Genomic DNA, 72,089 nt, shown 5'->3' on the forward strand with positions numbered 1-72,089 from the left:
AGAGCAACTTCCACTTGTAAGATTACTTACTCACTATCTTTTGATCATACAATATTAAAAGAATTCCTATGTGTGAGGAGGAAGGTAAGCAAAGAGGGGATAGAAATTGATTAACAACAACACTAGAAACAACACTAGAGAGTTATAGAGTTCTTCAAAGCATTCTTGGGAATTTGGTAAAGTTTCTTTTTATCCTACCATATTAATTTGATATTGGATAATGGATAATATATTGTGAATGAATATACATAAAGAAGGAACAAGAAGTAAATGGGGTGGTTAGTGGCAATTACATATTGCATAAATGAAAAATCTAGGTTTGTTTACTATGACAATGTAGGACCATTAATGGCTTGATAAAGGTTACTAAAAATGTCATCTAGATATGAAGCCATCTAGACAATGGAGGAAAAACTGAAATGTAGAAGTCCATGTTTTACTTTATACATAATTCAACAATCCAATTATATTTACTAGTTCGTTACACTAGTGCAGTCAAGGGAATCGACAGCGGTTATATTCGCTGATAGGCATCAGTTCCTAAACCGAGACATATTCAGGCGAGGCAAAAAGTGGTAAACTTTATGTCTCGGTTGAGGACTGAGACATAAAATGGTAGGATTATACCTCGGTTCCTTATGAACCGAGGCCTTTTCTCCCCTCTACTGTCTCGGTTAGAGCTTGAATCGAGGCAATAAGGTCCTTTTTTTTCTTCTTCTTGAGGCCTGCACCAAGAGCCACGAGGTAACAAGTTTGTGAAAGCTTTCCATCAACAACCTACAGCAAAAGAACATGTGAATATATAGTAGTTGGCATCCTGAAACATCAGTGGGTTATGGATGAAAGTAAAATGGACACGAACAATAAAAATGCTATCCTTCATGTCATATCAAAACAAAAATAAAGAGCAACTTGCAGGGATAATTTTAGCCGTCTGGAAAATAATTGCAAGTTGTTCTTCAAAGCTTGATGACAAATTTATGAACACCGAAAAATGGCGCCACAAACTTGTTTAACAATCGGCAAGTGTGACCGAATCGTTTCAAGTAATAAACTCGGTAAGACCAAGTATCGTTCTCCCAAAGGACTCACGGCCTAGTTTAGTTATGTGATTCGTTGATTATTTAAGACTTAAGAACGAAATAAGTGGAGTTTAATATGCAAAACAGAAAATAAACATGTATGCATGAATTTGATCAATGGCTAAAACAAAATACAAACACTTCAATGGAATATATGGATGAGTATGTTGTTGGGGTTATCAATTTCATCTTATCCACTCTCATATACTTTAGGAATTCAACATTCTTTTCATCATTGTTAATGCCACTCTCTAAATTACCTTGCAAGAAGGCCTATCCCTAATTACGAGTTCATACGATTCCTAGCATTCCTAATAATTAGTTCTTTTAGTGCAGGAGCTTAACGGCAACCAATATACTATTGGGAGAAATTCCCCGGATCTAGACTTCCCCGTACGTTCCCGTATCGACAAAATAAATAATCATGCATTGAATGAGTTAAACAAAGCAAGCATTGAGCAAAGAGGAAAAACCCTAACTAATGATGAAAGAAAGCATAGGTCTTAAATATAAGATGTAAAAACAAATTCCATATATGAGAGTTTCACAAGACTACATTGATTCCCCAACAACAATACAAGGTTTAGTTCACCATATTCATGGTGAAACTAGATGAATAATAATGAAAGAATGAACGATAAAACCCTAGAAAGGTGAAGAGGTAGCCTGAGCATCCAAGATCCTCCTTCAAAGGGGTGGAAGAGAGAGTGTTTGCTTCGTTTCTGCCAAAAATACAAACCCTAGGACGTCCTAAAGCTTATATACTATTCTAAAATTACAAAAAATTTAGGCCCAAGCTCATAAGTGTGCCGCTCAGCGGTAAGTGCGTGAGTTGGTTTCTTCCCCTCAGCGGATCCCCCGTGAGCTTCTGAGTGCCGCTCAGCGGTAAACTGCCGCTGAGCGGCAGTTGCGGCTTCTCCTTTTGCACTTTTTGATGTCTTTTCTGATTTAATCTCTCTCCTTCTTCACTTCTTTCACCAAATTCACCTTAAAACCTGCACAAAAACACTGAAATCAAGCATAAACCTGTCAGCTCTCTTATTTATGAAAATATGAATAAAAGCATGATTTCAAGCTAGTTTCTAAGTGTTAAAGGTTGCTTTTAGTATCAATTTCAAGCATGAAAATAACAGTTTTTCAACTGTTATCACAACCCCAAACTTAGAACTTTGCTTGTCCTCAAGCAAACAAGATGTAACTCAATCTTCTACCAATTCATATGATGGTTCACTCATTCAAAAATTTCTTTTCAAGATAAGCAAAGACTTCAATCAAACTTTTGACCAAGATTTCAATCAAGATGTGCAAATGCTTTAGTGTTCACAAAGTCAGTTAATATCAAACAAATGCTATTTTTCATGAATGATTAATCAATTAAGCATGGATGTTCATGTGCTCATGGAATACTTCCTCACCAGGTAAAGTGTTTCACTCACACACAAGTGTATAAGAGGTAATCACTCATTCACTCCACTACCACAATGTCACATGAATCAACTTTGCCTTTCATTTAACCACAATCAAAACATTTACAAGCATGCATCATCACAAAGACTTTTCAATGGCCTATAACGTGGCTGGGCTAATCAAGAAAATTGGTTTTTCTGGATCACAAAATCCTTGAGTTAAGAGAATCATAACAACACAATTATTCTTATTTTTCCCAACTTGTCTTTACATTGAGCTTTGTTTTTTCTTTTCTTTTCTTTCTCTTTTTTTTTCTTTTCACATTCTTATTCTTAACTTTTAGCTCAATGCTTTTCCTTTTTCTTTTTCATGCTTTCCCAACAACCCCAAACTTGAACATTTAACAATACCACAAAAGATTTTCTACTTAACTCAAGGTAAAGCTTTTCAACAAAGGTTTTCAATTTATGTTCAAGGCTAAGGGTTCAAAGGATAGAACACAAAGTGTTCTCTTTTAGTGGCTAACTTCATGAATTTGGCCAATAAAAAGGGTTCCAACAAACGGCCTTGATCATATGATGCAAAACAAGCAATTGATTAAATCATAGAAAACCAGGGCAAAATCATTCATGCTTTCAAAGTAATAGCATTCAATCAATAAAAACTCTGGAGCTCAAAACCTCACAAATAGGCTCATTCACATTTGACATACACATCCTGTTTAATCTCACAATCACAATCATAATATCCTGCATTTGTTCACAAAGCTTGTGAATCACCTGTATAAGCATTTAATGTGCACATCTATCTCAACATCAATCAATCAATAATCATCATCAAGCATTACTTATCACACAATCACAGTCAATAGCAAACCATCATAACAAACCAGTTTCCAATAGAGTACATCAACCCTAGTCTAAAACAAAAATAAATACGTATATAACACTGGGTTGCCTCCTAGTAAGCGCTTGTTTAACGTCACGAGCCTGACCCAAACTTTCAAGGATCATCCAACAGCATCATTGTGGACAATTGTTGCACCTCTCCCCCTAGATAGGGCTTGAGACGTTGACCATTCACCACCCAACTTTTCTGTGGATCATCAGCAGCTGGATTAAATATTTCAATTGCTCCATGCGGATGCACTTCTTTTATCACAAATGGTCCTGACCATTTTGACTTCAGCTTCCCAGGAAATATCTTCAATCTTGAATTGAACAATAGTACCTGTTGTCCTGGATTGAAAACTCTATTCACCAACTTCCTATCATGATAAAATTTAATCTTGTCTTTGTAAGCCTTGGATGAATCATATGCATGTAATTGCATTTCTTCAAGCTCCAAAATATGCCTTCTGCGTGTGCATTGAGTTTCATAAGGATCAAAATTCAAGAATTCCAAAGCCCATAACGTTCTATGCTCCAATTCTACTGGCAAATGACATGCTTTGCCATAGACTAATTGAAATGGTGATAATCCCATAGACGTCTTCATTGTCGTCCTATAAGCCCAAAGAGCATCATCCAATTTGAGAGACCAATCCTTTCTTGATGAAGTCACTGTTTTTTCCAGGATCCTTTTTATCTCCCTGTTAGACACCTCAGCTTGTCCATTGGTTTGTGGATGATAAGTTGCAGCTACCTTATGTTTCACTCCATAGTGTTTGAGTACTTTTTCTAGCTGATAATTGCAAAAATGAGATCCTCCATCACTAATCAACACTCTTGGAGTGCCAAAACGTGAGAATATCTGCTTCTTCAAGAATTTAATTACCGTGCTAGCATCACTTTTAGGACAAGCTAATGCTTCCACCCATTTACTCACATAATCCACTGCTACCAGAATATATTCATTGTTGAAAGATGGAGGAAAGGGTCCAACAAAGTCAATACCCCAGCAATCAAAAACCTCAACCTCTAAAATGCCTTGTAATGGCATCTCATGACGTTTAGTGATCGTCCCTGCTCTTTGACATTTATCACAATTTCTGGCATGATTATGGGCATATCTAAATAAAGTTGGCCAATAAAATCCTGATTGAAGGACTTTTGCTGTTGTTCTTTCTCCATTAAAATGTCCTCCATAAGGTGAATCATGACAATGCCAGAGAATTCCTTCCGCTTCTTCATTTGTCACACATCTCCTCAGAAGATTACCTGCTCCAATCTTGAACAAATAAGGATCATCCCAAACAAATTGCTTGGCATCATGCAAAATTTTTTTCTTTGTTGCCAAGTTAAGTCTTCTGGCATGACCCTTGCAGCTTTGAAATTAGCCATATCAGCAAACCAAGGCCTCTGCTGAATATACATGAGTGTTTCATCTGAAAAAGATTCCCAGATTTCAGATTCCTTGCTAGTGACCTCATTGTTAACTAACCGTGACAAATGATCAGCAATCAAGTTCTCACTTCCTTTCTTATCACGAATTTCTACATCAAATTCTTGCAACAGTAGTACCCATCTAATCAGATGTAGCTTAGAATCTGGCTTTGTCAACAAATATTTGATAGCTGCATGATCTGTATAGACAGTCACCTTAGATCCAATAAGATAAGGTCGAAATTTCTCTAAAGCATACACAATAGCCAGGAATTCTTTTTCTGTGGTAGCATAATTCAGTTGAGCATCATTCAGAACCTTGCTAGCATAATAAATTGGATGAAACTTTTGTTCTTTTCGCTGGCCAAGAACAACTCCTATTGCATAATCACTTGCATCACACATTAATTCAAAATTTTGATTCCAATCTGGCGCTACAATTACTGGAGCTGACACTAATTTATTCTTCAATGTGTCAAAAGCTTTCAAACAGTCTTCATTCATCACAAAAGGAGCATCCTTCATCAAAAGATTACTCAATGGTTTAGCAATTTTTGAGAAATCTTTGATGAATCTTCTATAAAACCCAGCATGACCGAGAAAACTCCTAATCCCCCTTACATTTATTGGTGGAGGCAGTTTCTCAATGACTTCTACTTTAGCTTTATCTACCTCAATTCCTTTAGCAGAGATTTTATGCCCCAGCACAATTCCTTCAGTTACCATGAAATGACATTTCTCCCAATTAAGAACAAGATTTGTCTGAACACATCTTTTGATAACAGTGTTAAAATTAGCCAAACATCTTTGGAAAGAATTTCCAAAAACTGAGAAATCATCCATGAACACTTCAATACATTTTTCTAAGAGATCTGCAAAAATTGCCTGCATACACCTTTGAAATGTGGCTGGAGCATTACATAATCCAAATGGCATCTTTCTATATGCAAAGATACCAAAAGGGCAAGTAAAAGCCGTCTTCTCTTGGTCTTTTGGATCTACCACAATTTGATTGTATCCAGAATATCCATCTAGAAAACAATAGAAAGCTTGACCTGATAATCTTTCTAACATCTGGTCCATGAAAGGAAGAGGAAAATGATCATTTCTAGTAGCTTTATTCAGCTTCCTGTAATCAATGCATATACGCCAGCCAGTAAATGTACGAGTAGGAATAAGTTCAATTTTATCATTATGAATTACTGTCATCCCACCTTTCTTTGGAACCACCTGTACTGGACTCACCCATTCACTATCAGAGATTGGATAAATGATACCAGCTTCTAACAGTTTCAACACTTCTTTTCTAACCACTTCCTTCATAACAGGATTTAACCTTCCCTGTGGTTGAGCACTTGGTTTATAATCTTCTTCCATAAAAATCTTGTGCATGCAATAAGTTGGGCTAATACCTTTAAGATCTGATATTGACCACCCAATTGCTTCTTTGTTGGCTTTCAAAATTTCTATCAACTGCTCTTCTTCTTGTAGAGATAAAGAGTTATTGATGATGACTGGCTTTGTTCCATCTTCTTCTAGAAAAACATATTTCAAATGTGATGGCAATCTTTTTAATTCTGGCGTCTTTGCTTTGACTTCTTCTTCCTTATCAATTATTTCAAAGATTGGATCTTCCACTGGACTCTTTTTCAATGTTTCCAAGTCCATAAGACATTCATCAATTAATTTCTCTTCTTCTTCATCTAAATCTTCACAAGCATCAATGAGAGTTTTCTCTAATGGAGAAATATTTCGCACCATCCTTTCTTGCACCTTACAAACTTCATCAAGGTCATCAAACTGAAAACATGCTTTGTCATCATTTGGATATGTCATGGCCTTGGATACGTCAAAAGTGACTTCTTCATCATCAACTCTTAATTTAAGCTTACCATTTTCTACATCAATTAAAACTCTAGCAGTCTTCATAAAAGGTCTCCCAAGAATAAGAGGAACATCACTATTTCCTTCCATCTCCATCACAATAAAATCCACTGGGAATACAAATTTATCAACCTTCACTAGAACATCTTCAATCACTCCATATGGATATTTAAGAGACCTGTCCGCCAGTTGAAGAGCCATTCTGGTCGGTTTGATTTCCAAACCCTGAATTATTCTGCACATGGATAGCAACATTAAATTAATGCTAGCTCCTAAATCAATCAATGCTCTTCCAACTTTCAAATCTCCTATGGTGCATGGAATAGTGAAGCTTCCTGGATCTTTAAGTTTAGGAGGTAGTTTCTGTATGATTGCACTGTAGTTACCCTATACATTGATAGTTTCCTTTTCAATGTACTTGTTTTTCTTTGTAAGAAGTTCCTTCAAAAACTTTGCATATGCTGGCATCTATTGCAATGCTTCAGAGAATGGTATAGTGATCTCCAGCTTCTTAAACAACTCCATGAATCTTTCCAACTGCTTTTCTTTCTCCTTCCTTGAATAACTCTTTGGATAAGGAAGTGGCTTTTCACCCTCTTTTTCTTTTTGTCTCTCCTCTCTCTCTTCTCTCTCTTTTTTTTCTCTCCTCTCATCTTCTTCTTTTTTCTTTTTCTCTCTCTCAACCCTTTCTTTCCACTCACATGTTTCTTTTTCACTCCCACTCTCATTTTCTTTCTCCTCTTTTTCTTTTTTTCTCTCCTCTAACACTTTACCACTTCTGGTCACAACAGTTTTACACTCCTTTATGAGATTATCATGTTTCATCTTGTCAACTATTCGCTCAACATAGATCTCCATATTTTTAAATGCAGCATCCACATTCTGACAATAAGATGCATTCGTCTTCAAGAATCTTTGGAAAGTCTCGTCAAGTTTTGTTGTCTTCTCAGATGGAGTAGATTGCATTTGCCATTTTTGCTGTTGCCCTTGAACCATTGAGACCTGTTGTATTTCTTGTGGTATTTGAGAAAGCTTCATAATTACTTCTTCCAACTGTTGAGAGATAATTCTATTTTGAATAAGCAAAGCATCATTTGATTGTAACAACTCCTTCTGACTAAGATATCCTCTTTCAATATTAAGTTCGTTGTCACTAGTAGCCATATTTTCAATAATTTCTGTTGCTTCCTCTGGAGTTTTCCATTTAATGTTTCCTCCTGCTGAGGCATCAAGCATCATCTTGATTTGTGAACCAATACCTCCAAGGAAGGTTAGGACTACTTCCTCTTCTTTGAATCCATGCATGGATGTTTTTCGTAACAAGCTTTTGTATCTATCCCATGCATGACCCAGTGATTCTTCCATGTCCTGCCTGAATGAAGAAATCTCTTGCTTGCCTTTGTTCACCTTTGATTGTGGGAAGTATTTATTTAGAAAATTGGTTACCACTGCTTCCCACTCTGTGAAACTTCCCTCTAGAAAAGAATTTAACCAAAGCTTAGCATTGCCTCCTAATGAGAAAGGAAACAAGCTAAGTTTGATCGCTTCATCTGGCACCCCATTGATTTTCACTGTGTTGCAGATCTCATTAAATGTAGTGAGGTGCTCATATGGGCTTTCATGAGATAACCCATTGAATTGATTACTCTTCACCAGTTGGATCAATGCTGGTTTGACCTCCATGTTAGCTGCATTGACTCTAGGTCTAGCTATACTGTTAAAGTGCTGAGGTCCAGCTGTATTGGTGTAATCAGCAAGAGTTCTTCTGATATTATTGTTCTCCATATTTTCTGTGCTATGGTCAGAACCTTGTGGTGATGGTTGCAATAGAGTTTCCGGAGGAGGGAAAAGTTCTCTAGATGTTCGGATTCTTCTCCTCCGTCTACTCTCGTCTAAGAGGTTCTGCAGTTATCTTGCTCCTAGTTCGAATTGTCTCCTGCATACACAAGAACACAAAACCCTAGAATATTTGGTTAGCACAAAAAGATATAGGAGAAGATATAAGATTCAGAGAATAAAATAAAATAAAATAAAATAAAATAAAATAAAACAAAAACAGAAAAAAATAAAAACAAAAATTCAAAAGTAAAGTCAAAGATAATCAATAATCACACAAATTAACCAGTTAAACCACGAGTCCCCGGCAACGGCGCCAAAAACTTGATGACAAATTTATGAACACCGAAAAACGACGCCACAAACTTGTTTAACAATCGGCAAGTGTGACCGAATCGTTTCAAGTAATAAACTCGGTAAGACCAAGTATCGTTCTCCCAAAGGACTCACGGCCTAGTTTAGTTATGTGATTCGTTGATTATTTAAGACTTAAGAACGAAATAAGTGGAGTTTAATATGCAAAACAGAAAATAAACATGTATGCATGAATTTGATCAATGGCTAAAACAAAATACAAACACTTCAATGGAATATATGGATGAGTATGTTGTTGGGGTTATCAATTTCATCTTATCCACTCTCATATACTTTAGGAATTCAACATTCTTTTCATCATTGTTAATGCCACTCTCTAAATTACCTTGCAAGAAGGCCTATCCCTAATTACGAGTTCATACGATTCCTAGCATTCCTAATAATTAGTTCTTTTAGTGCAGGAGCTTAACGGCAACCAATATACTATTGGGAGAAATTCCCCGGATCTAGACTTCCCCGTAGGTTCCCGTATCGACAAAATCAATAATCATGCATTGAATGAGTTAAACAAAGCAAGCATTGAGCAAAGAGGAAAAACCCTAACTAATGATGAAAGAAAGCATAGGTCTTAAATATAAGATGTAAAAACAAATTCCATATATGAGAGTTTCACAAGACTATATTGATTCCCCAACAACAATACAAGGTTTAGTTCACCATATTCATGGTGAAACTAGATGAATAATAATGAAAGAATGAAAGATAAAACCCTAGAAAGGTGAAGAGGTAGCCTGAGCATCCAAGATCCTCCTTCAAAGGGGTGGAAGAGAGAGTGTTTGCTTCGTTTATGCCAAAAATACAAACCCTAGGACGTCCTAAAGCTTATATACTATTCTAAAATTACAGAAAATTTAGGTTCAAGCTCATAAGTGTGCCGCTCAACAGTAAAGTACCGCTCAGCGGTAAGTGCGTGAGTTGGTTTCTTCCCCTCAGCTGCCATTTTTCCCCTCAGCGGATCCCCCGTGAGCTTCTGAGTGCCGCTCAGCGGTAAACTTCCATTGAGCGGCAGTTGCGGCTTCTCCTTTTGCACTTTTTGATGTCTTTTCTGATTTCATCTCTCTCCTTCTTCACTTCTTTCACCAAATTCACCTTAAAACCTGCATAAAAACATTGAAATCAAGCATAAACCTGTCCAGCTCTCTTATTTATGAAAATATGAATAAAAGCATGATTTCAAGCTAGTTTCTAAGTGTTAAAGGTTGCTTTTAGTATCAATTTCAAGCATGAAAATAACAGTTTTTCAACTGTTATCAATGATCTTCAAAGCATATGATCCCAAAAGTCAAAGGGAGTAAAACACTCATTGGATTAGTTCTTCTCCACCCAATTGACACAGTTAAAAAGGGCGGCAGTTCCCCCGTAGCATGCATTAGTTGAATCAACACCCTCAATGTTAGTATTTCCGGATTTCTGTTCATTTCAAACAAATAAAGAACTTTCATTTATAGTGGAAAGTAGAGGAGAAATGGATGAAAGATCAAGAAAATGATAATATGACCAAAAAAATTCAATCAAGTGATTGATCTTTGGAAACAAAAGCAATCAAAAGCCAGGAACTTGAACATTTCCCTTCTGTTAAGCTTACCGGGTTGAGGGTATTGTGCTCTTTGAAACTTTCTTCTAGAACAGTTGATTGGTCTTTGGAGAGTCTGAGCTTTTTGCTTGAGGTTTGGTCATCTTCTTCGTCGTTGATTCCGCGGTAACAGGTTTTGTTCATGTCATGTTCTTTGCCGTTGGGTTCTCGCTCGCTTCGCTTTCCGCTCACGCTAGAAACGGTGTTGTTCGGAGACGATGGTTTGCGTCGTTCCAAGAGGAAGCGATGATGGTCTGCAGCGGCATGAACTCGTCAAGAGGAGCATCGAGAAATAGAGTGTCCAGAAAACGCACCAGAAGAGGCTCTAGATTGGTAGGAAGCAACGAGAGCGATGGGGAAGTGTCGATGGAAGCAATGGCCATGTTACGAAAAGGAAAGCGAGTGGGAAATTTGAGAAAGGAATGGGAGAGAAGCCATGTTCATGATAAAGCCAACCAGATCCTAGAACCCAACCAGATCCAACTCAAATTCAAGCCAAGCTCGCCCAAATACAAACTCCGAATCAAATTCAGAAAACCCTAGAGCTTTAAGAGAAGGGGGTCGAAAAGAAGGGGGCCGAAAGGAAGGGTAGGCAAAGAGTGGTGGGCGGTGGTGGCACGACAACAAGGGTAGTGGAGGCGTGGCGAGAAATGAATGAATGAGTGGTGGTGGAGGTGCAACAAAGGAGGGGAGCAGTGGTGGAGAACGCGACGGAGGCAGGGGTAGCACCGCCACAGAGGCGCAGCGAGCAGCGGCAAGCAGCGGCGGGGGAGGCGCGACAAGCAACGGCGGGGAGGAGCGGCAAGCAGTGGCAGCAATGGTGGAGATGTAGAGGAAGAAGAAAGTTGGATGTTTGGATGCTGCGGAGATAAAAGAAGAACGAAGAGCGCTTAGGGTTAATTGGGAAAAATATAAAAGTAATTGTTTCTGTTCTCATTTTAACCGAAGTAATGAAACAATACTGCTCCGTTATTCACTGACCCGATGCCTAAACATGAATTATACACCTCGGGTGCACACAAAACCGAAGCATAAAAGCTTCGTTCAAACTTACAAAGGCCCTACTACCTCGGGTCCAAGGGCAACCAATGCTAACATACACTTTATGCCTCGGCTCCTCTTCAACCGAGGTCTATAAGGTCGCTGAAATTGCAAAAATGCCACCGCGTTTTCATCTGTTTCAGTTTTCGTAAAACTGATGTCTATAGGGCACGTTAGAAAGCGATTTTTTTACTAGTGTTATTCTATTAATTGCACCAGAAATGTAGAGGTACTTATTCCTCTTGAGCTACTTAGGAAAAAAATACTAATAAAATATTAACCTGTTTCCTTCACTTATTGAAAACGAACTAGAACAATGTTAAATAGTACCCTACAACAACATTGAACAAAAAAGGTGAGAAGGGGAGGCCCATCCATACATTAAAACCATAGATGCAAAATTTTGTGTTTTCAATTGTCGCAAACATAATAATTGACGTTGTTAGTGAAAATAAGAAACATCAAAAGAAGACCAAATATTGAAATATGGCCAATGCGTTTGATATTAAGAAGTTTTGTGGAGACAATGACTTTGGGCTACGGAAGACAAAAGTGGAAGTTTTCTTTATACACTTTAAAGGAGGTTTAAACCTTAATTAAGATTAATGACCTATGGAAAACGTAAGAGTGTAAAACAAACGAAAAAGTCAAAGTTGAAGAGTTAAAAGAAAAAATAATTAAAGATAAGAAGTTTAAGAAATCATTAGATCATAAGATAGAGAGAAGAAAATGTGTTTATTATTAGAAGAGATGTATGTATAAGAAAATAAATGTATTTATTTCTTACAAATATTAGAAACCAAACTTTTTTCCCACAAAGACTTTTGCCTTATGTGATTCTCTCAAGCATTATACACTCTCCCTTTCTCAAAGTTAATCAAAACCCTAAATCTCATAAATGGTCGATTAACTGAACTTGACTGTTGAAGAAGTTTATGCTACCACAAGGAGTGTGGGTTCCCTTGATTCTCGTCCAAACAAGCTAGTAAAGTTGTATCTTGAACATTGGATTAATCTTCAAAATCTTTGTTCCCATGGATTCGACATCCTCACTGATATCCACAAATGTGGACTTGAGATGTTTTTCGAATGGGACACTCCCACTTCGGAAGCATACTTTGAAAACAAATTTATTCATCCAAACGAAATTAGGCATTGACATACTATATATAAAGGGTTGAACTATGCATCAAGTAACAAGTGTTAACCATCAACTTCTCATTCTCAGAGGTTAGAACATGTAAACTTTTAATTCAATTATAAACTTACATAGATAGTAAGAAGAGAAAGATCAAACCAGTGTAGGACTTGGGAGTGGTGTTCTCAATTGTTGCTTAGAATAATCGATTATTGCTTAGAATAATCGATTATTTCAGTCTGAGTCAGTATTTCGATTATCACTCAGGATAATCGATTATCACTTTCTGAAAACCCCATAACGGACACAAATAATCGATTATCACTTATGATAATAGATTATATTTGGCAGTTGAGAGTTGCCTTTTCATTTTCTAAACCTTGGGTTATAAATAATGTTTTCCACAGCTCTTAGGAAGTAACTTTTCATTTTGAGAGTATTAGAGTTGTATGCCTAAGGGAAGCTCTCTGTGAGTGAAAAGAGAATCTATGTCATTTTGAAAATACAGTTTGTCTGAGCAAGTTCTCAAAGTGATATTGTGCTCTTGCCAAGTCTTGTGAAAAGGAGAAGCTTGCACTTTGTCTGTCAAAGGTCAGAGCGGTTCTCTTCAAGTTGGCTGAGTTGTCTCTTCCGGTTCGTTTGTCGAAGGAAGGTTCTTCCGTTCGTTTGTCGAACGAAAGGTGTTCTCGTTTCTTAATCTTTACTTCATATCTTGTATTTTGTACAAACATTATTTTAGTGAAAAAGGTTAATCACTATTCATAGTGATTAACGACTAGACGTAGAATCTTTTGATTCGAACCAGGATAAATTTTCTATGTTGATTTTCTTGAACTCTACACTCTTTAAACATTTAGCATATCAATTGTTTGATAAAAGTTCAATAAGAAAATCAATTTTTGAAACCGTAACATGCTTTCCGCTATTTTATTCTGCTATACGACTCAACGATACCGGTTGTTTTAACCAACAATTGGTATAAGAGCATGCTTTGATAGTTTTTCAAATTTTTCGAAAATTGGTGGTCTTAACCAAGTTTATGCTGAGGGTGCTTCTATTGATAGACCTCCTTTTTTTTACGGGGGAAAATTATGCGTTTTGGAAAATAAGAATGCAAATATTTTTAGAGTCAATTGACAGGGGTATTTTGGAAATTATTTTGAATGGTCCTTTTATTCCTACTATAAATTTGAATGGTGTAGAGGAAGAAAAACCATATTTACAATGGACTGCTGAAGAAAATATACGAGCCCAATTTGATATAAAAGCTCGCAATATAATATCCTCTACTTTGGTATTAGATGAATTTTACAGGATTTCAGTGTGCAAAACGGCTTAGAAGATGTGGGAAGTTCTTCAAGTAAGTCATGAAGGAACTAACGATGTGAAGCGTGCTAGGAAGAACACCCTGATACAGGAGTATGAGATGTTCAAGATGTAAGAGGGTGAAACCATCGATGATGTGCAAAAACGCTTCACACATATCGTCAACCATCTATTTGGTTTAGGTAAAAAATTTGACACTAACGAATTAAATGTTAAAATTCTGAAATCTTTGAACAAGATGTGGTAGCCAAAGGTTACTACGATAACTGAGTCTCAGGACTTGACGTCCATGTCTATGGCTGCGCTTGTTGGAAAGTTGAGAGAGCAGGAGCTCAAGTTGAATAGATTGAGTGCTGAGGAAGTCCAAGGAAAAAAGAAAACGTTGGCCTTCAAAATTACAAATTCAAAAGGCAAGAGTTCTGAAAAGCATGAGGAATCAGAAGATGAAGACTCAGATGATGAAAATATGAGTCACATGATTAGAAAATTCTTCAAGATCATGAAATCTAAAGGTAAAGAAAAATTTTAAAAAGATTGGAAAAAGAAACAACAATCTTCTTCCAATTACAGGTGTTATGGTTGCAGAGAAAAAGGGCACATTAATGCGGATTGTCCAAACCTCAAAAAGGGTGAAGAAAAGAAGTGTTTCAAGAAGAAGAATGCTTATGTTGCTTGGGAGGATAATGCATCAAGCACTTCTAGTTCAAGTGTCTCCAATGAAGAAGCCAACTTGTTTTTGACGGTTAATATTGATGACATTGCAAGCCAAGTAAGTTGATCTAGCCTTGACACTAGTGAATTTGATGTACAAAAGGCTTTTCTTGAATTGCTTGATGAATCTGAGAAATTGAATGATGCTCATAAAAATTTGAAAAAGGAATTTAAAGAATTGCAAATTAAATATGAGAAGGCATTAGATGAGGAAGTAAGTTTGAGAAATAAAATTTGCAACTTGGAAATGAAAGAGTCTTCAAATGTTGAACATCCTGTTGAATGTCTTTCATGTAAGAGTCATATGCTTGCTATTGATATTCTAGAAAATCTTCTTGAAGTTGCAACTAGAAATAATAATGTTGAAATAGCTATACTTGTTAAAAAGGTTTATAAATACAAAAGTATTTTTAAAAGTAAGAACCAAATTAAAAGAAGTCGTAGGGTATGGGTTGAAAAAGGACCTGTGTGTTATAAAAACCCAAATGATGTCACATGTTTTTACTGTATGAAAAAGGGGCACACTTCTAACAAATGTAGAATTAAACATTTTGATGTTCCAAATGGAAAATATGCTTGGATTCCTGTTATAAAGTAATTTGTCTCTAACCTCAAAGGACCCAAAGGAGATTATGGGACCAAAACTCTATTGTTTTGTTTTGTAGGTTAATTTTTCAAAAGGAAAAGAAGATTCTATGGTATCTTGGTAATTTTTAAGAGCTTTGAAAATAATTTGTGAATGCTAGATGTGTCTTAGGTTGAAAACATGGCCTAAAATTGCATTTTTCGAAAATTAACGCAAATAATCGATTACTAAGGGATGATAATCGATTATCAAGGTCATTTTCACTCTAACATACAAATTTGGCTCGCAAATAATCGATTATTTAAAGTGATAATCGATTATCTTAAGTTAAAACGTAAATAAAAAAACTTTTTTTTGGGATTTTGTTTTTGATTAGGGAATATTACTTTTAGGGGAGTAATTTTTAATGAATTAAAAGGATCAAAATTCTTTTTGATTTAACTAATTTAGGGAGAGCGTTAAGATTAGATGATTTTTTTATGATCAAGGGAGAATTTTTTTTTTTTTTTTTGTGATAATTTTGTGATCATTGGTACTTATTGATGGGGAGATATATGAGTTTGTTTAATTTCTTGTTATTTATCTCATTTCTACATCAATTACTCTTTTCCCCTTATAATATTTGAATTGCATCTCGTACTCAACAATTTTATAATATTAGAATTACATCTATTCTTTTGTTGAAGGGGAGCAACACTTAAGGTGGAGATTTTATTTACTTTTTGTTTATGATAAAAAAAAAGGGGAGAAAAACTTCTAAACTAGTGCAGTTATTACTAACATGTTTATATGTTTGTAAGTCTGAAATTTATGCAGAAAATTAGAAATGCTTTTAAACAAGAGATTTTTTATCATCATAAAAAAGGGGGAGATTGTTACTAATGAGGAGCATTGGTGTCTTGAAGATATTATGGTTTTGATGATGCTATAAGATGAAGAATGTGAAGACTTTTGTTGTATTTATTTAAAAATCATTTTGTAGAATTAATTATATAAGAATTACTTTGATGATGTAAAAACTTTTAGAACTTTTCCGGGTTAGAGAGTCTTTGCGCAGATAATCAATTATTTGGTATAATAATCGATTATTACGAGCCTGTTTAGAAAAGAGTTGCTCGCGCAAATAATCGATTATGGCTTAGAATAATCGATTATTTCAGTCTGAGTCAGTATTGCCCAAGTCGCGCAAATAATCGATTATCACTCAGGATAATCGATTATCGCTTTTTGAAAACCCCATAACGGACACAAATAATCGATTATCACTTATGATAATAGTTTATATTTGGCAGTTGGGAGTTGTCTTTTCATTTTCTGACCTTGGGTTATAAATAGTGTTGTCCACAGCTCTTAGGAAGTAACTTTCCATTTTGAGAGTGTTAGATGTTAAGATGTGTGTTTCTGTTAATTGGGCTCAACCCATTTTGTATTAAGGGTATTGGCTCATATCTTACATTATAAATAAACTACCCTATGTGTATGCAAAAGACACAAGGGATATTTTCTCCCAATCTTCTCTATTTCTCACATGGTATCAGAGCCATGGTTAAAGCCTATCCTAGCGATATTTGTTGTTTGTTGGGCATATTGTTCCATTCGCTATCGGGCCGCTATTGGACCACCCATTAAAAATGTCTAATCTCACGCTCGAGATGTATATACCGTGGCGTGAGGGGGGTGTGTTAGAAGTCCCACATCGACTAGAGATAAAGTTAATTCATAGTTTATAAGTGGGTGCAAAACTCACTCTACAAGCCGATTTTGTGGGGTTGAGTTAGGCTTAAAGTCCACTTCTAACATGGTATCAGAGCATAGGATTAGTTCCAGCCAAATCGACGGTCTCTGGCACACATCACCGCCGTTGTTGCCTTCGTCGCCGCCACCGTCGCCACCACCACCGTCGCCAGAGTTCCAGAATCGACCGACGACCACACCATAGGAATTGTCTCGGCCGGGCAACCACCGTGGTACAAAGATTGCGGCGAACGGACCACCCATGCGCCTCCACGCACCGCCGCAACAGTCGCCGGCGCCGCCGCTTCCCACCGCGCGTGTCGGCGCGTCATTGGAGAGTTCTGCTGTCGATCAGAATCGTCATGATCACCTCCTCGTCGTCTTTCTGGATCTGTGGTCGTTGCGTCAATCGGAGCACTTTGGATTTTTAGGATTTCTCCCTCTCCATGGCGTCTTCCTCGTCTACAAACACCTCTGTTGGTGGCTCATCTTCTGATCCCTCAATTTACATCAATTATGTGAATGTACACTTGTCCATTGACAAGTTAGATGGCACAAATTATGCAACATGGGCGTCCGACATCAAACTTTGGTTGAAGAGCCAGGGGTACTTAGATCACCTTACTCAAAATGTGACTATTGATACCACGGATGACATCCCGCTGGATGAAAATTGATGCTCAGTTATGCATTGTTATAAAGTTCACCATTCACTCCTCACTGAAACAAATGTTTCGATCATATGAAACATGTTCAGAAGTATGGGCACAAGCGAAGTTATTATACACAAATGACACTCAGCGTCTTTATGGTGTTTGTCAAGACCTATTAACTGTTATTGGTCCGCGCAATCATGGTCGCATGGCAAAATATTTGGGTAAAATTCATGGAAGCTCTCTATGAGTGAAAAGAGAATCTATGCCATTTTGAGAATACAGTTTGTCTGAGGAAGTTCTCAAAGTAATAGTGCGCTCTTGCCAAGTCTTGTGAAAAAGAGAAGCTCGCACTTTGTGTGTCAAAAGTCAGAGCAGTTCTCTTCAAGTTGGTTGTGTTGTCTATTCCGGTTCGTTTGTCGAAGGAAGGTTCTTCCGTTCGTTTGTCGAATGAAAGGTGTTCTCATTTCTTAATCTTTACTTCATATCTTGTAATCTGTATAAACATTATTTTAGTGAAAAAGGTTAATCACTATTATAGTGATTAACAACTGGACGTAGAATATTTTGATTCGAACCAGGATAATTTTTTTGTGTTGATTTTTTTGAACTCTACACTCTTTAAACTTTTAGCATATCAAATGTTCGATAAAAGCTCACTAAGAAAATCAATTTTTGAAACCGACTATTTTAACTTGACTTTTGACCGTAACATGTTTTTCGCTATTTTATTCCGCTGCGCGACTCGACGATACCAGTTGTTTTAACCAACATTCAGTACATATTAGAACCAAGAAACTTTAGGGAGACATAGAAGATTATAAAAGGCCAACCATGGTATCATGCCTTTGAGGAAGGGCTTGAATCTTTTAAGAAGAATCACATTGAACACTTGTAAACCTACCTAAAATTCAAAAGTTAGTAAAATTCAAGTATGTGTTGAAGAAAAAAAGGACTATTAGACGTAGAGAAGGAAAAATTCAAGACAATATTGGTGGAGAAAGATTTTACATAAATAGAGGAAATTAGTTATAATGACATATTGTCGCATGGTAAAACACTATTAAATAAGGATTTTAGTGTCAAATATAATTTATTACAATATGGAGTTAGAGGAATTAGATGTAAGGACAATTTTCTTAGATGGATAATTAGATGATAATATCTACATGCAAAACTTGAGAGGTTTTTTCTAGACTATGTGAAAGGTCATTTATTGAAAAAAATAATAATAATATATGGGTTGAGATAAATTCTATACAAGTAGTGGTACAAGAAGTTCAACTATATCTAGCGAAGGACGTAGTTTTTTTAGAAGTGTACTTATGATAAATGAGTGTAAGGGTAAAATTAAATTAAGGTTTTGAATTTGAGATTAAACATTGGTTCTATAAGGTGTATAAATGGTATATACATACAATGGAATCAAATGACAATGTAGTTTCATTTATCTTAAGAAGGCTATTTGAACAAGATTGTGAATAGTTAAGATGCACGAATCTAAACCACTGAGTACAATTTTGGAGCATTACACAAAGCTCTATGTTACGCAAGCTCTTATTTTGAAAAAGAAAGGAGGGAGAGGAAGACAATTCCATATATGTTAATGGCGTAGGGAGCATAAAGTGTAAGATTATTTTGTTGGGAATCCAAGTGTGAGTCTAAGTCCCACATTGGATAGAAATGAGAAAGTAGAGCAGTATATAAAGGTGAAAGACCCATTAACCCATTGTCTTAAGGTTTTGGGTAAAGAGTGGTCACTAGTACAAAAAGGGGTTTCTAACGCGCCATATACGCTTCGGTTTCGTAAAAACCGAAGCGTATAAAAAGGCGGTGGCAGTTTTGTAATAAAAGCCAAGGTATACGCCTCGGTTCTCCACTAATTGGTGCCTAAAGCAGTAATTGCCTCGCTATCTAAGTGAACCGAAGTATATAGCTCTGCAATATTCCCATATTGCCTCGGTTTTCTACGCGAAGCAGTATGTGCTGCTGTACTACATCGGTTTGCCCCTAACCGAGACCTATGCTTTTTTAATAATTTTTTTTAAGGGATTAGGCATCGGGTGGCAGTACAACCGAGGCAGTAGGCTGGATATTGCCTCGGGTATTTTGGGAACCGAGTTAATAGTCCTCGTCTAGGGTAAAAACATATGCCTTTTCCTTCTTCGCGTGTTTCCCCTGCGTTGCTGCCTCCACTGCCTCCATAACTACGCTGCTTCCTTCTTTGTTGCCTCCAACCACTTCAGACGATGCCTCCATTTAATCGCGCTGAGGGTGGTGCATCTCGCTGCCTCCAACGACGCCGGTGCTCTCTCCATCACTGCTCCCACCGCTACCTCCAACGACCTCGGTGCCTTCATTTTTGTCGCGGTGAGGGTTGTGTATCTCGCTGCCTCCAACGACGTTTCTGCGTTTCTGCTCCCTCTGCCGCCTCCTCCCTCTGTCGCCTCCTCCCTCTACCGCTGCCCCATTCCTTTCTTTCCCTAGCGGCCCCAATCCTTTCTTTCCCTCTCTGTTCCGCCTTCTATTTTCACCTTCCACCTCACCACCATGTACCAACCTTTCTCTTTCTCTCTTCTTCTTCTTCTTGATTTTTGTTTTTCAATTTTATTTTCTTTTTTTTTTTCAGGTTGGGTTGAGTGTGGGAAACGAGAGAATGAGTAAGGTGTCACCGAAGGAGAAGACCACTGGTATATGAAGAACCAGAGAAGCACATCGCAACATCTGGACAATGGCCCGATCCTTCTTACGGTTACGGTTTCTACGGGTTTCCAGGTGGGGATTACCCTTACTACCCTCCCCCGGGACCGTCGTCATCTCCGCCGCGTCCCCATCCAGTGCCGCCGTCTCCTCCTCGCATCTTCACTTGGGATTTTCTCAGCGTCTTCGGTAGCTTCGAGAACAGGTATCCGATTTATCAGTCTCGGTTCGAGTCGAGAGCGAGCAGTCTGGATTCGAAGGAGGTGAGGGAGAGGGAGGGGATTCCCGAATTGGAAGATGAGATGGAGCACGAAGTGTCGAGAGAGGCTCTTGTGAAGGAGAAGGAAGGTAAAAAGGTGGTCTGGGAAAAGGGATCCGCTGGAGTGAGGGATTTCGGGGAAGGGCCTTCGAACACTAAAACGGTCTCGTTGCAGCAGGTGAGTAGCAGCGAGGGGAGTTCCAAGACGGTCTCTGTTTTTATTCTCCATACCCTCTTTGTTGTTGAGTTTGAAACATCATTCAACAAAATGCCTTCCTATGTTATGTGGTTTTGTGCAGTTATCTTGTCCAGAATCTTGCAGATGGTAGCACCTTTGAGGTTACCTTCAGATCCTCCATTTATACAATTTTCTTCTAGGAAAATAAAATTGGCACGAGCATACCGTGGGGAACCTTGGAAAGACTTCAAGACAAATCCAAGCTTCGCTGCTCACGGAGGGTTAAGGCAAGGAGGCAGTCACGAAGCTCCGAGAACAAGTACCTGAGGCCAGGGACTCTTTGGATGTTGTCTGTACTTAAGATGAAATCCTTTCCAGATTCTTGTTATTTCCTATGTGTTTTCTGGGTTCCATTGATCTTTCTGGATTTTTAGTAGTTCCATTTGCTTTAATATTTTTGCCCAATATTACTTTGATTACGATGTGCCTTTAAATTCTTGATCTTGGTTCTTCTGTTTTGGTTAATCGGTTCATGTCTTTACTTTGCTGCTTTTTGGATGAATTGAGTCTTCTTGGAGGAATGGAGGAATATGACCCATTGAAAAAAAAAACCACCTATTGCCTCGATTGACCAACAACCGAGGCCAAATTTTTGGCGAAAAAAAAATAAAACACTCTCTATTGCCTCGGTTGCATTTGAACTGAGACAAAAACATACATCTTTTTGACTCGGTTCTCAACCGAGGCAAAAAGCCTACCACTTTTTACCTCGTCTGTATATACCTCGGTTGTAGAACTGCTGCGGAAAGGCAAAAATAACCGTTGTCGTTTCCTTTTACTGTACTAGTGGGTGTCGATCCCTTATATAGTTGACTCAGATGTTATTGGTGTTTGTGTAACCCACATGAAACTTCTCCTTAATAAACCCAACATATTTGTAGCAAACCAAATTTCACTTATGTTTTTAGTGTTGCTAAGTAGGTTTATTGTCAAGCTTGGATGTGCTCATTTGAAGGTAGGGATAACAATGCAAGGCAGAACATGTGGACTGGCCTAAAACCCATTGTGTACAAGTCTAGGGAAACTTGCATAAGTCCATCAACATTATAGACTCACATTAAACAACACACAATTCTCACAAGCCAAAGTGTGGGCCGACTTGCCTTGCATCAATCCATATTAATTTTTGGGTTAAGTATTTTTTTATTAATTGAACTTAAATGTGAAATCGAAAATTTTCCTTCTCAAAGTTCATATAAAAGTGATCCTATACTTTTGAAACGTGTGGAATACATCTTTCGCCGACCTCAGCTAGGTGGGGAAGGTGCAACCATGGAGGCAACGCTACTGTGGCATCACGAAGAAGGCGGAGGAAGCCCTTGAGATTTTTGTGAATATTCATAAGTAAATTCACAAACAGTGAATATTTCATTCTTATTTTAAAAAGTGTATCACACCTTTTATCAGTTTGGTCGCTACATACCTTATTAAAAAAATATTGTTTAAATTTAAGATGTATTCCACACATTTCTAAAATATATAAATGACAATTACATAAACCTTGAGAAATGGACAAATTTTAATTTTGCATATAAGTTTAAAGATTAAAGACATACTTAATCCTTAATTTTCCTAGTTATTATTTCATTTAAATATTTATTTCATCATTATCATATATTTAATTGTATAACTCTAATATATTTTTCATTGTGTGTTTCCTTAACTTTTTTGCAGTAAATAATAAATTATTATTTTAGTTTTCCTTGTAGTTGTCATATTAACCATAGGTCATTGCTTTTATAATATACTTAAATTTGGAATTAAAATATTACTAAGAACTTTGATGATAACTTTGATTCAATTCTTTTTAAAATTTGTGTAAGTTAGTCCACAAAATTATAGTTATATAGGATAAACTAAACCTATCAACCCACAAGTGTGGATCAACTCATCCCAACTATTTTTTTTAAGATAAATGTAAAACAAGTAATTTTGCTTACATTGTCCTATTAAAAGGCTTTAAAAAGAAATAATATTGATGTCAGATTCTTGACAAGGAAATTATTATGATTTTCTTGATGCAAATTACAAGGAAAATGTGGGTGCAGTTCTCCCTGCACTTTCATAGTCTCATCTGCATCTTCCATATATGTTGAATTACAGCGAGGTCTTAACCGACTTTCGAAAGCTGGTCAACCTTAACTGTATTTAGAAATACAATTAAAGCTTCTAAGCCTCTCAAAACCAGAGGACGAGAGTAAAACTAACGTTTAGTAAACGGAGAAGAGGACCACGAGAACGAATACCACCACAATGACAGACACACACGGAAGAAGCACAAGGGAGGTGGAGGGAGGAAGAACACAATGGAGGAGAAAGGAAGGGAAACCAAGAGGGAGATCAGAGGACATACGTGATGGTGTAGGGTTTCACTATTTTTAAATAGAAGAGAGAAATATGTTAGTCTTTATTCTGTTAGAAGGACAAAAAAGGTGTTAAGAAAAAAGTTAGAGATACAGGACGAGACTACGAAAGTGTAGAGAAAATTGCTCAAAATGTGGATATGATGAAATGCCTTCGTATATGTTTTTATATTGTTTAACATTGCAATTTGTTTTAGGATAGATTTCTAATTTGCGTACTACACATAATATCTTATCGAAGAAGTAATTTTCTTGTTGTAAAGGATAATAGACAAATTCAATATTTTAGAGGAGATTGTCCCACAATACATCATGAGAATATAACTGTTGCTTAAAGTCAAGGTTTCGTAGTTTGAAATCAAGGAAGAATGACGAAGATAACTCTAAATCATACTTACATAAAAACAAAGTTTATTGTAAACATATTGAAATTAAAATTAAGGAAAATGCACTAGTAAAACAAAAGGATTTTAACACCCACATTTGACACCGGTTTAGTTGTAACCGAAGCAAAAACTGGTGTGGTGACTTTTTTTTAATTATCGTAAACGTATATGCCTCAATTCAAAATGAACTGATGCCTAAAACTGACACGGTGACATTTTTGTAATTATCGCAAATTTACATGCCTCGGTTCAAAAAGAACCAATGCCTAAAACTAGTGCAGTAGAATTTTTGTAATTATCACAAAAGTCTACGAACTCGATTGTTTAGAGAACCGAGACATAAAATAACTGATTTTTTTTTTATTTTTTTGAGAGGGTTTAGGCAATGGTTCTTTGTAGAACCGAGACTATAGACCCTTATTACCTCGGTTAAAAAAATAATTGAGGTAATAACATGTGTTTAGGGTTAAATTTCACGAACAAAGACATTTTTAGACATAAGCTTTTCTGTTTGTAGTGTTGCATCGCTGCTCTGTGTTCTTCCATTTTCGTAGCCATCCTCTTCAACTTTTCTTGCATTTTTTTCTTTCATTTTACATTGATTAACTGCTTAGGTATGATTTTCTTTCGTTTTGACTGATTGATTTTGTGCACAAGTGCTCTTCAACTCTTCGAATAGACGCTTTGAGATGTTCATTTCGTTTCATTTCAACCCCAAACTCACCTTCAAGGTTATTTTCGTTTTAAGTTTTTAATGGTTTCATTTGGTTGATTGTTTTTCATATACCATACACATCAAAACATAGGTATAGGTAAAATTGAGGGTATGCTCAAACGGACTCTAAAGAAAATGAAAATTTGTATGAAGAACAAAAAAATCATGAAATCCCCTCACAAAAATTTTCAGCTCAAAATTCAAAGCATAACTATTTTAAATATTTTTTAAAGTTAAAAAAAAACGAAAATTCCTGATAAATGGAAAACAATGTTTTCTGCGTTTGTTTGTGTTTATGGGATTTTATCATATGGTTTATGTGATACAGAAACGATAATTTATTTAAAAAAATATACTTTTAACCGCAATTCTGGTAAAAATTGAAGGAAAAAAATGTCTATTACCTCGGTTCTGGATCCAACCGGGGCAATAGACCTCGGTTCAAACTAGAACTGAGGTAATAGACTCAATTTTTTATTTTTTATTCGCTTTACTACTTCGAATTTTTTGAACCGATGTAAAAAAATCCTGACTTTTTACCTCGGTTGTAGAACCGCTGTCATAAACCCAAACAATCGAGACAATATCCCTTCAGTGATGGTAGAATTGACTATAATAAAAAAAATTGATTAGTAACTATTTTAAATCAAGAATCAAAGGAATTATTTAAAGTCTATACATGAGAATAATTGGATACATGGGCCTTGTTTCAAAACAATACTAACATGACAATTTGCAATGTCCATTGAATCATTTTAAGTTTACGTATTCTTAGAGTGCTAGCCTATGTATTCTATTGTCACTTAGTTACATCGAATTGGAAGTTATTACAACTTATGATTGTAGGAGAGCATTTATTCCTTTATGGAAAACATAAAAATGAGCTGTTTTGCATATTTGATTTACATATAAGAAATAAGTATGGTTTATAAGCAAGTCATATGTTTACATCACTTAAGTATAGTCGATCTCATTAAAGTCGTCGTTCTTGTGCTACTTATTATCTATAAAACTTGTTTTTCTTATAAAATAATAATAAAAGTTATTCTGATTTTATCTTAAATTTTATTTAATATTTAAATTAATAATTAATTAAAAATATTAAAATAAACTAATTAAAATTACTAAACGCTAAGTTGATGACAATGCTTGTAAACACTAATCTATTGATGAAGAAGGAGTCTCAATAATTTCTTTAACATGTGATGTGACATTAGGTGGTCCAATTGATATTGTTTTATGTGTTGAAGAATACTTCCTACGAACCGCATTTTTGTTTTCGTTCCACCATTTTTCTGCTTGATTTTCGGTGAATCTTCGTCTACTGCATCCAAATAATTGAAAAAAAAACAGTATAAAATTATGTCGAAGAAAAAGGACAAAAACAATCTATCTCGGAGACAAAAACAAAAACAAAAATAAAAACATCAATCATTATTTTCTTTTACAGCAAATACGATCAATTACATTATTTAAATGGTTTCAACATGCTATGTCTATCTTCTAGTAATTTAACTATGTATGCAAATTACTTTTAATAGTTCTGTCTAAGCATAATCAGAGAAAAGAGAAAACAATTGTGAAATCAATTGAATAGTGAATTAGATTAACAATTACTTAAAGGTACAATAGAAAATAATAATAAATATATACTTTTTTTTTAAATCCTAGAACTATGAAGAAATTCTTTTCGAACTGAAGCAGATAAAAAAATCAAAATGAAGTAACTAATAACTTAAATAATTTTCAATTTTGACATGGTATAATAATCAAATGAAAACATTAATTAAAAAAAGTAGGAAACATGATCATCCAAGTAATAATCAAATCAAAGTCTTTCATCTTAAATTTATTTTACTCATAAATATATAAAAATATTGTTAAAATATTATATTTTAAGACTAATTTAACTCAAAAAAATTACTAATAAAATATGATTTGGATTTCCTTATATATTTTAAACTAACTTTAGTTGATGAGTAGGATTAGATATTAATGAGTAGTATGATAGCAAATGCACTAATCTATTTAACAAATATCAAATTGTTCAATAACGAGTGATATAATAGATCAAACAAATGATAAATCTCAATTTTAAGTCTAACTCAACTTCACAAAATCGATTTACACTCTGTTTATATACTTAAAACTGACCTAATCATTGTGATATTTCCCAAAATCAACTTATATTTTCATTTGCATGTTACTAATTGAAATCATATATATGGCAAAAGCTATACACAAGTAAATCTATATTTTGCATATAATCGTCTAATTGAATCTTAGAAATATATTCCTATATCGAGATGCATATACAACTATAATTTTATGAAATTGGGGAACTCTATTGAAAAATATATTCCAAAACAAAACTGAAATAAAAATTGAAAGATAAACATACCTGAATTTAACTCGTTTAAAAATTTTGGTACCATCAGGCTGTAACATGAGAATCACATAAACTCCATGAGCAAATTTTTCAATAACTTGTACTTCTCCCTGGTTTCCTGGTGGTGAAGATCTTGAACAATCTTCGGAGTTTTCTAAATTCATTTGTGCACCAATACATTCATGGAAGACATGATCTTGTTCCTGAGATTCATCAACTCCGGCAACCTCAGCATTATCTAGTCTATGATCATCTAACAATTCAGAAATGTCACTAGATGAGGAAAGTGTACGATCCTTTTGGTTTTCAATTTCTTGCTTTGATCCATCACTTTCTTTGATAGAGTTTCCTCTATTTTCACAATGGATAACTTCTATGACATGAACGATTTCATCTAGTTTGTGTTCATGCATTTCGGAAGTGATGGAATCTGAACTAGGTATATTTTGTTGTGTTGACTCCAATTTTGATTTATCTGTTTCTTCATGCAAATTTTGTTTATCATGATCCACATTTTGTTGCTCATGTTTTAAGTTTGATTTTTTGCTTTGTTCAAGTTCATCTTGACAAGGTTTGGCTTCTGTTGCAGCCACTTTATCTTCAGCGTGGAATTTGGAAGAGTCGTTATTCGAGGTAGGTATTTCAGGTGCAACTTTTGGTTTAGTCTTCGAGTTTGGTGATGAAGATGTTTCAGATTCTGAAGTTTCTTTAAGAAAATCTTTTACTCGAATAAGTACATCTTTCAAATGCCGACTTTCTGAAATTTCTCCAGGCAATTTGTCAGTCACTTCCTTCATCTACATAAAACCAAAGACAAGAAATTTAGATAACGTCAATGAATAATATACTACTACTAATAATAACATATAAATATTCTTTTATAATTTATTTTTCATTATACATATTTTCCTTCTTAGGGGGCAGGTTGATGTCATAAACAGGGATTCGAATAGAAATTTTGGGACCAAAAGCTTTCATGAAAATTTAATATAATATGAATTATCAATTCTTATTTTATGTCATATCCTCTTTTGCATACTAAAATAATACCAAGTGCATGTGTTCTCTTTGATTTCTGATGAGATTTACCAATTTCTTAATTATTCAATTGAAATTCTCATTCCCTCTGTGAATTGAAATTCTCAGAAAATTGTTTTTCTCTGATAATTGTTCCAAACGGATGATTAGAAAGGAGTAATGATTTCTGCCAAATCATCTTTGTTCATACAGCATTGTACAATTAGTATAGGTTTAAAAAAAAATTGACTAGAGGTATGATACCTTTCTCTAGGACTAGCAAGTTTATAGGTTTCTTAAGTGGCAAAATTCAGTCAACAATGATCTTTATGGAGTGCTTAACAACTTGATTTTCCTTAATTTTGATCATAATCCCTTTCCAATGCAAGAGCAAGTATTAAATTTAAAGGAAAAACAGTCAATAAAGGACATGGAAAGCAACAACTTAGAATCATCATGAGAATTTATCATTTAGATCAAGCCGCAGGCAAGGATTCTCCGAGGTGACACATTTATTGTAGGAGTGAAAATTAGTTAAAACAAATAGATATCTGGGACTCAATTTTGCTTCTGCTCAAAAACAAAGGTATTTTCGATTGAAAAAATAAAATATTAAATATGTTTTTGTTCATAAATTATCATATAATTTTGATTTTCGTTTTTCTTTCAAACTTTGCTTTATTTTTATCTTTTTTCTTTTATAAAGTCACATATTTATTTCTTTATGATTAACGCTGTTAATTTTTCTTCTGATATGATAAACGGGTGTCACGTTAATTACAATTTGTTTAAGAGACGTATATTCTGTCTTAGGTTAGCAAGATAGCTTAGTGACAAATGTTGTGCCACTTCCATATATGGTTGGCAAGATAGCTCAGTAACAAAAGATGTGTCATGTCTCCAGCTCAGTAAGGTTGGCAAGATATGTATAGTGTTTCCTCATGTCAACAAGATATTCAAATAGGAAGATAAGACATTAGGATAGTTCGATAAAGTGCATAGAAAACTGAAATCGCTCGGTTGAAAGTCTAAAGAACTTAGTAAGATGTTATCTAGACTGCCCACCAAGGTATCTGAATTCTCAATAGACCTTACTAAGGTATTTGGATTCCTCACTGAGCTATCTAAGTTCTTAATGCACCTTACCGGGCTATCTAAACTTTCGGAACTATCTAAGTTTCTATTCACCATAATAGGGTACTTGGACTTCCCACCTAGCTATCCAAATGTCTTGTCAACCTAAAGACAAAATAAACATGTTTCCCCGACATTACCAAGCTAGGAACATAGCACACCTCTTTGTCATCGAGCTATCTTATTGATTTACTTAGAGACACAATACACGTGTCTTAAAAGGTGACATACTATTTGTCACGTTAAAAAAAAGCTAATAGTATTAATCAATAGAGGATTAAATTTGTGACTTTCTAAAATGAGAAAGAAACCTAAAATAGCACAAAGTTTGAAAAATAAATGAAAACCTAAGTTTGATAATTTAAGAAAAAAAACATATTTAAAAAAAAATACCTTTCAACATGAAGCAAAGGATTTGCTTGAGCGAAATTTCAAAATATATGATTAGTTGGCCGCCAATTAAATGGAGTTTTGTCTTGTCTTTTAGCAGATGACGAAGAGAGATTATGAGAGAAGAGCACCAGAGAGGACAAGAAGGCTTTGGATGAACCGGAAAGAAAATTCAAAACTCACTCTTTTACTTTTAAACTGATTCTTGTGCAAAAGAGATAATCATTATTACCATGGCCAAGGTGGTTGATCTTGTTGTATAGGAATTGAATGTAATATTTTCAAACTCTTTGTATTATATATATATATATATATATATATATATATATATATATATATATATATATATATATATATATATATATATATAGATATATAACCTAGAATCCTAATTGTAGTCAAAGTGTTAATACAAGCTAACAATTATATTCAAACTAATTGCCTTTAGTTTAGTAGAAAAATTGTAAAGATATATATATTTTAAGCTTGTCTCACTTTTATATTATTTATTCTTTTTATATATGTTAATACATTGACCTACAATCCTAAAATATAGAAAGTAGATACCTGAGATATAGTAGATTCAACAAATTCTTTCGTTACTCTGTGATTAGAATATTCCACTGCAGCAAGGGCAGAAGCTTCCGTAGCCTTTTTGTTAAGCCTTTTGATTTCCAAATCTTGCATGTCACTTTTGTCCTTTAAACTTTGAATCTGAACACAGAATATCCTAAACTTGTTAGAAAGGACAAAGTACATTTTGCAGCAACAAGACATACAACAAAATCGAAGTTACCTGTTTCTGTAACTTTGCAACTTCTTGATTCAAAATATCATTTGTCCTTCTTAAACTCTCGTTAATACTTCCATAAAACCTAGGGCTAGCAGGGCGAGCAGCGCTTTGTCTCACTGTGTTTGTAAATTTGGGCCCCGGACTGGTATTTGGTGTCGGAGTTTGCGTCGGAGTTTGCGGCGGAGTTTGTGTCGGAGTTTGTGGCGGACTAAGAGGTATTATAGGCTTTAAAATAGTTTGAATAGAACTAAGTGAAGTTGGAAATGCAACATCTTTCAATTGTGTAAGAGATGGAACAAGGGAAGCTCGTACAAAGGAAGTAGAATCACCATTATCTTCAGGGTTATTATTCTTTATTTCAAGGTATTTCACTGGTTCAGTTATAGGAGCCAAGAGAATTCTTGAGGGTCTTATTGCTGCTTGGTTTGATTTTTCCTTTTCATTTATGAAGTTATTAGTAGCAGTGGTAGTAGTGGTAGTAGGCTTTTTGTCTAACTTGGAAGAACCATTTTCATCAAAAACTTTGAGCTTAACATAACAATTATCACACACACGATGAAGTTTTTCTGGTGTTGCAGTCAATGCTGCTTTGAATGCTCTTTTAGTACTACACGCATGACAAAATACCAAACCACAGTGGTGACAATTGTGCCTTTTTCTTGTTAAACCAAACGCTTGTCGACAACCAGAGCAAAGTGTTTGATCAGCTCCAGAGACCCATTTATGGATGCATACACATGATGTGAAGTTAGAGCCACATGAGATGTTTTCTATAGTCCTATCTTTCATGGCTATAACCAATGTAGGAGATTTCCTATCTTCAACATCTCCATGCCCTAATCTTCCATTGGCACCCTTTCCCCATGTATATAGTTCACCTTTCTTTGTCAAGGCAACAACATGATGTGCTCCACATGATATTTCCTCAACAATCTCACACAGCAACTTATCTTGGACTAAAGTAGGTATTTTTCCAGCTGACACAGGATTTCCCAATTGCCCATGTTCAGTTCCTCCCATTGCAAATACATGACCAGAAGTAGTTAAAGCAACAGTCATTGTGTGCCCACATGCAACTTGGTGAAAGTTATATCCCGTAAGTGGAGCAACACGAGTAGGTTGAAGGTATGTTTCTGTGTTTCCATGACCCAGACAATGTTTATCTCCATTACCCCATGTGAAAAGCTTCCCAGATGAAGCATTTGAACCAGATTGAAATTCAACCTCCATAATAGCTGCTGTGTGCCAAACTCCACATGCAACCTTTATAGTCTTTAGACCACTCAAAAGTTTCACTTCTTTTGGATAACACACACTCTCTTGATCTCCATGACCCAAGACACCAAATGCACCGTCACCAAAGGTAAAAAGTTTTCCATCTGAGGTTGCCAATGCCGAATGCCATGAGCCACAAGCAACACACACAACTTCAACTCCTTCTAAAGGGCCATTGACCATTTTTGGCATCCAATGGCTAGCCTCAGAACCATGTCCAAGAAGTCCAACATTATGTTCTCCATCACCCCATGTATAAAGTTCATAGCATTTAGATATAACTCCTGTGTGATACTCTCCGCATGCAACAAAGTCAAACTCAGTACCTTCAAGAAACTTAACTTCACGTGGGGAGACAAAATCGTTGTCAATTCCATGACCAAGCCTTCCCCCTGAGTCTTTTCCCCATGTAAAAACATTCCCTTGCTTAGTTACTACAGCAATGTGGTGTGCACCAGTTGCAATGTGGCAAACATCTAGAATAACATTTGACTCTAATGGCTTAGGAATCAACACATCTATCTGAGAAGGAATTTGAGTTCCAATCCCATCAGGTGAAACCCCATTTGAGAAAAACTTACCCCATATGTACACATCACGAAATGAGTCTAGGTCATCTAGTTCAGTTCCACCACAAGAATTACTAGGTACAGTTGAGGTACTTACCCTAATGCCATCTCCAACACTACTTGTTCTTGGTTGCATGTTTGCACATTTCTAACCCCACTTTTGAGCTTACAAATTCAATGCAGACTTGGTAGAAATTGAATCAACAAAGTCCTTATCAAGATGATCAATGTCCAAATTTAACTCCAGTATTGTAGCTAATGGACAAGCATTCTCAATCTATATAACCTTGGAAACTGGTATATCTCTGGCTCATATAGTCCCTGGTTTCACAAAAATAACACTATAAAAAGTCATTCCATAAGACTAGTTCAAGCAAATGAAGAACTATAATAAAATGAATGACATTCAACTTTTAAATGAATGTGATACGTTGAAATGCATGGAGTGGTGCCTTCTTTTTGCATTGAGAAAATGTCTCTGAAAGATTGTTAATATGACCATAATAAGTCTCTTCAAGAATATAATGACAAAGAACTACTACATTAAAATTATATGTTCCTTAATTTACCATGGACATATACCTTTCTCCTTTGACTCTGCATGTCTAATGTTCAACGTAAATTTAGTTTTCTAGTAAACTATCATTTTGATTGTTTAATACAAAAATTTCTACTTTTTTTCCTCGCTTATTGATTAACCAAGGGTGTCTCTATATAAAGGATTGAGTGCATTCAATAAATAGTTGAAATTGAAATTAGATTATAATTAGTTTTCAACAAAAGTGTAAATCATCTTTAATGAAAGAGGTAAACAATTACTTCCACACAATCTTCTAAACCTATTTTACAATGGCAATGCATATTTTTTGTTTGATTTTCTATTGCTAAAGAATGGAACAATTTGAGCTACCTATATAAATATCAAGTGAAGTAAAATGGCTAAAGCTTTGTAAAATTAACCTATATAAAAACCAAGGCACTTCTGCATTTTTTCCTTACAACGTGAAACCCAAAAAAATGATTTTTATCTACCCTTAGAGCAATGCCCCACTTAATCAAAGCAAAAGCATGTATAATAATTTCAATTGAAATTTTGTGCGATTCAATTGACTTCATGAAAAGAATCTAGCATGTAAGAAACTTAGCATAATAGACATAAGTTTCATAATTTAAAGATAGTTTCAGTGGAACTAACATGTTCAACATCATGCTCGGGATTCCGATATTAGCCACATTCCCATTTGAAAAACGGAATGGAAACTGAAAGACAAAAACACAAGAGACAATAATAGAATCACATGGATTTTCATTGCCCAAACTTCATAGATCCTAAATCAATTCGCTTCCACTCTCAAAAAAATTAGCTCCAATGTCTTGATGAAAGTGGTGAAGGACGACTATGAATCTTCGAAGCTCGAAGAACTATATAACGGGTGTGGGTATAATTAGAATCTTTCATGCACAAAAAAAATCATGGATTTTGTTGTTAAAAACAGAAAAAGGGTTATGGAATTGTAGCATTGAGTGAAAAGGGGTTGTGAATTGTTTTAGCGAAAAAGGTCATCGGAAAAGAATTACAGATCATGAAGGAAAAGATGATGCGAAAGGAAAGGAAAGGCATGGTCAAATTTTACATTGCTATATGCAAATAATAAAGTAGTGATTAAAGATTGGGCACAACTCTTACATACCGACTATGATATTAACTTCATTTTTAAATTAGACATGTATACACGTGCATGCACTCCCAAAATAATTATAGTCATTGTCTTTGTAAAAATATGATCATTTTATACTTATATCTCATAATTTATAAAAAAAATTAAATTGAACGTTCACTATAATCACTAATCATTATGTAGTCACCGGAAATAAATCCTTTCATGAGAGAGTAATTAAAGAAACAAAAAGTAAGTACTTGAATTTATTGAGATGATAAGGATTAAATAACTCAAGAAAACATTATAAGAAAATCGTGTTTCGTGGAGAATAGAAAAAAATTATTAATAATTCAAGTTTATTGACTAAACGACAAAAAACTTGTTAGTTTAAAGGTCATCGATAAATTTTATCAATGATCACAAAAATCTGTTGATTAAACTTGCGATTTGCATTTTCGGTCCTATACTCATGAGGTCAAAATATATATGTTTTAGTTATTTTAAAAGTGAGGCCTATAGAGTTATAAATAATTTAAAAAATGTTATCATATTATTGAAAGGTTATACCCTAAGTGTCAAAATATAGGTTTCGATTCTAGGTAAATCGAAGTTATACTTAACTACATATTATAACTTTGAGAATTTTTACAACTTACGAAAGGTCTTGTTATGTAGTATTACTTTATTTTTCTTATCTTTTGTTGAACTTTTGTGCTTTTGTCCATTATAACCTCGTTAAGATTTGTTTTCGTCTTCATTATGGTTTATTTTCTTTCTTATTTCTCATTTATCTATTCCTTTCGTCTTATTTTTCTCTTACTTCTCCTAATGTTGTTTTTCTTCTTGTTTAGGTGTCGTCATTGTATTTTGATGACCATTTCGTGTTTTGGACGTCACAACATTATTGTTGTCTTGGTTGTTGGTTTGTGTTTAAATGATTAATCTTGATCTCTTTGTTCTTGCTCTCACTCTGGTTGTTGTTGTTGATATCCCTCGCTCGCATTTAATCAAAATCCTACTTATATTTTTTTTAATAGTTTTTATCTTTCAATTGATACTAACTCACGAAATCACGCCACCCAAAAATCCCAAGTCGCGCTTCCATGACCACAACCACAAAGCTCCGCACCTCCATCATCTCACCAGCAACCTCAACCTGCAAAGACAACTAGAGAAGCAAAGACACCTAATCGCGTCTCTCCGACAGAGATCCAATCCTGGATTCCCTAGACGAAAACCCACCCTCGAGCAACCTCCGCCGCCATGCCGAAACCGAGGTTCCCATAAGACCAACGCATCTGTACACGAGCCTTGAGGAATCCATAGCCACATGGTCAGCCTCAACGCCGTCATTTCAACTCGCCACGCGCCCTAGTTGCTGCTACTATTCTTCCCCTTCCTCGTCAGAAATTGAACCCGCCACAACCCCAGAAGAAGAAGAAATCACGAGGAAGCTCAAAAGCCCACTACAGAACATAATCGAGGAAGCACTTCTCTCTCTAAGAAAACTCACCCGAGTGAGAGAAGAACGTTCAGGTGAATGCTTTGGCTTCATTGGTGAACCTTTCTCTAGAGAAGAGTAACAAAGTGAAGATCGTGCGGTCGGGGATGGTACCACTGCTGATTGAGATTTTGAAATTCAGATCCCCTGAGGCGTAGGAACATTGGCGCATTGTTCAGTTTTTCCTTCCAGAATATTTTAAGGAATTCAATTTACCCTCTCTCAATCACACGGTACCCATAAAATAATCTCTTTCTTATTTCCCAGCTACTTCCTCCCTACAACTTTTGAACATAACCAGCAAAAAAAGAGGAGAAAGAAGAAGAACGCTCAACACGTTGCCCCAAGCCACCAGAAATGTGCAAGATAGAAGATCAAAACGAAGGAGAAGAAGAAAACGACCAAGGGTTGCCATGTAATAGAATATTTTGACATCAGCGTATTAATTATACAACACGTCAGCACCAACTAACATCGTTTGTGATAACTTAACGGTTATGGCAAAATTGGCTCAATTTTACAAATATTTAGACCCAATTAAGATATTTTGCAAATATATGGACCCAATTGAGACAATTGGAAATATGAGGATCCACTTAATATTCCTAAATAAATACAAGGATCATCCGAGGGATTAAACCTAAAAGGTATTACTAATTTATATATTAAACATTTGATTTTATTATTAAATATCAATAAAATATATTAAAATATTAAATAGTCACCGGAAACAAGTAAAAAAATTTAAATAAATCCTTCCATGAGAGAGTAAAACTCAAGAAAAAACTATAAAAAAAACCGTGTTTCGTGGACAATAAAAAAATTAATAATTCAAGTTTATTGAGAATTATCGACTACAAAAAATTTGTTAGTATAAAGGTTATTCATAAATTTTAACAATGAATTGAAAAATATGTCAATTAAATATGTGATTTGCGGTTCTATACTCACGAGGTCAAGGTATTGGTTTGAGTTATCTTAAAACTGAAACTTATAACTATACAAATAGTTTAAAAAATGTCATCATATTTTTTAAAGGTTGTACCATGTTAAAGTATAGGTTTTAATTCTAAGTTAAGTCCAAGCTATACCCAACTACGTATGATAAATTTGTGAAGTCTTATAACTTGTGAAAGGTCTTGTTGCATACTATTACTTTATTCTTCTCTTCCTTTGTTAGAAATTTTTTGTTTTCGTCCATTACAATTTTTGTTGAGATTTATTTTTGTCTTTATTATGGGTTATTTTCTTTCTCATTTTTCATTTATCTATTCCTTTTATTCTTATTTTTCTCTTCTTTCTCAATAACTTTGTTTTTTATTCTTGTTTAGGTGTCGTCATTTTAGTAGTTATTTTGCGTTTGGGATCCCAACCACAACATTATTATTGTCTTATTGTCTTAATTGTTGGTTTCTGTTTGAACAATTAATCTTGGTCTCTTTGTTCTTATTCTCACTCTCATTGTTATTATTGATATCACTCATCTTTAATCAAAATCCTACTTTTATTTTTTTATTTTTTAATCATTTATTGTCTTAGTCACTGAAATTTATACTTCTAATTTTTTTTTTACAATGTATTTCGGTTGTAAAACTAGAATATAATAGTAAAAGAAATTGATGTCAAATCCTTTTGCTGCATGAAAATTATTTAGTTAGATAATATTGAATCTTTTTTAATCCTATTTAATCATCAAATCAAACATATTAAATTTTTTATTCCTTCAAATTAATCATAATCATTTACAAATATTTCACTCCTAGTGTATTTCTACCTTCTTATTCCTTGTTCAAGCAGTCTAATTTTTCACTTTATTTCCTTTTTTATTTAATTTTTTAATCTCATGTTTCTCTCGTTGTTTCCATTGATAGAATATTAAGAAGAAAAAGAAAAGGAAAGCATAGAAGGTAAAAGAAATTAAAAAAAAAGTCCAAATAATAAAACCTATGATATATATATATATATATATATATATATATATATATATATATATATATATATATATTAAAAAATATACAAAAAATCTTAAAAGTATAATTATTATTATGTGAATCTATATTAAAATTAAATATATTAAATATTTTCAATATAAAAATTTATAAATTGTTATCGTTATAAAAAGTATTACTAATTTATGTATTAAACATTTGATTTCATTAATAAATATTAATAAAATATATTAAAATATTAAATACGGAAATGTGTCGGACACACATTGAAATACCAGTTTATCATTGAAGGAGACAAATACTCATTCAAGAGTTTTTAATCTAAAAGAAAGTCATATTTGTTTATTATTCTTTTTACTAATAATAAGATTTATAATCAATTAAATCGGAGAGTTAATTGATTAAAGAAATATAATATACATTAAAATTATTATTTTTATTAAAATATTATAAATAATTAAATATAAAAATGTAATTAATACTTCAATACTTATAAATATATTTTATTATATTATAATAAAATGAGTATATTAAAATAGTTAATAAAATAAATTTAATATTTTTGTTAATATGTGTTTTAAATAAATTTTCTCTCATTTGTTTTCATTTTTCAATATCTATTTGTTAATCCAAATAATCTAGCTTTTACTCCCTTTTTCTTCATTTTCTTTGTTTTTGCATCTCAAATCCTTGTAACTTTTTTTTTACTTTAGAAAACTTTTCTACAACATAAAATTTTAATTTTTAAAATTTAAATTTAAAAGATTTTGTATTATTTTAAAATTTTAATTTTTCAAACAATAATACTGTAACATCCCACTTTTAATAGTAAAATACTACTAAAAAGAATATTACATATATGATATTGGAACTACTATGAGAAAATAAACTTACGAAAGACAAAGTCTACACTTGTAGAATCATCTGACCTCCCAACTATTTCACCCTCACCTCTCGCTGGAGCAACTGTAAGAATGTCTCCCTAAGTTCACACCATTAAGGTGATCATTGTAAAAGAGAAAACATATACAAAGACAGACACCACACAAGCAAAGGTAAACTATATTCAAAACAATTAATGATATATATATATATATATATATATATATAACTACTTAAACATTATACATAAGGCAAATATATCACAACACAATCACCAAACACACTATTATGAATAGATTGTTCTGACTTAAAATGATTGTCGAGCTATGGCGGTTGTGCACTTGTAGTGGCCTCTACTACTTTGCAAAGCCATTGTCAATGGGTTACACCCTACCACACTCACAAAGTTAGTCTGTTCCACGCCTTGGATCATACTAACATTACCCAAGACTAAGACCTCATGCTACTCTCACCACATGTGTCAATCTTCTCTACTTGAGAATGAAAGACCATTAGAGTTTCAGGATAACCCCAAATACTGAGCTCTCTGCATTCATTCTAACACACTTGAAACCACACCAAGAAGTTCCACCTTGAAACTAACCTCCATGACTTTGAAACCATTGATATAACTTCACATTCACATAGTATACCAATACATGAGACTATTGATTATACATTAAAGAAATAGAAACAACCATACAAGTAATCATAAACTACCCAATAATAAAATTTATTCATGGCATCTTAATACTCATATTTAGGTAAGGAAAACAGCTTTGAAACCCTCACCAACAGCTTTAGGAGGCTTCAAAACACCCAAAATGACCTAAAGGACGTCAAAAACCAATAATCGGATTCCCAAATATGAGATTCTAAAAATAGAAAAATACCAAAATCTGCTGAGTTGCCCCAGTGCCCCAAAAAGGGGCGCCCGGGCACCAGACCCCTGGAACAGGGGAGCTAAGGGGGCGCCCAAGCACATGTGTTTTTATACTCCTGGAACAGGGGCGCTAAGGGGGCGCTAGACCCCTGCACTAGGTTCTAAAATTCACCTATTTGGACTTTGGTGACCCTTTATAAAAGTTTAAATGATTCCTAAACACTCTTAGGCACTGAGAAACATTTAAAAACAGACCTCTAACTTGACTTGACCACTCCAAACCCAAATTGACCGATGAAAACCAAAATTTACTCCTATACCCAAACTCAAATGTACACTTTCTAACCCCTATACCAGTTTTCCAACTGCATAACCAGGTCCAAACACACTTGTTAGTACACCCTCATCACCCTATATTACTCACAGTCTCTCTGTTTCAAGATCTCACAATTCAAAACCTCAAATTGGACCAAAAACCTCTAATTAAGAACTCATCCTAAGATGACAGTAATTGTCCTATACCAGATTTTTCTCATTGAACAACCGAGACAATTCCTAATGGGTCTTATAACACACTCCCAATTGTCCAAAACAGTCAACACCTCTTACTTCCAATTCTAACTACTCAACCCTCCCCCCTTTTTTCCATTAAAACACTTAAAAACTTCAACAATGTACCCTAATCTTTGCTCCATATCAATTTTCAACCATCTAACTCTTTTAACAAATCCCAATTAACCACATAATAGTGCTAGACCAGTTGCCATCTCACTCCAATACCAAATTCTCAATTTCACTCACCAAAACCTCTCTTTTAAGCTTGAAACTCAAGTAACTTGACCAAATATTTCACATAACCACTTGAATTTAGTTTCAAACATTTCAACATCATCATCATACTCAATTATAACAGTATTAATAATCACAATCACACTATACCACTTATATTCAACATCACACTATCAAAATCACCAATCAAACATACATTTTATACACCCAATCATACCAATTTTCTCAAAATCATCTATAACTCATAGAGACACCAAATTTATAATATAAACACAACTAAGACAAATTCTAGCTTCCCTTACCTTACAAGAAACAATCTCAACCCACAAAAATGTCTCATCGGTTGCTTGAAAAGTAAGAAATTCGTAAACGAACCTACGAAGCATCAAAATTGAAACAGACAGAGTTCTTAGAACTCTAAATTCACCAAGAGCAGGAAAAGAGAACTAAATGATACATGCATAACAATTTTGTGCATGATCATTGACCGAAGCAAAGAGGACAAAAATATGAGTAGAAACTTACTTGCTCTAAAACAGAAATTGATCGGTTGGTTTGTAGACTTTGACTTTGTGATCGTCTAGACACCTCTTGATCGTCAAAGAGATGACTCAGGATTTAGACCTCTTAGCGAGAAGGTAGAGAACTCTAGAAAATAATAAAACTCGTTTATAACAAAATTATTTATAATAAAATCATTTAACATTAAAATAATCGAGTCTCACTATTTTTAGACTATCACCACTTTTAAAATACTATTTTCTGGGTTATACAAATACTTCCTATAAATATTTATTTATGTATACTTTATTTCCATAAATTTAATGAAACTAAATAAAAAAATCATGTTACCTACATTCAATTATCTAATAAAGTAAATAAACATTTTTTAATAAAAACATTATATATCTCTTTAATTTTTGCAAGCTTTATCAATATTTTAAAATAAAATATTAGCGAAATCATCTTGGAAAACTCTCTCTTTAAAACTTTTTTAAAATTTATCGAAAATCACAATTTTATATTTTAGAAACAAAACATATGTGACTAAATAAATAATTTTAACCACGTTGAAGAATCGCAAAATTCACAGTACTGCTAATTTCCAAAAGTCAGTTTCTGAACATGAAAAACAATTCGTAAAATGTGTGAATAAAACTTAAAGATCAGTGACGTTAATTTAACAATTGTTTAATTTTTATGATAATAACATATTTATTAAAATTTTCCAAAACTGCCAGGTAGACATAATGAACCATGTCGACATTTTGATGACATAGTTCCGAAGAAGGCAGCGAAAATGTTTATGATGTTATGGTCAGCACTTCATTCTATTGCATCCATGTCTTCATTATGTCCTCATTCTTATTTTCTTTCTCTCTCGTTGAAAATGCCTCTGACATTGCTTTTCAACACAGTTACCATTTTGCCCATTACGATTTAGATCTCACTTTTAATTATTTGTAAATTTTCCTTTTGGTATACTTCAAAAATAGTTATTCCTGCCCAGAATTTCCAGAGTATGTTTTTATCATCTTTCACTAAAAAGGATGTGAAGCATGCATCCTGCTACTTTAGATATCACATATATAAGTATTGCGATGGACAAATAATTAATGTCCTTATTACGAGATATAATGATCATATTTTAATACAAATTGTAAATCTTTTCGAGACTTTTTCACTCAAAACTTCTACTTTTGCATATTAAACTTAATTTCTTTTATAAACAATCTAAATAAACTTAATAATAATAATAACAATAATAATATACAAAGCATTACATCCCACACTATATATAATTGTACTTTTAAAATTTTAAAGAAATTTATTACTAGAAATTAACATACATTCTTAATTTTCAATAAAAGTATAATAATTTTTTTCAAACTAATTTATTGTTAAGATTTTTGGAGAAGATATCGTATGTAGATTCAGTACAAGTGAACTATGAAAATTTACTTTCAATAAATTAAGAATAAAAATTATGATATTATTTTCACCTCAAAATGTGTGTATTTTTTTTTTATATATATCATTCAATTTTTTTCATTCAATGTAAAACATTTTTTCTTAGACTAATTACTCTAACTATAATTAAATTTTACATGTTTGTTTCTATTAAAACTGGTTAGCAAGACAAACTAAACTTTGATACCAATTTTAAATTCTTTTAGGAGAAAGAAACTTAAAAAATTTAAACATCAATAAATTATGACTTAATTATAACTCTACCCAAATCTTTTAGACAAAATATTTATAGATATTTTTTTCTTATATATTGTTCAAGTCTCCTATTTCTATATATAAGTTATTATAAAAAAAAATTGAAACTGCAACTACGAATCATAAGTACAAAACTGAAACAAGGGCACCGTAGTAAAAGCAGCATTCTTCTGAAACAGTGGAACAAATCAATCAAACATAGGTTTCGGCGAAGGCGAGAACACCAAGAATCTGAAAAGTGCAAATGTCTAGATTCATGGTGTTGGTATCTGTGTTGAGCAGTGTGCTTCTAAGGAAGTGTATTCATATGTACAACGAATATGCACATCTATTGCTAGACATGGCTTTCGTTTTGGTATCGTCGGTGACATTCTCCGCCATGCGTTTCCGGCCAACAGAAGCTGTTTCCGGCAGAATTTCTCCCATGACATCAATGATGGGTAGGCCCGATCGCTAGCACTATCTATGTAGTTAGTTTAGCATGTATGTAGATCACATGTATGTGTTCTTTTCCCAAGAGAAAATAAAAATACATGGTGAATTTTCTGTCACTAAGCAATCTGATTCAAAGATTCTCTATAATAGTTCTTGTTCTTTTCTTAATAGGTCTATTTCGATTTTGCGCTATATTATGTTAATTGTATGATGCAACGCTACTTAATCTTTGAGCTTCTGTAATAAACTTGCTTAATGCTATTTAACGATGCTACCGCATAGAGAAATTCCATTGATTTCGATAAATAGACTTGAATTCATGTGTATCTGTAGGTTCTGTGTTGATAACATCTTATGCATGCCAAAATAGCACACAAAAACTCTCTAAATGTATAAATTAAGAGGTAGAATTTGCAGCTTCAGTTATGGAATCAAGGCTGACATGTTTTAGGGTGTAAAAGATAAATTTCACCAAGAATTACTTTGAAGATGGCAAGTCTGTAGATCAAAACAAGATGAAAACTGCTTGTAAAATGGAATTTACGTTTCTGCAACCATGATTTTGTATATGAAATGTTGAAATTTAGCACTTACATTATGTACATGTTTAAATATTTTTAGTATAAAATACACTTTATGTTTAGTATTTTTTTAATATTTAAACATAATATTATCCCATAAGTCGATTTTAATTATAATTATATCAATGTAAGATATAGTTTGTTAAAGACTGATTACATTTTATTTTTTATACAATAGAATAACTCAACTGCATCATAATTGTTTCTAGGTATACAATCCATGATAAATTTAATAAACTAGTTGCATAAGTTGTCCCTGATTTAAATATACACCAAGTTTCTGATTGAGCTGACAGTTACATTTTGATAGGGGCCATGTTCTTCATTACAACTATCAAAGATTTAAAATGAAAAAGAAAAAAGGCTTGGGCAACTCCAAGGAAACTGAATATAAGAAAATGTTGCATGTAGGATTTCAAATTTGCTAGTGGATGAGAGTAGGAAAGAAACTGTAGAAAGAAAAATAGAAAGAGAGAGAATGGGAAAGTGAAAGATATAATAAATGTAACAAAAAGAAATATATGGGAAAAAAAAGGGGAAATGGGAAAAAAAAATAAAGTTAGTGTCTAACTACAATTAGCTTTGAATATGTAGAAAAAAGTTGAATATATATGAAGCTAATTACACTTCATGGTATATAGTATAGTATGAGATTTGAAACCTGGTCTCTAAAGTGAATCTCCCTACACATTCAGAAAAGTTATTAAAAAAGCCTTTGCATGTACATTTAAATTAAGGCATTTTTCATTCAACAGCTGAACAGATTTGAAACACGAAACTAAGTATTATATACTTTTAATTAAAGTTCTTGATTTAGTACTGCTTGTAAATGTTCTCCTTATGATGGATTTTCACTAGTTTTAGCTTTGTCTGTATCTGCTAGGTTAAACTCAACTTATCCCACTATAAGAGGTTATATATATAACACTCAGTTCCATTTTGTTAGGGAACACATAACTTTTCATTTTATTGAGGAAAGAGATTCCATATTTCCTTCACATGCATACATAATAAATAATTAAGGAAATTTAGCTAGAAAAGCCATCAAATAATTGTTTTTAAACCATAGTCTAAACTACTACTTCACTGATAATAAAATCTCTCTCTCTTTTGATTCTTCATTCTCACAACATATTCTATAATTTTAATAATTGATTTCATATTAATAAAGATTAACTAGACCTTCATTATAACCTAATTTAAATTCAGAGTTTAGTTGTCAATATTTTAATTATTTTCGTTAGTTTTTTTAGTTTGTTGATTTTGAAGAGTATGCCTATTCCAAATATTTACAAAGTGAAGTCACCAACTGGTATGCTCTTCTTATCAAATGAATATATATTTGCGTATTTAAATAAAGATGAGGTACAAACCCTCCAAAAGCTAATCATTCAAAAATCACGCTTGGATTATTGTTTTAGCTTATGATGGTGTAATGATGTTAAAATTACAATTGATTATAGTATTGTTAATATATTAAAGGTTTAATATTCATATAGTTCCTATTTTCGGTAACTTTTTTTAAATAGATCTCTTATTTGTTTTTTTGTCTCAATTGGATCTCTATTTTTAAAATATTGATGCAATTAAGTCATTGTTGTTAATTCTGTACTAATACTGTTAAAGAAGTGTCACATGTCAGCTCGTGATTTTTTTGAAAATTTTAATTATTTTTATTTTCATTGTTTATTTTTTTTAATTTTTTTAAACAATAAAAAATTTGCCACGTGTCAAGATGACATTATGCCACATGGCAATGATATTGTGACGTGACACTAACAGTGCCACGTGTCACTGTGAGACTACGTGTCATTGCATTTGATTCAATTTGGTCTCTGTATTTTTGTTCTCTTTTAATTTGATCCCTATATTTTTATTTTGTCTCAATGTAGTCCTAGTTTTTTTAAAATTAAACAATTATGTCCCTCACCAAATTCAAACAAAATTTATTTCGTATATAAATGTAGGCATAGTAGTGTAGGATTTCCATTTGGGCATTGTATTTTGGACCAAATAGTGTAGGGTTTTGACCACCTAAGTCAACATTGGGCCTTAAGCCCAACATTGACCAAGGTGGACATCCAAATGGGTATGTTGACCAAGGGGTTAACATTTTTGGCCAAGCTTGGAGGAGTATGGGCTCATTTTCGTCCTAGACATGCACTAGTGCAAAAGCAGCGTATAACGGCATGCGTTCAACGTCGAACCACTAAATAGCCAACATTAAAAATGACCAGTGACATTTTTGTAAATAAATACAATTATTAAACGTCGTTTAGAATTGTAATTCGACGTAAAAGGATATAAAACATTGAATGCCCCAGCGTTAGACGTCAAAATTAGTAAATTCAATAAAAATTTGAGCGAGAGATTGAAAATTCATTCACTTTATCTTAGCGCGCGATACCCTCTTCTCTGCTCAAATTTGACCATCACATGTAATATTTCTTTCATTTGATACAAATGCATGTTAATTTACTACTTTAGGTATGATTTTTGTCTGTTTTGACCGATGAACCAAGGTTAGTTTTCGTTTTCGTTTTCGTTTTGAAGAACTTATTTGTTGAACTTGTTTCTTGTTATTTTTTGTTGAACTTGTTTGTTGTTATTGTTTGAGTGAACTTCTTTGTTGTTGTTATTTGATTGAACGTGTTTGTTGTTTGATTGGACTTGTTTGTTGTTTGTCATTGTTGTTTTTGGTTGATACTATATTACACGTTCATAGTTCATGCTTTACAAAATACCAAAAATTGAATTTTGTTGTTTTTCTGCTTTTCAAATCTCGTAGAGTTGTAAAAAAGGATCACAATTAATTTAAAAAAATAAAAAAATTGATTAATGTCGTTTATTGATAAAACTCGACGTTAAATTTAACGTCGAATTTTTTAAATTCGACGTCAATTTAACGTCCCCCGATATGACATCGTTCTCAAATTCGACGTGAAAGGCCCAAAATATTCGACGTTGTACACTGTTTTTGTACTAGTGATGTGGAGACACCTATTGAATAGTTTTTCCTCCTAGTTGGTGGCCATGTATCATCCTAGGAATGAAAAGTTTTTCCATAGGTAGTGGCCATATGTTACCCTCTCATTTGAGAGGATTTTTGCCACTTGTCTCCCTCTTATTGGAAAGGGTTTCTCCTTGCTCTCCAAGACAACCAAGGTGGCTATTTTAGGTTAAAGTTTATGCCCATTTAGAGACACCTTAGCCTATAAATAGAGGTGTATCTCTTTCATGTATTCAGCTTTGAAAACAGAGTAAAGTTATGCTGCAATTTTGTGCACACAAACTCTTGTAAGGTCACCCTAGTTTAGAGCAACCCAAGTGGCCTCCTCTAACCACCTACCTTTAAGAGTTGGCCCAACCTCTCTTAGAGAACCCTTAAACACTTCATCTTTCACAATACAAATCACCAAATCTATGAGCAACATCATCCATTCACCACCACAAGCTTCCGCCCTCATTGAATCTGTGAAACATGGCTTAGTTGCTTCTAGATTTGGCTTATCCTAGCTAGAGCATTGCCATCAGGTGTGTGTTGGCTACAAAACCAACGACAAGTGAATTAGTCGCAGTGTAGCAAGTGATAAATAAAATTATCTGCCAAGGGACTTGTGCAACACTCGACAACTCTTGCATTCTAAGTCAAATAGACTCAAAGATAATAAAAACACAAGAAAATCTTTTTGGTATTTTTATTAAACAGTTGGGGTGCATGGAAATGTAACATAGAGTATTTACAATTTTCAAGATTAGATTTCATCAACTTCATTCTCATGCATTCATAAACATCTCAATTCCACATTTTAGTCAAAATCTGTTAGCATAAAGATAAAGAGCAGAAATTTTGATGATGTCTCAAAGTCAAGTCTCAAGTGCTCTTATTGCAGGAAAATCTTCATGAAGACTTGTTTTTATATTAAAGCTTTTGTAATTTAGTAGATTTATGTATAGGATGTGGTTTATATTTGATTATATGTATTGTTTGCCTTAGGTTGTGTTAAAATTTATTTTTCAATCACAAAACCTCATTTTATACTCAAGATAATTGATTATCAATTTATAATACTCGATTATCAGTAATCAATTGTGACTTGCCATAATTGATTACAATGAGCAATTATGAGAATTTTTAAGCAAGTTTTTTTTACCGTTGTGCATTCATTAAAGGCACAATTAATTACCATAATTGGATAATTGATTATCACACATTAATTAGTTGACAACGGATTTTTGGAGGTATCCTTGAGTGAGATCTCTATAAATCAAATTGGGACTCTCATTCTAAAATATGAAATACGTGTATTTCAAAAAATCTTATCTACAGTGTGCGGTGATAAGTGTTCTAGGGTTTGTTGAAACCTTGTGCTGTGGTTTTGAGAACTTGGCGTGTTGGCATAGAGTGAGAACTTTCACAAGGAGTGTGATTGAGTGTTGTTGTTGTTGTTGAGTTAAAAGCCTATCATCTTTCGTGAAGCATTCAGAGGAGGTGTTCATCCTTTGTGAAGATTCAAAGGAGGTGTTTTCATCCCTAGTGGATTACAAGGGAAGTGACTTTCATCTCTTGGGGTAACAAGAGAGGTGGTTTCTAAAATTTTACAAAGTGTTTCTTTGTGATTGTAATTTGTAATTGTTTTGTGAGTAGTGAATTTTTTTATCTTTTTTGAGATAAGCGACTGGATGTAGGATTGGTAAGATCCAAACCAGGATAATATCATTTGTGCAAATTTCTCTCAACCTTAGCCTCTTTATTTTTCTTTATTATTTGCTTGGTAAGTTTAATTGAGTAGAAATTAAAAGGCACATGTTCGTATTAAAAACCCTCTTGGTTTGTTATTCCATGCTAACCATTCCGCTGCAGCCGCTCTGACAATTGGCATCAAAACTTGATTTGATAGTTATTCAAATGGTAGGATCATATCAAAATTTTGCAGACGGTGCTTCTATCAATAGACCACCTCTATTCACAGGTGAAAATTATGCATTCTAGAAGGTTAGAATGCAAATATTTATTGAGTCTATTGATTGTGATATTTGGGAAGTTATTGCATTTGGTCCGTCTGTTCCTACTGACAATATGCAAGAACCAAAGACTCGTGTTCAGTTGACTGGTGAAGAAAAGAAAAGGTTTCAAAACGATGTAAAAGTTCGGAATATTATTTCATCTGCTTTAACCATTGACGAGTTTTACAGGATCTCTATTTGTAAGACTGCTCAAGAAATGTGGGAAGTGCTGAGAGTAACCCACGAAGGTACAAATGACGTAAAGAGAGCGAGAAAGAATATCTTGATCCAGGAATACGAAATGTTCAGGATGAAGCAAGGAGAAACAATATCCGCTGTTCCAAAACGCTTCACCAACATCGTTAATCATCTCATTGGACTAGGTAAGTCTTTCGAAAATGATGAGCTTAACATGAAAATATTGAAATCTTTAGACAGGTCGTGGAAACCAAAAGTGACTGCAATTTCTGAGTCACAAAATCTCAACACAATGACTATGGCGGCATTATTTGGAAAATTGAGAGAGCATGAACTTGACCTCGGAAGACTAGATGAAGAAGAAGCAAAAACTAAGAAGAAAAGGACTCTAGCCTTAAAATCTAAGGTAGAAAGGAGCAAAAGCAAAATAGAAGATGAAGACTCAGATGAGGAAGAAAATTTGAAACTTATGATAAAGAGGCTCAATAGGCTCATGAAATCAAAAGACAAAGGAAGATTCAAATACGAAAAGAGAGAAAACCAAGAATCTTCCTCAAACTATAGATGTTATGGTTGCGGAGAAAGGGGGCATTTAAAAGCTGACTGCCCAAATCAAAAGAAGGGTGAAGAAAAGAAAGAAGAGAAAAACTTCAAAAAGAACGCCTACATTGCATGGGAGGATGACAATGAAACAATTTCTGATTTGAGCGAATCTAATGAAGAAGCAAACAATTTTTTGATGGCAGATGACGACGCTGGAAGCCAAGTAAGTACATCTAGCGATTCTGATAATTACAGTCAAATTAGTGATGATGAATTGCATGAAACTTATGCTGCTTTAATAGTAGAATCAGAAAAATTAGATAAAGTTCATAAGAAACTGAAAAAGAATTTCAAAGAATTAAAATTGAATTTTGAAAATATTCTTGAAGAAAATAAAAATTTAAATTTGAATTTTGAAAATATTTCTGAAGAAAATAAAAATTTAAATTTGAATTTTGAAAATATTTTTGAAGAAAATAAAATTTAAAATTAAACTTTGAAAATATTCTTGAAGAGAATAAAAATTTGAAAAATAAAATTTTATTTTATGAAAAAGGAAAATTTGTTAGTAATGATGAATGTATATCTTGCATAAATATGAATAAATTACAAGAAACAAGTCATGCTGAAAGTAGTAAAAATAATTCAAATGTTAAAACGATTGATAAAAATGTTCCTAAATATAATTATAATTACTACGATTATGATTATGGTAATAAAATTGAGAATGTTCCTAAATATAATTATAATGATTATAATTATAAAAATAAAATCCAGTATGTTCCAAAATATAATCAAAATTATTATGATTATAATTATAAAAATAGAAATTATAGGAACTCATATGATGTTACTTGTTTTTATTGCATGAAAAATGGTCATACATAAAAAAAAATGTAGAATAAAACATTATGGTGTTCCAAATGGAATATATGCATGGATTCCAATTATAAAATAATTTGTCTCTAACTTTAAAAGACCCAAATAAGTATTTTTGGGTACCAAAATATTATTTTTTTCTATTTTGCAGGTTATTTCAAAATTAAGGAAGAAGTTTTTGGGTGTGCACAAAAACTTGGTAAAGTATGATTTGTCAAATTAAGGGGGAGTTTTTAACTTGAAAAGAAATTTTTGTTAATTTTTTTTAACCACTTCTCTTTCTTCCTTAAATAATCAAATGCAATTTAATTCTGTTTAAGTTACTCAATAAAGAGGAGTATTTCTTTATCCTGTTTTTATTTATTTATTATGATTCCTAAATTTATTGTATTTTCTATATTTTGAATTATGCCTCCTGTTTCCCTTTAATAAAAATTATGATAATTGTTATTTATTTGTTTATGACTTATATTCAAGGGGACTTCTTATATTTAGGGGGAGAATATTTTGTATATCATACATAGCGCCTTTTTAATAATGATAAAAAAGAGAGAGAAATATGTTTAAAGGCTTAATTATATTTATCTTTTGTTTACTAATCCCTCTTCTTTAAGTTATGTATGAGTTACATATCACTACAGGTTACAAAAAGCTTTAAATTAAAATATTTTTGATCATCATAAAAAAGGGGGAGATTGTTAGCATAAAGCTAAAGAGCAGAGAAATTTATTTTGATGATGTCTCAAAATCAAGTCTCAAGTGCTCTTATTCCAGGCAGATCTTCATGAAGACTTGTTTTTATATTAAAGCTTTTGTAATTTAGTAGATTTATGTATAGGATGTGGTTTATATTTGATTCTATGAATTGTTTGCCTTAGGTTGCGTTAAAATTTATTTTTCAATCACAAAACCTCATTTTATACTCAAGATAATTGATTATCAATTTATAATAATCGATTATCAGTAATCAATTATGACTTGCCATAATTGATTACAATAAGCAATTATGAGAATTTTTAAGCAAGTTTTTTTTACTGTTGTGCATTCATTAAATGCATAATTAGTTACCATAGTTGGATAATTGATTATCACACATTAATTAGTTGACAACGGATTTTTGGTGGTATCCTTGAGTGAGATCTCTATAAATCAAATTAGGACTCTCATTCTAAATTATGAAATAAGTGTATTTCAGAAAATCTTATATGCAGTGTGCGGTGATAAGTGTTCTAGGGTTTGTTGAACCCTTGTGTTGTGGCTTTGAGAACTTGGCGTGTTGGCATAGAGAGAGAACTTTCATTGGGAGTGTGATTGAGTTTGTTGTTGTTTCTGAGTTAAAAGCCTATCATCCTTCGTGAAACATTCAGAGGAGGTGTTAATCTTTTGTGAAGATTCAGAGGTGTTCATCCCTTGTGGGTTACAAGGGAAGAGACTTTCTTCTCTTGGAGGTAACAAGAGAGGTGGTTTCTAAACTTTTACAAAGTGTTTCTTTGTGATTGTAATTTGTAATTGTTTTGTGAGTAGTGAACTGTTTATCTTGTTTTGAGATAAGCGACTAGATGTACGATTGATACCAGAATAAAATCATTTGTGCAAATTTCTCTCAACCTTGCCCTCTTTATTTGTCTTTATTATTTGCTTGGTAAGTTTAATTGAGTAGAAATTAAAAGACACGTTCGTATTAAAAACCCTCTTGGTTTGTTATTCCACGTTAACCATTCCACTACAGCCGCTCTAACAAAATCAACTCACCAACATACTCAAATCCTATCCCTAGCAATTTTGAGCCTATGATAATTCATCAAGTTTCAATTCCTTGATTCCTCAACAAGTAACCATGCATTAAGTTCAAGATTCATAAGATTACTAATGAATGATGTTTTATCCCTAGATACAAGTTCCATTAGGTATTCGATTTCAGTTCTAGGTTCAAGTCATATTTTCCAATACATCAAGAGTCATAAATCAAGCCATGAGTGATCAAACCACAACAAGCATTAAGCATAGAAATCAAATACTAACTTTGAAATGGAAAAGCATATGCAATAACATCACAAAATACATAAGATGTAGTTTATTACATCTAATCTTAACAAATAAGAATAACCATCCATGGTAGAGAACTTAAGGTTCTACAAATTGAAGAAATAAGGAAGAAATTGAAATCAAAGAGAGATGCATGCTCTTTCCCAAGGGTATTGGCAACTGCTCCGTGCTACAATTACGCCTCCCCTTCACATATACACCTCCAATTTGTGACCCATCTTCCCCCTCAACCCTAAAAGGGAGAAAACCACCATGGATGAATGAGGAAACCCAAGGATGAAAGGGAGAGGTTCCCAACATTTCAAACAGCCTTTAAGAGCCACTCCCAAGCACCCTATGTGATTATATTCATGTAAGAATGAGGATAATGAAAACCCTCATGAAAACATGATTATATATCCACTTTTGCGTATCAAAGCTAACAGATTCGCCCAACGACTTCATTCTCACCTAGCGAGACCTAAAAATTGATGTTCCCCGACTTAAAACTCACTAGGCGAGCCATTTTTGCACTAAGCACTCAACCACTATAGGTTTAGGCTGTTAAACTCACCCAATAAGTCAGCTTGAAGTCCAATGGTGATTTTCTTGTCGTTTAGTGGCGGTCCATGGCAGTATAACCCTACATGTGAGTTTTTTCTTCATGTTTGTAGCCTTGGGTGTGATTCTAGAGCCCCTGAAGTGGGTATTTGTCTAAAAATCATTATTTCTTGTCTAATCATGCTTCCTTGAGTTCCAACTTGTTTTCCTCTACCAGAATTGCTACTTATTCCCTTATCTCACACACTCAATGAGAGATTAGAGGTAAAACATGCATATATTAACTAAAACATAAGAAAACATAAAAACACACAAACTTGGGGACATAACAAGGTAAAAGTTATGAAGGAGTTGGTTTATTCATAAAAGTATATACACAAAAATACATAAAATAAACCGTTATCACTCCTCCACACTTAAAACCTTGCTTGTCCTCAAGCAAAAGGTAAATTGGCTTAGAAAGGCATCTACTCAACAAGGGTCAAATAACTGAGAAACAAGTTCACATAATAAAATCATATAACATTTGTGAATGTTTTCTTTAAAGTCCAATTCAAAGAGAATATGTGAAACCCATCAAATCCTTAGCTATGGTGCTCACAATACCAATATCACAAGAATAAATGTGCGTGTTTTATGAGAGACTAACAAGCATAGCAAAGATGTTTTCATTGATCAACCAAAAGGAACCAATCCTCACTAGAAAAATTGTTTCACTCAAGCAGACTTGTCTATAAGGGTGTTTTTTATTCTCTCTTTTGCCACTAAAAGCACACAATTTGACTTTGCTTTTCTTTTCAAGAGCCAAAAATTATAAAAAACACAACATGAGCAAGGACTTTATTTGGTGTTGTGACTAGGTTAGGAAAAAATTTGTGTGTTTAGGTAGCATGAATGAGTGAAGAGATCAATGACCTCAAAATTACAACATTAGAATTCAACTCTCTTCTAATTGAAATCTAGAACACAACCAAGCACCACTTTACAATAATATTATTGAATATTTTTCTTTTTCTCATTTTCTATTTTTCTCTTTCTTTTTCTTTTATAGATGATATATATACAAGAATGCATCACATCAACCAACACCCATTCAAATTTGTTACCCATCCTCCCATTCTCATGATATGTTTGCTTTCTCCACTTAAGGTGAGGTGGTCAATCATTTTCAACATGCTTCAAGAATTCAAAATCAAAAAGACACTAATACAAAACCCCCGTATAATGTTAGTGTATTTTGGCCTTTTATATCGAATTTGAGGCCGACATCATATCGAGAGACGTTAAATTGAAGTCGAATTTAAATAATTCGACGTTAATTTACATTAATTGACGTCGGACATAGAATAATTTGACGTTCCCAATAAAGCAAATTGACGTCAGACATTGCTTTATGTCCGACGTTAATTAACGTTAATTAACGTCAAATTTTTTCAATATACGAGGTTAATCCATTTTTTTATTTCTTTTAATTAATTGTGATCCTTTGTGATATATTTTTACTACTCTACGAAGACCTGAAAAGCAGAAAAACAACAAATTTAAGTTTTTGGTATTTTATAAAGTATGAACTATGAACGTGAAGTGTAGTATCAACAATAAATAACAACAACAAACAACATAAAACAAACAAAAATAACAAACAAGTTCAACCAAACAACAACAAACAAGTTTAACCAAACAACAACAACAAACAAGTCCAATCAAACAACAACAATAAACAAGTTCAACAAATAAGTTCTTCAAAACGAAAACGAAAACTAACCTTCAAAATGTGGATTCATCGGAATAAAGTGTTGCCACCAGTGAGAGAGAAACAAAATGCGCCTATGAAGGACAAGAACACGAAAATAATCGGTCAAAACAAACAAAAATCATACATAAAGTAGTTAATTGACATGCATTTGTATCAAATGAAAGAAAGATTACATGTGATGGCTGTCAAACTTCATTCAAGAAAAGTTTGAGCAGAGAAGAAAGTCTCGCGCGTTAAGATCATGTGAATGAATTTTCAATCTCCCGCTCAAATTTTTACTGAATTCACTAACTCTTTGACGTCTAACGCTAGCGCATTCGACGTTTTATAGCGCATTCGACGTCATACGTAAGTACATTTTAACTTTTGGGCCAAGCATTTCCGCAAAATTTATCCAATAGGACGTCGAACTTCTCAATATTCGATATCTTATAACAAATTGACGTCGAATTACAATTCTAAACGATGTCTAATAATTGCATTTATTTACAAAAATGTCACCAGTCATTTTTAATGTTGGCTATTCAGTAGTTAGACATTGAACGCGTGATATTATACGATGTTTTTGTACTGGTGGGTGATGTTTTCTTAATGCTCAAAGGGTTACACAAGTGTTCTTACATTTGAAAATACAATTGGCTATTTTGGGTGTATGATGTAAAAAGGGAAAGAAAGATGACCTTGTTTCAAAGTATTGATCGAGGTCGTACCCGAATCAAATTAATATGCAATTAAGTGCAGTATAGACTAGGAAGTGACTCCTTGGTCGTCTCTCAAGGACCAAACAGTGGTTCAGGAATTAAGTCGAACACTTGGTGGGAGGGGGAATTTGACAGTTTTATGACTAGAATTAATTAACCAAAACACGAAATTCAACACAATTTAAAGACAGATTGGTCATTAGCTCAGTTACAATGCTTTCAATCCTCGATTAACAATCAATTAAATGCTCCTGTCATCCTATTCCAACAATAATCAACCAACTAAGCGAAGGTTGATTGGGTTTTCCTAAAATCGAATTAAACAAACGAAGTGCACCTTGTTCAATCAGTTCTACACCGAACAAATCAATCAACTAAGCAAGAATCAACCAAAATTAGAGCATTAAGTGTGTCCTAATAACAAGTGCCAAACAAATTTCACAGGATGTAGGACAAAAGTGGCAGAATCACAATGAGTGCCTAGAAATCTCAAGGAAAACGTTGTAACATTACCAAACGACCAACCAAACCGATTAAGCTTCCATTATCACTAATTCAAAACGCAAGCAACCATTTAAAATGCAAATAGAGAACTAGAACAACAAAGGGAAAACAAATGCAACCTAGAAAACGCAAAACGAAAGAATAGCAAAATGCAAGAAGAAATCTATACAGAGTGCGAGATTAAAACTTGAAAAATGAGTTAATGAGAGGAAAAGGAAAAGGGCAGAGGAAAAGATTGAAGAACAACAATCATAAAACAATACGAAAACTCAAAGAGGAAAAACGAAAATCAAAATGAAAGTGTAATTGATTATAAAATGAGTTCAATACAAGGGAAGAGAAAACCAAAACCTAAGAGGGAGCTCTCCAAGAAGCCAAAACGTCAAAAATCTAGAATGAGGAGAGTTGGTGACGGCTGCCCCCTCATGGGCACTAAAACCTAGGTCAAAAATTAGACTTGGGCCTCTAAGAAATGACCAAAAACGGCCCAAACACTAATTTTTCCCAAAAATCCATTAAAACGAAATTACAATTTAATTCTAAGCTAAAATGCTGATGTGGCAAGTGAAGAATGACGCGGCAATTCTTTAATGTCCCAAAATATATTTCCAGAAATTTCCCTGCAATTAAAATTGATAATAATTAGCCTTAGATAATTCAAATTAATTAAAATAAGAATTTCTGGTCAAATTAAGCACAACTAGAAAAAGTGGGGAAATAATGGACATTCAAGAACAATTCCCTAATTAAATCTAGTACAATAAGCTAAGTGAAGTCAGGAAAATATTGATTCATCATACGCATACAAAGAAAAATTCTAGCAATGAAAATCAAGAAAAGTTAATTGTAAGCCAAAAGTGGTAGCACTCAATAGATATAAATTCTGAGGCATAAAATATCACCCCATTTGATTCTTTGGTTTCCTAAGATTGTTATACAACATGCCATAATCATTAATCGCAATAAAAATAATAACAACATTCTCAAAATACTCACATTAGAATAACCACAAACATAAGTTTCCACTAAATCATAACACATTCTCAATGTATTCCAATATCAATTTATAAGCAAATACAATTGGTTCAAAGTCAAGCAAAACTCATTCAAAGTCATGAAACATATGCATCATATTCGTCAGACCAACCAAGCCACTTATTATCAGCAAAATAAGAATTTAAAAACAGAAGAAAGAAGAAGAAAGAAATGCAAACTATTTTTGGGTGAGCACGCTTGCTACTCAAATTTCTCTACTCCTTGTGTCCTCTTCCTTATCATTATCAATACCTAGCACTCATAAGAATACAAAGATACTCACGCGAACAAATTAGTCCAATTTTTATATAAGAAAGATTTGAAAATTAAAAACATAAAAATAAAAACAAAAAAGAGAACTGCAAAACAAAAATGCATAAATAACACAAAGAAAGGAAAAATGCATAACATAAACACAAGCAATATAAGCACACAAACAAAACAACAGTCCCAATATGAAGAATGATTAGAAAAGATTTCTCAAACAACCTCATTCAGACCCTTTTTGTTGCAAGATCACTTAATACTCTCATAAGGTGATGAATACTACTTTTTTTGTTCTCTAAGATAAAAACACTCATATTCCTCTTATTGTGTCTATCTAAGTCTAACACACCATACTCAATCTCTTGACCTATCTAAATTGCTATACTTACTAACAAAAAGTTTCAATGTCTAGAATTTGTGAATAATTTTTGACAAATATTAATTGATGAATATTTACCACTGAAAGACGTCTTACCAATAGAGTTTTGGTCGTTAGTAAACTTAAATTATTAACTAATTTTTATTATTACAAAAGAATTGTATCCGTTGACGGTACCTAGTGTCTCTACTCCTTTAAATGAGTTTTCACGTTTTAATTTTTTCTTATGACTTTATTAAACAGTCATTTCTTTCGGGAGAGTTGCTTAACCACTAGTCTAGGTGAACACTTTTGTATTGACCAACAACAACTTGAGTGAGATTATTTCTTTACCAAAATCATTCATATAGCATGTTAGAATACTCAAATTATTTAAATTCCTAAATAAAGTTAAAAGGTTTCAATTATTCTAATATTTTAACAATTAAAATTAAGAAACATAAAATATATATTTAATAATTATTGATAATAAAATGGTTATTAATTATAAGAAAGTTGATATTGATGAGTATAAATTTATGTCTTTATTAGAAATGATACATGATGTTCATCCATGACTCAAAATTGATAAAGTCAAAAATTCTTTCTCAAAAGATTCAAGTTATTATTAAATAAGCAAATCACATAAAAATGGTTATTCTATTTTTTTTATTTACTTTTTAATTATAATAAATTTCTAAAATTTAATGCTAATATACTTTATCGAAATAAAAAAAAATATTTTCGATAGATTTCTTACTATACATATAATTTAAAAGTTTCAGCATACATTTAACATAAAACCTTATAGGATTATATTTATGAATTCTTTTCACTTATATATTATTCAATTTGTATTTTTATTATTGAATGTAACATTTCATATTCAAATTTGCACTTTAGGTGTTTTCCGTAAATAAATATTTTCCACATTATAGATTTATCTTCGAGTAGAAACCATCTACTTTGTGTATCCAATGATAACCGGTTGTCACTATAGACATATTTACAAGGCCTTTAAAATTTGTACATTTGTCGTCAATGTAAAATAACCTGAATGTATAAGACAATTGCTTCCTGCACTCCCTCAAATCTCATCCTACACTCTGTTAAACATTGGAAATGTCAAAGGTAACCTCATAGTGTTTTTAAATCTAAATCTAGTCCTCTTCTTCGGTTGGACATTGAAGCTACAATAATTCTCCTGTTCCCTCACCCTCACAGTAATTTTGGCCATCGTTTGGAGTAGCGGAGAAGAGGTGAACAACGGTGCATTGTGCGGACCACCTCGTAAGCTGTTTTAGTGATTTCCAAAATAAATAATAAAAAGATCCACCAAATGAAAAATCAGGTTTAGGAGAGGTGTAGGGGTGAAGGTTATTTGCCGGACCAACAAATCTGGAATATATTACCAAAAAAGCTTTCCGGATAACATGACCAAAAAAGTATATAAGAGAAAACAGCTTTATGAACATTGCGTGGTCAAAACCGAGAGGCTCATAATTCTTTTAAGTGAAGGTAACAGTTTTCTTAACCTTCCTTTTTATTTGCTTAAAACAGTCTTTCACTAGTGTCTCTTGCGGGATTTTTTCACAAGTCATGTGTCTTGGGGTTAGTTTCCAACTCTATAAATAAAGCCTCTCATTTACTCTCTCATTCTTTTTTTATGTCCCTTTTCTCTTTTCTTTTCAGAAAATTCTAAATTTATTTTTTTTTTCTTTAGAATTCCTTATCATGAGATCTTTAGAAATTTCTAAAAAGTTTATCTTATATATTAGGAGACTTGCACAAAACACCACAAATAAGTTCTTAAGTACAATGATCTACACGTCTTGAAAAATTTTAGTTCGTGGTTTTTATTATTTTTTGTCAGCTTTTCTATAACAACCTTATGGACTTATAATTGACATCAACTTTTCTATACAAAACACCGGAAATAATTCACTAAACCTTTTTCTGGATGTATAAAAAATCGAAGTATTCTTTGGCCAGAAATTTTGTTGGCAAGAATGTGTGTCAACCCTTTTAGACATGTATGGAGTCGTCTTTGCTCTTTCATCTCCAAAACCTAACTCTAATCTCTCTCCAAATTCAAAACAAGTTGAAGATTGAGTTCATGCAAACAAGGTATGCCAACATATTTTACTTGGTGCACTCTCTAACAATTTGTTCGATGTTTATTATTCCTATAAGGAGACAAAAGACATTTGGGATTCGTTGATTCTCAAATACATTATTGTAGATGTCGTTAGACAAAGGTTTATTATTGGGAATTACTATCGTTGGGAAGTGATTGAAGACAAGGACATAAAATATCAAATCAACGAGTATCATAAGTTGCTCAAAGATATCAAAGCGGAGAACATTCTTCTACTTGATGAATTTGTTTCAGAACTTCTGATCAAGAAATTATCGTCATCCTGGACTTACAAGCAACAACTGAAACACATACAAAAGTAGATGTCACTTTCGGAGCTTATCACACACAATTATTAAGATACCAATAGTAAGATACCAATAGGAAAGAGTGTGTTGTTGCAAGGGCCAAAGCTTTATATGCAAAATCAAACATGGTAGAAGACAGACCTACTCTAAAAAGGTATGAACACAAACCTAATCACAATAAGAAAAATAATTTTTGGAAATATTGTTCCAATCTGTTGAGATTGTTGATAGGGGGAGCACAGATTTAGCTTAACCCACAATCTCAGTAATATATGAGTTTTTGATGATGACAATACAAAATTAATAGCACATGTATATTCTGTGTTACATGTTCCATATTTACATGTTATATGCTTTTAATAAATGACTTAAATCTGTTTGAGCATATATGAGAGCATGACATATGTGTTTTTATATGTGAATGCATGACATATGATGTTGAAAGGAAAAACCACAAGCACTTATATTGAACTTTAAATGTGTGACAAAATAACAGTGTTAAGTCGATTTCATTATGGGATGAATCAATTAAAACTCATGTCTTTGCACAAACTATTTTCAATTGTGCTATAAGATTTTTTCAAAGAGAAAGTTTTTCAAAACTATGCTTAACATTGTTACTTAGTCGATTGCATGCGTGCTGTATTCGATTAAGTCAGTTATTATTTTGAAATTCTGTTAATCCTTAACATAAATGTCCAACGGTCATATTTTTAATTGTGTTGACCAAGCATTAAATGTTAGTCGACTGCATTAATTGCACATTCAATTAATTGTCATGATTGCTGCTAACTGTTATAACAGAATTGTTGTATTCGAGTGCATTAGTAGCTAAGTCGATTAAATTACGTCTGATATGAGTTATTTTATAAATTGACGCAGATTTGAATTCTGTAAGAAATTTTGTGATTCTAACATTTTCATATCTTTTGCAGAAAGATGTGATCTTACAGAAAGAAAAGAAAAGCTCCAAGAAACAAGAGTGATTGTGGTGATCAACTACTTGTGATTTCTTGAAGAGCAAGACTGTTGTGTTTTTCAAAGGCTGATCAACTTGCACATTATGGTGTCATTGAGAGATCAGATTCTGCAATCTTTTGAAGATTGGTTTGAGGTTCCCTGTTGTGATTACAGGAAGAAGAGTATGTGGCGTTCTTAACTTTGAGAGTGTCTCAAAGGGTTTTGACAACAGGAAAGAGGATTCTTGCTGCTGGTCTTGTTGTGTACTGCCTATATTTTGATTAGAGGGTTAGAGAGGTGTTTTATATTTTTGACGTGTGGTCGCTATAAAAGCCTTGCTGTAAAAATCTTGATCATTATAGTGCGTTGGCTTCCTATGGTTGGAAGGACACTAGTTGTAGGCTTGGCCGAACTAGTATAAAAACACAGTGTTTAAATTTTCTTATTTGTACTCTCTTTATTCAATCGATTACGTTGTGCATTCATTCGATTAAATTTCCGCTGCATTGAAAATCTTTTACCTTGCGATTCAAGAAAAGTATCAAGGCATCATTTTTGTGAAAAAGATTTTGTTTTTACATTTCACCAATTCACCCCCCCCCCCTCTTGGTGTGAAAAATTGAGTCATTCTATTTTAGCACGATCTAATCCCACCTTTAAGAAGACAGGAAATTACTTCGTATGTGGAAAACTAGGCCATCATGCACCACAATGCAGACAAAGAGTAAGAAACGACAATCCTCCTAGGGCAAATATAGCGGAAGGAGATGACATTATTGTTGTGGTTGTTTCTCATGTAAATCTGATGATCAATGTGAGCAAGTGGGTGATAGACTTTGGTGCTACTAGGCATATTTGTGTAAACAGAAGTGTCTTTACCTCTTACACCAGTGTAGGGGATGGAGAAGAACACGTCTACCTCGGTGATTCCAAGATCACTCCTATTCTGGGAAAAGAAGAATTTCTTCTCAAACTCACATCTAGAAAGACTCTAGCCTTGAGTGATGTGCTACACGTGTCATCAATCAGAGTTAATTTAATCTCTATAGCACTATTGAGAAAAGTGAGGGTTAAAGTGTTATTCGAGTTTGACAAGATTCTAATGACAAAAAATAATGTATTGTGAGAAAGGGATATTGTGACCAATGTCTCTTTGTACTCAACATTTTTTAGAATATTAATGAATCTTCTTCTTCTGCTTATATTGTTAACTCATATGATATGTGACATGCTAGATTAGGACATGTGAATTCTTCCTATGAAATTACAACAACTATGATTAATTAATATGTGTGATAGACAAAGTGGTAAATGTGATATTTGTGTAGAATATAAAATAACCAAGAAAACATGTTATCCTGTAGATCGTGAAACTGAATTTTTAGGGCTAATTCATACGGATCTAGCTGATTTAAAACAAAATATGTCTAGAGGTGATAAAAATTATTTTGAACTTTTATAGATGATTACTCTAGATACACTAAAGTGTATTTAATCAAACATAAAGATGAAGCATTTGATTTGATGTGTTTCTAACCTATAAAGCAGAAGTATAAAATCAACTAAATAAGAAAATTAAGAGGATTAGATTAGATAGAGGTGGTGAATATGTACTGTTTAATGACTTTTGTGTTAAAGAAGGTATTATCCATGAAGTAACCCCACCATATTCACCCGAGTCTAATGGAGTAGCCAAGAGAAAGAATAAAACTCTTAAAAAAAATGATGAATGTCATGCTTATTAGTTCTAATGCACTTAATAACCTTTGGGAAGAAGCCCTACTTATTGCGTGCTTTTTACAAAATAGAATACCTCATAAGAAAACTAGTAAAACTCCCTATGAGTTGTGGAAAGGTTATCAACCTAACCTTAAATATCTAATAGTGTGGGGGTGCCTAGCTAAGGTGTTGTTACCCGATCCTAAGAAAAGCAAAAATAGGCTCTAAAACCTCTGATTGCATGTTCTTAGGCTATGTTGAACATAGTGTTGCCTATAGGTTTCTGGTTCTTAAAGTTGATATACTTGAGAGAAATTCTATAATGAGGACGAAAAATGCTGAGTTTTTTGAACATGTGTTTCCCTTAAAGGTTAGTGAGACATCTCAACCTGTTGATGATAACAATAGTGATGCATTATGTGAGGATTTAAGAAGTAAAAGACAGAGGAAGGAAATTTCTTTCGATAATAATTTATATACATATCTAGTTCATAATGATCCAAGTAGCTTTATAGAAGTTATTAGTGCTCTTGATGCAAAAAAGTGGAATAAAACCATTAAGACCGAAATTGAATCAATTCAAAAAATAATAGTTAGGCCTTAGTAGATTTGCCTAAAGGAGAAAAACTCATTGGTTGTAAGTGGATCTTTAAGAAAAAGTATCATCCTGATGGATCTATAGATAAGTATAATGAACGATTAGTAACAAAAGGTTTTACTCAAAAACCCAACATAGATTATTTTGACATTTGTGCCCTTATGACTAGGATTTCCTCTATTTGAGTGTTGTTAGCCTTTAATTTAAACAAAGATTTTAATGATTTTCGTATCCCTTACAGGTGGTGTATGATTTGAAGCATACATTTGATTAAATCACCTATATAAATGTCAAGTGGAGCCGCTTGTATGAGATCTTAGCATGTTCTCTAGAACACTTATGAATACCAGACATGCACATGACCTAGTAAGCGCATCATAACGATAACAGTAAAAGTTATGGAGGTGTATTATGATTGATAAACATCTAACACAATCAAGTGTTTTTGGTTCATATAACTTGCTATACCATCTCTAATACATTACATCTTATAAAACCTAGGAAATTTTATCCTTTTCTTTCAATCTTTCTTTCTCGACTTTTGTAATATGTGGAGGATTTTTGTTAAAAAGCCTCTATATATATATATATATATATATACACACACACAAAAGTCTAACAGAGAAAGCAACTTTATGAACGTTGTATGGTCAAAACTAAAAGGCTCAGGGTTTCAGAAGTTTCAAAAAGTTTTCTTAACGTTTCTTTTTATTTTCTTAAAACAATATTTGAACAATGCCTTGGGACTCATTCCCAATTCTATAAATAAAGCACCTCATTCACGCCAAGAAACACAATTAAAAGCAACTCCCTCATCCTCTTCTCATTTTCTCCCTTTTCTCTTTCCTTCTTTCAAAATCTTCGATTTATTCTTTACTTTCTTTAAAATTCTTTGTTAGTTTTAAAATCTTCATAAATTTATGAAAAGTTTGTTATATTATGAGATACATAACATATGTCTTTAAAATAAATATTTTATACATATCGAAAAATTTTAATTTATAATTTTTATTATCTTTTATATTTTTTTTACAATATTTTTCTAGGTATTGCCGAGTTTCTTTATCAGTTTTTTATATTTTTAGGCCTTAGTAGGTTCTTCTGACCAGCATTAGGCGTTTCACCATCAACATTATTGTCATATATTCGCATCTGACTAAGCTTTTCATATATTACATGTGCAGAGCTTCGCACTTTTTGTAAATTCATATATTTAATTGAGATAAAGCATCCATAAATAAGAGATTGACAATTTATTTGCAATGAAACTTGAAGCAGAATGGTTATTTAAAGAAATAATCCACACTTTCGAAATGTCTCTTGCAGACATATATCTATACTTCCAAATTTGGTTTCCCGAATTCACAGCATATCTATTCCGGAACAATATTCCGAAATAAAAATTCAACAAAATAAATATGAAATTTATTTTCCGGGAGTCTTGTGTATGGTTATCTTTTGAATTAATCATTCCGGAATAATACTTTACTTTTCGGGAAATAAAATTCTGGAAAACCATTTCTCATCTCTCAAAACAATTAAGGATAAAAGTGGAATCTTAAAATATAATGGGGTGCAGATAGAAATTGATAGAGAGTGGAAGCAATTGTCGATGTATAAACTTCCTTTTGTTATATACATTTGGGTTGTTTATAACTTATATAACCTTATTTGATTAAGTATTACTACTACTCATCTATCAGTTTTATTCACATTCTACTTAGCTTATATAAAATGTTGCTATTACCGATAAATCAAAATGTTAAAATGATGCACATTCATTAGTCGGTACCCAAGTGACCTTAAAAAATATTAGTTAATTAATAACAATTTATTCTTAAGAGTTGAAATAAACCGTCACAAAATTACACAATTACGAATTTTAAATGCTACGATTAATTTATTTTTTCATTTAAATTTGTTACACTGTAGAAAACTTTTTGTTTTTAAATCCCTAATTTCATCTGACCCATTTTTTTCTTCGTCAGTAAGTGAATTTATTTATCACATTGATAACAATAGATAAGGCAAACAAACATCTCTTTCATAACGAAGCTTTGTTCTAAGCTCTACCCAATATCAGTGGAAGACAGAGAGACACTTTATTATAGAAGCAGAATAAGAAAATGAAATGAATATTTTTTTTGAAATACAAACTTGAATCTAAAATAAAAAGTAAGCTATTATATAAAAGTAAAAAACCTATTAATTCATTGTCTCAAGATTTAATATAAAAAATAGGATTAATTCTTTATAGAACTGAAAAATCAAATCAAATTTTTGTAGTGTTGTATTTTCCTACTAAACCTTCGTTGATAACTCTAATATTTTTCAAATGAAAGAAGTTGCTGTGTGTTATTTGCTAGAAACTTCCATGGCCAAGTTATCAGTTTTGGCAGAATGTAGGACTATGGAGCATAATAGGCACAAGCGAAACGATATTAATATCATGATTGGCGTGAAGTTACGTGAAAATAAAGCAACAGATAATAACATGGGAAAAAAAGATAAACGACAAGAGACAACGAATTGTTGGCTCCTTCATATGAAAAGGTACAAACATCAGACCAGAGACAACGAGTTGTTGGCTCATTTATGTCCTAAGATCATGGATAGGTTGGCTATTTTAGCTAATAAGTCTGCATCTCTGTAAATTTTACCGACTGTGAATATGGCATTACATCATTTCACTTATGATAATATAATACTTTTATTAAAGCTAGGATATCCGGTCTAAGCTTCACATTCTAGACAAGGTCAAGTCCATTGCATCTACTACGAAATCTGCAACCAACGGATTACACAAGCCGTTAAAAACAGGCATAGTTTCATGGCGGATAATTTTAACAATGGTTAAATTTTAGCCGTTAAAAACAGGCATAGAGAAATTGAGGTTGAGCCTAACCTGCGTCTTCTTTGGTGAAACACAAGGGGGGTGTAATTCTGAAGACATTTCCATAGTAACCACCCTTGCCAATAAGTACCCCTGATTCTGTAATAAAGCAGCATGATCAGTTTGCTATATAGAAGAAAACTATAGCTAGCACCAAAGTGCATATCTAGAGGGGTGTGGATTTTACCTTTCATTTGGTCCATTACATGCAATGTTTCTGCTTTTGCTGGAATTTTAAGCTCACGATCAGTGACAAGTTCAACTCCTAGAATCAGGCCTCTTCCTCTCACATCACCAATCACTACAGAAGAAACAAAGTTTGGTTATAAAATTTGTTGGAAACTCTAATGCCGTATTTGTAAATAATGTACTCTACTCTCAATTAAGTGCGTGTGTGGATATCATATGGGTTACTGCTAAAATATTAAAGATTTTGTTTCTTCATTTGTATCTAGAACTCGGGAATGTGTACCAAAAATCACTTTCCTATTTTTTTATCCAAACAGAGCATGCATATATTTACAAGGAATCCTTGTATGTAAAACTGTAATGAGAATATAATAAGAAGGGTGAAGATATTACATTCATATTTGTCCTTTAGGCTAGTGAGCTTTTCTTTCAAATAGGTCCCAACCTCAAGTGCATTTTTTTGAAGCTGTTCTTTCTCTATTACTTTTAAAACAGCCAACCCTGCAGCAGTACTAACAGGATTCCCACCAAAGGTGTTAAAGTAATTCCGGTGGGTTAAGACCTCTGCAATCTCTGGAGTTGTTACAACGGCACCAAGGGGAAAACCATTTCCAATGCCCTGCCAAATTAGAATAAAAAAAGTCATACAATCACAAAGGTTTGTGCCATCTATCATCAGATAAATGGAGTATATTATATGGTTTTATCAAACACTTTTAAGAATTTTATCCAAACAAATCATAATCTTACACGACACTAGTAAAGTTACCTTAGCCATTGTCACTATGTCAGGAACAACGTTGTGGGACTCAAATCCCCAAAAATGGCTTCCAGTGCGACCAAAGCCAGCCTGAACCTCATCGGCAATGAAAAGTCCTCCTGCTTTTTTTATGGTATTGTATACAGCAGGCAAGTAACCAGGAGCCAGTTCAACGATGCCCCCCACTCCCTATCACAAACAAGACCAGCATCAAGGTGTGCTTAATTCCCAAATTGTTTCAATCATAAGTCAAATTATAATATCTTTTTACTTAAGGTATGATAAGATGATGGTAGATGTAGAAAGAAAAATAAACAAAAGAAGTTGGACCTGTCTATATACATTTGTCTTAATACCTGGATAGCTTCAGACATGAAGGCTGCAACATGTCCAGAAGTTCCAAAGTTAATGATATCTTGAACATCTCTTGCATATTTTTCTCCATCAGAACCGAAAATTCCTCTGTAAGGGTCTGGATTTACTGCATGATGAATACCACTCTGTTGACAATACCAGCAAAAGAACACATAAGGCAAACACTAGTTCGCTTGAGGGACCAAGATATACTTGAAGGACTGTAGTTTTTTTTAAGTTTGAAGAATTCAAATCAATGCTTTTAAATTTAGAAGACTAAAGCCGGATTTATAAAAAAAAATTAAGAACTATAAAAACATAATTAAATCTTAAATGAAAATTATAATATTATATAAAATATAACGGAACTTCATTTTGGGACAAGCAAGTGAAATTAAATATAAAAATTTATCACGGTATAAACCAAAAATAATCGTAATTAATTTGACACAAGCAAGGAATACTGTGCGTATTATTGAGAAATTTCACTATTCCAGGGTCATGATATTTCTCAAAAAATATTTGAAAATCATCTCTAGTTCGAATTTATCTGAAAGAGTCCTAACTATGATAATTTTGAGGTATATAATGAACTTATCTACCTGTCGTTAGTATTCTAATGAAGAAGCTGAAAATTCCGAAGATAGGATAACACAAGATACATATTGTTTTGTTTAGTCTATTATTATGTAGAACTGAAACAAAACCAAATCAGAGACAACGTGTATGAGATATCCTTCGCTATTGGGATGGTCCACACTTTCATATCTCGAAAGCAGATGGAAATTTGTACTAATATGGAACGTGGTTTTTATTTTCTTAAATACAGAGTTGGATGAAAGTGAGTTTTAAAAGTGAGACGAAATAAAAGTTAGTTCTTATCCATAAATACCATGTTTGATTAAACAATTAAGTAATATAAGATCTTCAAAACACGTTTTTTTTTATGTGAGAATTTAACATCTTGATCATTAAATTGTATATTATTAGACATGAGTGATAAGCCTAATAACATACTATAATACATTAAGAGTTATTCCATTATAAACAGAGTTTTAGTCATATGTCAGCATCACTTTCGAGGTTGACACTTTATATGTGACCCGTGACACACGTCCATTGTAGCTAGACACAAAACATGGTTGTTCTCGAACGTGGAAATTTGAGTTAAAAAAATGAGTTTAGCTACCAAGATGTGACGCTCCACTCAACTATACGTGTCATCAGTACATAGACTTGTGTTCCAGGTTATTTTTAAATTATTCATTTCAAATAATAATAGAAAAAAGAAGATATATAATTTTTTTTTTTAAACACTGCTTATGTTATTTTCCTTTATTTTGGGATTAAATAGTATCAATTAATGTATGAAATTTAAAAATGAAAACAATAAATTTTTGTACCTGCACAACATTGAATTTCCAGATACTTTGAGCAGTGGCTCCCATTGTTCCAGCTGCATTACCGTGATAAGCATTCCTCAGAGATATTATGTCATGACACCCGGTGTACATCCTTGCCATCAGAATGGCCAATTCGTTTGCTTCTGTTCCAGAGTTTGTGAAAAACACTACCTAACATAATAAAAACCACAATAATAAATGTACTCGTAAAATAAAATATTAATATGAGGCACCTTTTCTACATTATCAACTTATTGAAAGAAATATATAATATTGAAACACTGTGCAATACTGAAGCACCAATGCCATCCACGCAACCAGTGGCATCTCAATCCAATGAACCCATTAATATATGGACGAAGAAAGCAATATTTTAAAATTAAAATACGAAATTCTACCAGATCATTGAAACATACCCATCTCTTGAGATAGTGGCTGACGTGGAAGCTGCTCTAAAAGTTTTGGACTTCATCAATAGTCCTTTGCTTTTGGTTAGCTTAATTTCTTTATTTTTTCTCTTTCAAATCAGCACCAGTAAAATATATATGGTACAGAACAATTTTCTAATGATTCACAAAGAATAATGCATACCATCCTCGATCTAAGATAAATTTTTTAATTTCCTATGGTTTGGGTAATCAAACAATGCTATGATTTTATAATGTAAATCAGAGAGAACAGAGAAACAATTATTGTTAAAGTTGAAAGTAAAAGTCACCTCCATCATCATTCAGATCACAATGCGAAAAGGTTTTCTTTATAAAAAGAAATTTAATCAAGTATGCAAATATACTAATAACATCCAAAATTACTTCACAATCACTCACTCATAATATCATAAATATTAACATAAACTACATAATATTAAAATGTTGTCAAAAAATGTTGTTAAAGTACCCTTATTCTTTATAATTATTATTACCATGGTTGTAATAATTGTTTTTTTTAAATTTTTTATTTTATTCTAATAAAATTTTTTGAAATGGTTAGATCAAACCGAACTAACACGTTTAAGAGTTACATGAACAATGGATATCCACATCGCAATTTCAAAATTCTAATCCCATTAAAAATAAAAATGAGCTTAATCAAAAAAGTAGGAAGAAACAGTAAGAGTGGGGATAAAAGGGACTAACCTTTAGGTCACCGGGAAGCTTAGAAGCCAAAGCCTGAGCGAAATCGGCGATGGCGTGGTTAAGGTATAGAACGGTGGAGTGCTGCAACTTTGTGGTTTGGTTCACTATGGCCTCTACCACATCAGGGTGACAGTGGCCGCAACACACCGTAGCAATCCCTCCAAACGCGTCCACGTATCTTCTCCCATTTTCATCGAACAGGTACTGCTTCTTTCCTTCCACTATGTTCACCTGCACCTCACAACCATTGCTTTATCACTTTTTCTTTTTTTATTTCCAAACAAATAAAATCATATGCTCATTAGATATTAAAACTACTGTAGCAGAATTTAATTAAGTGGATTTTTACAACCATCAATCATCAAATAAAAAACTTTAAATATTTCCACTCTCGCATTGAAGCCTACTAAATAAAATATAATAATTAGTACGTTAAAAAATAATTATTTAGCAGAAAATTAGTATGGAGAAAAAATGCATACAGAATGATAATATATTATTACTGTGACATAGTTTTAAATTGATTACAAATTAACATGAAAAATATTTTTGTTCATTTTTTTAAATATATATGTAGATATTAAATAATTATTTGCTCTGAATTCATTTATTTTGTAGTAATTATATCTTTTGATGAATTAAGGCATAAATTATTTTGAAAATTAAAGTATAGTAAATAATATATATATATATATATATATATATATATGAAAATTATTATAATAAAAAAATTTATTAACTATTATAGTATATGTATTTTGAAAATCATGTAAGAATTGTAAGGTATGGTAAAACTTGAAACGGCGTCGTTATATTTGTGGGGAAATAATCTGGTGTTGCGCGAACTCACGGGATTCTTGTACATATGCAAAATGGAAGGACTCAGATACTCTCTGCGCTTCGCCAGAATCTCGTCGGCGGCGGGCCCCGAATACGGCAGCGGGGAATAATCAAACGGCGGAAGCTCTCGGATGGTAGGGCCCTTCTCGGCGTCTACCGCCGCCCGAGCAAAGCTGCGTCGCCAGTGAAGCGGCTGCGATCGTCGCGTCAAAAGCCTCGTCAAAAGAGGAAACATGATTTTGGCTCTAGCGGAGGATAATTTTCTGGCTATGTGATCTGGAGAGAAACCCAACCCGATCAGAGAAATGAAGGTGAAAACTGAAGAGAACACTTGAGCAAAAGAAGAATCAGATGTATGTTATATAGAAGAATGAATGGAGGACGATGACGAGGACACAAGAAACTGAGTGATGTGGCAACAATACTCTTGAAATTGGTGCAAATTACTGTTTTGGAATTTCCTCTTATTTTTGAAAAATAATGAGTGGATAGTTGCTAATGATTGTATAAATTAATTTTATCGGAAATATATTAGTATTCTTTTCTAAATGGAATAGCATGACGGGGGATTATTATGCAAACATGTTCCAAGTTTAATTTTAATATTTTTTTTCTAATTTTCTATATTTTTAATTAACTAAAAATTTAGATACCAATTATCAATATATATTAAAGAGTTAAATATATTATTTTCAAAAAAATTAAAATTAATTTATATTTAAAATTTTAATTTAATTTAGTTTTTAATTTTAGAAATACATAAATTTAGTTTTTTTAATCATATTTTGTTAACGTTTTAAACATAATTAAAATTTTAAATTGAAATTAATTTTAATTTTTAATAAAATTTAAGAGATAAAAACATATTTAACTGTAAGGTTACTTCTTATTAAATGTAAGGTTTCTTCTTATATTTTGAAAATTTCACAATTTTAGACCTTTAAGTTTTATTTATCCAAGGTCTCTGAACTTAGTTTACGTTATTTTCATCCATTAATTTTTATTATTTATAAATTTATTCAATTTTTCTATAAAAATATTAAATTATATTTGGAAGTAAGTTTTATGGAGTTATTACTTTTTTCAATACTATGGCGTATCTACAGTAACACAAAAATTAAGCTCAAAGTTATGTAAACTTATATATAATTAAAAATTAAGGTAAAAATTCCTCAAAAAGTATAAAAAAAAAAGATAATTAAAAGAGTAAAATTTCAGAAAAATAAATTACAGCTAAAATTACAAAGTTAATAAAATATAAAAACAAAAATTATAATCAAAGAAAAATATAATTAATTATAACAAACATTAAATATTACATTAAATGCGTTGTTATAAAATTTTATCAGCAACAAAAATATCAATAAATTATTTATTATATAACATTTAATAAACAATAAAAATATAAATAATTATTGCATTTATTGATAATAAATGGTCATAAATTTGTAATAAATAAATATATCTCTTTTCTTATATTTATTGCATAAATAAGGTGTGAAATCAAATAAAAAGTAAGAGTGGAATGACTCATTTTTAATAGAAAAAACACAACAGAGAATCCAAATCTATCTTAATAGGATACTTTTAAGTTAAAATTCCTTTTGTTTTCTTTTTTATTGTTTTTATTTAATGTAATTCTTCTATTTATTTAATTTTAATCAAAACTTATATTTATGTTAAATTGATTCAATTTAGTTTTTTTGTTAAATTTTTATAACCTGCGTTAATAACTTTTATATATATATGACGTGTTACTTCGTAGTATTTTTGTATATTTTTTAAAAAAATTTCAGTTATTTTAAATTGGTTCTTTTATGTGTTAGGTTTGTGTTATTTTAGTTATTTGTTAGTATCAATTCCAAGTGTTTATGTCACATGAAACTCACACTATTATATATGTGACACGATATAAACTTGACATATAAAAAGAAAACTCAAAGAAAGCAAAAAAATAAAAAGTAAAAAATAATATGTATAAACATGATATTATTGTCGTTTATACAAATATAATAAAAAACCTAATTAAATAATGCAATACAAGTTGATTGCACCATAAATAGATATAAGTTAGAGACTAAAAAGAGAATTTTAACCATAAAGGTTCACATTAACAACTCGAACTAATTAATAATAATAATAATTATATTCAT

At 32.9% G+C, this 72,089-nt stretch overlaps 3 protein-coding genes across 3 annotated transcripts; 1 reads left to right on the forward strand and 2 right to left on the reverse strand.

Moving 5' to 3' along the window:
* Positions 1-25,489: 25,489 nt before the first annotated feature.
* LOC124841593 (PH, RCC1 and FYVE domains-containing protein 1-like) lies at positions 25,490-34,912 on the reverse strand. The gene is made up of 7 exons (XM_088101215.1): positions 34,802-34,912; positions 34,626-34,715; positions 30,058-32,046; positions 29,829-29,975; positions 27,374-27,517; positions 26,733-27,016; positions 25,490-25,655 (listed from the first exon to the last, which is right to left on the reverse strand). The coding sequence occupies exons 1-7, from the start codon at positions 34,910-34,912 to the stop codon at positions 25,490-25,492; spliced, it is 2,931 nt and encodes a 976-aa protein (XP_087957341.1).
* Positions 34,913-47,807: 12,895 nt separating this feature from the next.
* Positions 47,808-60,329, forward strand: LOC148190923 (uncharacterized). The gene is made up of 3 exons (XM_088101216.1): positions 47,808-48,195; positions 60,020-60,075; positions 60,219-60,329. Exons 1-3 carry the CDS (start codon positions 47,808-47,810, stop codon positions 60,327-60,329), a joined length of 555 nt encoding a protein of 184 aa, XP_087957342.1.
* Positions 60,330-64,869: 4,540 nt separating this feature from the next.
* LOC124829583 (alanine--glyoxylate aminotransferase 2 homolog 2, mitochondrial-like) lies at positions 64,870-70,278 on the reverse strand. Its single transcript, XM_088102391.1, has 9 exons — positions 69,947-70,278; positions 69,097-69,327; positions 67,961-68,131; positions 66,560-66,703; positions 66,213-66,392; positions 65,837-66,062; positions 65,442-65,555; positions 65,267-65,353; positions 64,870-65,145 (listed from the first exon to the last, which is right to left on the reverse strand). Exons 1-9 carry the CDS (start codon positions 70,169-70,171, stop codon positions 65,102-65,104), a joined length of 1,422 nt encoding a protein of 473 aa, XP_087958517.1. The 5' UTR covers positions 70,172-70,278; the 3' UTR covers positions 64,870-65,101.
* Positions 70,279-72,089: the final 1,811 nt, after the last annotated feature.

This window comes from Vigna umbellata, chromosome 11 (assembly GCF_029865625.1).
Source record: "Vigna umbellata cultivar VRB3 chromosome 11, Vumbellata_1.0, whole genome shotgun sequence".
Lineage (NCBI taxonomy): Eukaryota > Viridiplantae > Streptophyta > Magnoliopsida > Fabales > Fabaceae > Vigna > Vigna umbellata.

What these genes read in the sequence shown, in the direction of transcription:
- LOC124841593 (XM_088101215.1), bottom strand. Translation starts at nt 34,912, where the DNA reads ATGACGGCGTTGAGGCTGACCATGTGGCTATGGATTCCTCAAGGCTCG. An exon ending in GCGGCGGAGGTTGCTCGAGG is followed by an intron (nt 34,716 to 34,801) that starts GTGGGTTTTCGT and finishes TTGTCTTTGCAG; the next exon opens with GTTGAGGTTGCTGGTGAGAT. An exon ending in ACTCGAAGACTAAACCAAAA is followed by an intron (nt 27,017 to 27,373) that starts GTTGCACCTGAA and finishes GAAAACCAAAAG; the next exon opens with GATCGTACACTTTCCTCATC.
- LOC148190923 (XM_088101216.1), top strand. Translation starts at nt 47,808, where the DNA reads ATGCAAATATTTATTGAGTCTATTGATTGTGATATTTGGGAAGTTATT. An exon ending in TAATCATCTCATTGGACTAG is followed by an intron (nt 48,196 to 60,019) that starts GTAAGTCTTTCG and finishes TATCTTTTGCAG; the next exon opens with AAAGATGTGATCTTACAGAA. An exon ending in AAGAAACAAGAGTGATTGTG is followed by an intron (nt 60,076 to 60,218) that starts GTGATCAACTAC and finishes TTGTGATTACAG; the next exon opens with GAAGAAGAGTATGTGGCGTT.
- LOC124829583 (XM_088102391.1), bottom strand. Translation starts at nt 70,171, where the DNA reads ATGTTTCCTCTTTTGACGAGGCTTTTGACGCGACGATCGCAGCCGCTT. An exon ending in AGCTTCCCGGTGACCTAAAG is followed by an intron (nt 68,132 to 69,096) that starts GTTAGTCCCTTT and finishes TTATTATGTTAG; the next exon opens with GTAGTGTTTTTCACAAACTC. An exon ending in TTTCACCAAAGAAGACGCAG is followed by an intron (nt 65,146 to 65,266) that starts GTTAGGCTCAAC and finishes CGTTGGTTGCAG; the next exon opens with ATTTCGTAGTAGATGCAATG.